Raw genomic sequence first — 72,089 nt, 5'->3', positions numbered from 1 at the left:
TTTTGACAGGGTTTTTTTTCTGCAAGTAGTTAATGCAGAGTCTTACACTGATCAAAGTGCTAAGTAACTGAGTGCTCAGCCCTAAATGAGGTTATATCACCCTCCATGATCTGCCAGGGAATATCAAGGAAGAAGTGGTATAAAGAATAGAAGAGCCAGAGGATGTGGAGGAGTGCTGCAAAATATTGTTTTCTGGACATGACATGGCTGCTGTACCCATAAATCACAGTAGCTTTGGTTTGTTGCACAAGGTCAAGTGGTCAGATTTTCCACATGCATGGAGAGTGGCTCATGAGAAATCCACCCCATCTCAGGAGCTATTGAGAGTGCTGGCCGCTGTGGGGAGAATAGTCATTTTTCCGTGGGGTTGTAGGTTACCCATGATTCAGTGGATGGCCCCACACCCATGTGCATGTGGACACACACACACACACACACACACACACACACACACACACACACTTATATATATATATAAGAGTTGGGAGAGGTGCACACCTTTAATGCCAGCACTTGGAAAGCAGAGGCAGTGAATTTCTGTGAGTTATAGGACATCTAGAGTTACATAATAGATAGATCTTGTCTAAAATATTTAAAAAACAAACAAACAAAAATTCTAGGAGAGTTGTGAGAGGGATGTGGAAAGGCATGTTGAGGGAATTGGAGGGAGAAATGAGGAGCAGTTATAAACATAATACATGATATACATGTTTGAAAAACTTCTGCCATTGGTAACAATGATCTTTATGGCACAAATATGGAAATAATGTCAATGTATTTTGTAAACAGCAAAATTAACATATTTTATCCTCGTCTTTCTTTCTTTTTTCAAAATATTCTATCTCTGTCTTTGTCATTCTCTCTCTCTCTCTCTCTCTCTCTCTCTCTCTCTCTCTCTCTCTCTCTCTCCTGCTACTCCTTCTTCTCAGGATTTACAGATAGGCAGGACTGTTGATAACTCTTCCCTCTTGGCAGCACTTTGAGAACTAGGTCTCAAGGAGGCCATGTCAGTACTAGCTTGATTTCTCCAAGTCCTTTGATCAACTGAAGTGTGCGGTATTCAGTAATCATGTCATACCGTCAAGTTCTGGAAGGCCACCAGGACCAATGACAATAACCTATATTGTTTTGATGGGTTCTTGTTCAACAATTCAAAGGTCAGGATCCCATGCCTGGCACTGGAGTTTCGATTGTCTTTGGCTTCTGAGGGGAGTATTCTCACACTATATGGGTTAACTCTATCAACTCATTCTCTCTGTCTCATAAGTTTATAAAATAACAGGTTTCTCTGTAACTTTTCGAAGCATACTTAGTGTTATTTATCCGTCTCTGCCCCTGAATGTTTTGTACTATCCTCCCTCATTCCTTCCCAGCTAGTTCCTTCTCATCTGTTTTTACCCATTTACCCTTCATAGCACCTGTGTCCTGCTTCACTCTTCTCTAGAGCTCCCTCTCCTCACTCTCCCCGGTGGTACCTTTCTATTTTCTCAACTTCTGTGGGCATTCCAAACTATCTACTTAAAGACTTGGATCTAAGCTCTAAAAATAAGAGAGAACATGCATCATTTGTCCTTCTGGGTCTAGGTTACTTCGCTCAGTATAACATTTTACAGTTCCATTCATTTACCGGTGAATTTTAAGGTTTCATTTTTCTTCACAACTGAATAGAATTTCATTATGTAAATGTATCACTTTTTACTATTCACTCACCAGTTAATGTATCTAGGCTGCTTCCATTTCCTAACTGTTGTGAAGAGAGCGGCACAGGATATGGCCAGCATCTGAGCACCCTCCATGGTGTGGGATAGCTGGTCCTATGAGCATACTCCAAAGTGTGATATAGCTGGTCCTAAGATCTATTTTGAGAATTCTCCACACTGATTTCTATAGTGACTGCACTAGTTTTCAATACTGCCAACTGTGACTAAGGGTTCCTCTTTTCCCCCATCCTGCCAGCACTTGCTGTCAGTTATTGCTTTAAATTTAGTCACTACATCTGAGATAAGATTAAATCTCAAAGTAGTTTCAATCTTCATTTTCCTGATGTTAATGATACTGAACACTCCTTTTCTTTTGAGACAGGGTCTTACTATGTAGACAGGGCTGGTCTGAAACTCACATGTATTCTGAGGGTTAGAATTAATGACATGGCCTTTGAACCCTTCATTTTAGAAGATATTTCTTACCCTTTCCTCCTTCCTTCCTTCCTTCCTTCCTTCCTTCCTTCCTTCCTTCCTCCCATCCTTCCTTCCTTCCTTCCTTCCTCATCCTTGTCCTCTTCCTCCTCCTTTTAGAATTCTTTGTTCAGATCTACAACTCATTTTTGTTTATTATTTTTTATTGAACTATACATTTTCCCCCACTACCCTTCTTTCCTCTTCTCTTCCCTCCTCCCCTCCTCTCCCCCTATACTCCCAATTTATTCAGGAGATCTTGTCTTTCTCGCTTTCCTAGGTGGGTCCGTATATGTCTCTCTTAGGGTCCTCTTTGTTCCCTAGGTTATCTGGGGTTGTAGCTTATAGGCTGATTGTCCTTTGCTTTATGTATAATATCCACTTTATGAGTTGAGTGCCAATTACATTTGTCTTTCTGGGTCTGGGTTACCTCACTCAGGATGGCTTTCTTTAGTTCCATCCATTTGCCTGCAAATTTCATGATGTTATTGGTTTTTACTGCTGAGTAGTATTCCATTGTGTAAATATACCACATTTTCCTTATTCATTCTTTTTTTCTGTAACAAAGATTGTGTATTATAACCAAGATTGTGTACTATAACAAAGATTGTGTTCTAAAACAAAGATTGTGCACTGAAACAAAGATGAACAGTTGGAACAGATCCACATGCTACATAAACCCAAAGCCATTTATTATCTTGCCATTCCCAGAAAGTTTGTTGGCCCTTGTTCTGGACAGTACTATCCTAAGGAGGCAGACTGCAAATGACTTGTCACATCTCCATGGCAATTCGGGAGCTGAAGCAGATCACTACCTAATCCATTGCTTCTTTCATTGAGAAAGATTTACTTTAAAAAATAGTCAGATGAACTAGACAAGGTACTTAGTAACACAGTTGATTTGTGATGAAGAAATCTCTTTATCTTGCAGTCCACCAGTAGGGCTTTGCTATTAAGCCTGTCTGTGCTCTGAAAACCACACCTATCTAACATCAATCTCAACTATTAATATCATCAAAGGCCCAATTCAATCCCAACCCTGTCTCTGAGCAACCCCACTGCAAGTGTCTCTTTGCCACTGCAACACTTATTATCATCATTATTATTTTCTATAATTCCAGCATTCACGTTGGTATTGGGATTTTCTTTTTCTCCTGGAGTTGGTTATGTCCTTATCTATGGCAGGGCATGCTTTGCTTTTCTTCCTATTTAACACTGCAATAGGTATACTCAAATATTTGTTGAGTCATAATTTAAGTGATAGCTATGGAGCTCCTGGTCTAAGTCTCCCTGAGGTATGGACCTTGCACATGCTAATTTTATCATTAACCTTCCTCACCTCTTGGCCCACTTTTACAGGTGAACAACTTCAGACCCAGAGCCATTAAGTCATCCAGAGCTAATAATGAAGGCTGTGACTATTTTAATGCAGCTAAGGTAACCGAGCTTTCTGAAGGGCAGGAGGAAGGTTTGGTTGAGTTTGTCTGGGTTCATCACTGCTCTATGAACTCTAAGTGTTGCTCTGTTTACTTGTGGGAACCTGAGCATGGATGGCTTAAGCCGCTGGGTCCAAAGTCTTTCATCACCCCTCTCTAGCTCTTTAAATGTGGCATGAATCTGTATGCAGATTACGGATGTTGGGATGGACTCAACCATTAGTCCCAGATTGACCTAGGTCAAATCCCCCACATCTGCCATTTACTACCTGTATGCTCTTGCCCAGGATCTTTAGACTCCTTGAATATGTTTCCTCATCTGAAATTGGGAATACAGGGTAATCATATTAGATGGCTTGAAAAAACTATGGCAAGTTCTTGTTGTAGAGTCAGGGTCAAGCCAAATACTCAAAAGATGAACACTGGTGTTATGAAGAATTTTCTCTGCACATCTCATTTGAGGCAGGGGAATGTTCCTTATTCATTCTTTGCTTCTTTAGTTATTTTTATTTTTAAATTTAAATTAGAAACAAGATTGCTTCACACGTCAATTCTGGGTCCTTCTCCCTATCCCTCCCCTCCTCCTGCACCCTACCACCAGCCCCCACAATATTCCCTCATTTACCCAGGGAGGGTGAGGCCCTCCATGGGGGTGTCCATAGTCTGTCATTTCATCCATGGCAGGGCTTAGAACCTCCCCCAAGAGTTCAGGGTGTGAGTGCATCTCACACTGTTGGATGGGAGTCCAAAGTCCATTTGTGTACCCGGGATAAATACTGATCTACTACCCAAGGCTCAATAGATTACCTAGGCCTCCTCACTGACACCAACATTCAGGGGGTCTTGATCAGTCCCATGCTGGGTTTTCAGCCATCAGTCTGGGATTCAAGGGCCAACCCTTGTTCAAGTCAACTGTTTCTGGAGATTAAACCAGCCCAGTCTTAACCCCTTTGGTCATCAGTCCTCCCTCTCTGTCACTGGATTCCTTGAGTTCAGCTCAGTGTTTAGCTGTGGGAGTCTGCCTCTGCTTCCATCAGTCATTGAATTAACGTTCTGTTTCCCAGACTCTCTGGCCATGGGATTGTAGGCTGGCACTCCCCAGATCTATGTCTAAAATCCATATATGAGAGAGTACTGCCATGTTTCTCTTTTTGTGACTGGATTACCTCACCCTGGATGGTTTCTTCTAGTGTCATCCATTTGCCTGCAAATTTTAGGATTCCATGGCTTTTTTCTGCTGAATAGTACTCCATTGTGTAAATGTACCACATTTTCTCTATCCACTCTTCAGCTGAGGGCCATCTAGGTTGCTTCCAAGTTCTAGCTATTACAAATAATGCTGCTATGAACATAGTGGAACAGATGTCCTTGTTGTATGAATGTGAATCTTTTGGATATATGCCTAAGAGTGGAGTTGCTGGGTCTTGTGGTAGTTTTATTCCCATTTTCCTGAGGAATCTCCATACTGATTTCCAAAGTGGCTGTACAAGTTGGCACTCCCACCAGCAGTGGAAGAGTGTTCCTCTTTCACCAAAAGCTCTCCAGCATAAATTGTCATTGGTGTTTTTGATTTTAGCTATTCTGAGAGGAGTAAGATGGTATCTCAGAGTTGTTTTGATTTGCATTTCCCTGATGGCTAAGGATGTTGAACACTTTCTCAAGTGCCTCTCAGCCATTTTAGACTCCTCTATTGAAAATTCTCTATTTATTTCTGTAGCCCACTTTTAAATTGGATCCTTTGGTGTTTTGGAGACTTGCTTCTTGAGTTCTTTGTAAATTTTGGAGATCAGCCTTCTGTCAGATGTGGGGTTAGTGAATATCTTTTCCCATTCTGTGGGCTGCCTTTTTGTCTTGCTGACTGTGTCCTTTGCCTTACAGAAGCTTCTCAGTTTCAGGAGGTCCCATGTATTAATTGTTGACCTCACTGTCTGTGCTACTAGTGTTATGTTCAGGAAGTGATCTCCTGTACTAATTCATTCATGGCTACCACCCACTTTCTCTTCTAAGAGGTTCAGTGTGGCTGGATTTATGTTGAGGTCTTTGATCCATTTGGACTTAAGTTTTGTACATGGCGATAGACATGTATCTATCTGCATTCTTCTACATGCCAGCATCCAGTTATGCCAGCACCATTTGTTGCAGATGCCTTCTCTTTTCCATTGTATATTTTTAGCTTCTTTGTCAAAGATCAGATGCTCATACATGTGTGGGTAATATCAGGGTTTTCAATTCGATTCAATTCCATTGGTCTACCTGTCTACTTTTGTGCCAATACCAAGCTGTTTTCAGGCCTACAGCTCTATAATAGAGCTTGAAGTCAGGGATGGTGATGCCTCCAGACATTGCCTTGTTGAACAGGGTTGTTTTGGCTATCCTGGGTCTTTTGTTTTTCCATACAAAATTGATTATTGTTCTTTCAAGGTCTGTGAAGAATTGTGTTGGTATTTTAATGGGGATTGCATTGAATCAATCTGTAGATTGCTTTTGGCAGGATTGCCATTTTTACTACATTGATCCTACCTATCCAAGAGCATGGGGGATCTTTCCATTTTCTGAGGGCTTCTTTAATTTCTTTCTTTCTTTTTTTTTTTTTTTTTTTCGAGACAGGGTTTCTCTGTATTGTTTTGGAGGCTATCGGTCCAGCCCAGCCTCGAACTCACAGAGATCCGCCTGCCTCTGCCTCCCGAGTGCTGGGATTAAAGGCGTGTGCCACCACCGCCCGGCTTAATTTCTTTCTTTAAAGACTCAAAGTTCTTGAAATACAGGTCTTTCACTTGTTTGGTTAGCGTTACCCCACGGTATTTTATGTTGTTTGTGGCAATTGTAAAGGGTGATGTTTCTCTGATTTCTTTCTCAGCCATCTTATTGTCTGTATATAGTAGGGCTACTGATTTTCTTGAGTTGATCTTGTAGCCTGCCACTTTGCTGAAGGTGTTAATCAGCTGTAAGCGTTCCCTGGTAGAGTTCTTTGGGTCAGTTATGTAAATTATTATATCATCTGCAAATAGTGAAAGTTTGACCTTTCCTTTCCAATTTGTATCCCCTTGATCTTCTTTTGTTGTCTTATGGCTCTGGCTACAACTTGAAGTACAATATTGAAAAGGTATGGAGAGAGTGGACAGCCTTGTCTTGTTCCTGATTTTAGCGGAATTGCATTGAGTTTCTGTCCATTTAGTTTGATGTTGGCTGTTGGTTTGCTGTATATAGCTTTTATTATGTTTAGGTATGTTCCTGTTATCCCAGATCTCTCCAAGACCTTTATCATGAAGGGGTGTTGTATTTTGTCAAAGGCTTTTTCAGCATCTAGTGAGATGATCATGTGATTTTTGTTTTTCAGCTTGTTTATATGATGGATTACATTGATGGATTTTTGTATATTGAACCATCCCTGCATCCCTGGGATGAAACCTACTTGATCGTGGTGAATGATTGTTTTGATGTTCTTGGTTCTGACTTGCCAGTATTTTACTGAGTATTTTTGCGTCAATATTCATGAGGGATATTGGTCTGAAGTCCTCTTTCTTAGTTGTGTCTTTGTGTGGCTTGTGGATGAAGGTTATTGAGGCCTTGTAGAAAGAGTTTGGCAAAGACCCTTCTGCTTCTATTGCATGGAATACTTTGAGAAGAATTGGTATAAGCTGTTCTTTGAGTTTCTGGTAGAATTCTGCACTGAGGCCATCTGGACCTGGTTTTTTTTTTTTGGTTGGGAGACTTTTGATGACTGCTTCTATTTCCATAGGGGTTATAGGTCTATTTAAATTGCTTATCTGTTCTTGATTTAATTTTGGCAAGTGATAGCTATCCAGGAAGTCATTCATTTCCTTTAAATTTTTGAATTTTGTGGAGTACAGGTTTTCAAAGTATGACCTGATGATTCTCTGAATTTCCTCAGAGTAGGTTGTTATGTCCCCCTTTTCATTTCTGATTTTGTTAATTTGCATGTTCACGCTCTGCTGTTTGGCAAGTTTGGACAAAGATTTGCCTATCTTGTTGATTTTCTCAAAGAACCAACTCTTCGTTGCGTTGATTCTTTGTATTGTTTTCCTAGTTTCTACTTTATTGATTCCAGCCCTCAATTTGATTATTTCCTGGCATCTACTCCTCCTGGGGGAGTTTGCTTTGTGTTCTAGAGCTTTCAGCTGTGCTGTTAGTTCTCTAGAATGACTATTCTCCAGTTTCTTCATGTGGGCACTTAGTGCTATGAACTTCCCCCGTAGCACTGCTTTCAAAGTGTCCCATAGGTTTGGGTATGTTGTGTCTTCATTCTCATTGAATTCTAGGAAGTCTTTAATTTCTTTTTTTTAATTCTTCTTTGACCCAGGAATGGTGCAATTGTGCATTATTCAATTTCCATGAGTTTGTAGGGTTTCTGAAATTTGTCTTGTTGTTGAATTGTAATTTTAATGCATGGTGGTCTGGTAAGATGCATGGAGTTATTCCAATTTTTTTTGTAGCTGCTGAGGTTTGATATGTTGCCAAGTATGTGGTTGATTTTTGAGAAGGTTCCATGTGGTGGTAAGAAGAAGGTATATTAGTTTTTTGTGGATGGAATGTTCTTTAGATGTCTGTTAATCTCAATTGGGTCATAATTTCTATTAGACCCTTTGCTTCTTTGTTAAGTTTCTGTCTGGTATTCCTGTCTAGTGGTGAGAGTGGGGTGTTGAAATTTCCCACTATAAGTGTGTGGAGCTTTATATGTGATTTGAGTTTAGTAATGTTTCTTTTATGAACATAGATACCTTTGTATTTGGGGCATAGATGTTTAGAATTGAAACTTCATCTTGGTGGATATCTCCTGTAATGAGTATGTAATGACCTACTTTATCCCTTTTGATTGATTTTATTTTAAAGTCTAATTTGTTAGATATTAGGATTGCTACCCCACTTGTTTCTTCGGTCCATTTGATTGGAAAATCTTTTCCCAACCTTTAATTCTGAAGTAATGTCTGTCTTTGAGGCTGAGGTGTGTTTCTTGTATGTAGCAGAAGGATGGCGTCTGTCTTAGAATCGATTCTGTTAGCCTGTGTCTTTTTATGGGTGAGTTAAGGCCATTAATATTGAGGGATATTAATGACCATTGATTGCTCATTCTTCTTTGATTTGGAATGGTTGTTGTTGTTGGAATTATGTGTGGAATTCCACCCCTTTTTTCTTTTGGCTGTTGGTAAAGTGGGATTATCTAATGCCTATGTTTTTCTGGTTGTAGTTAACTTCCTTGGGTTGGAGTTTTCCTTCCAGAACTTTCTATAAGAATGGAGTAGTGGATATGTATTGCTTGAATCTAGCTTTGTCATGGAATATCTTTTTATTCCATCTATAGTGATTGAGAGCTTTGCTGGGTATAGTAGTCTGGCCTGGCATCCGTGGTCTCTTAGTGTTGTTGATAGAAGATCTATCCAGGACCTTCTGGCTTTCAGAGTTTCCATGGTGTAATTCTGATTGGTTTGCCTTTATATGTTACTTGGCCTTTTTCCTTAGCTGCTTTTAATATTCTTTCTTTATTCTGTATATAATAATAATAACTATTATTATTATTATGTGGTGAAGGACTTTTTTGTGGTCCACTCTATTTGGTGTTCTGTAGGCTTCTTGTACTTTCATTGGCATGTGTTTCTTTAGGTTGGGAAACTTTTCTTCTATGATTTTGTTGAATATGTTTTCTGCCCCCTTTGAGGTGGTTTTCTTCACCTTCTTCTATACCTATTATTCTTAAGTTTGTTCTTTTCATGGTGTCCCATATTTCCTGGATGTTTTGTGTTAGGGATTTGTTGGACTCAATATTTTCTTTGGTTAGGCATTAAGACTGGGCTGGTTTACCCCCCAGAAACAGCTGACCTGACAAGGGTTAGCTCTTGAATCCCAGACTGATGCCTGGAAATCCAGCATGGGACTGATCAAGACCCAATGAATGTTGGTGTCAGTGAGGAGACCTAGGTAATCTATTGAGCCTTGGGTAGTAGATCAGTATTCATCCCAGGTATACAAATGGACTTTGGGCACTCATCCTACAACGAGAGATGCACTCTCACCCTGAATTCTTGGGGGAGGGTCTAGGCCCTGCCCTGGATGAAATGACAGACTATGGACACCCCCATGGAGGGCCTCACCATCCCGGAAATGAAGGGCTATTGGGGGGCTTGGTGGGAGTGCATGGGAGGAGGGGAGGAAAATGGAGAAGGACTTGGAATTGACATGTGAAGCAACCTTGTTTCTAATTTAAATTTAAATTTAAAAATAAAAAATACATAAAATAAAAAATAATAAGATGTGCTACTTTAATAGCATAATTTTTACTTGAAAAAAGATTTTCTTTGGTTGATGAATCTATTTCTCGTAGTGTATCTTCACCACTTGAGATTTTCTCTTCCATCTCTTGTATTCTGTTGGTTATGCTTATGTCTGTAGTACCTGTTTGCCCAGCTTTTCTATTTTCTGCCTTCCTTCAGATTGTGTTTTTTTGATTGTCTCTATTTCAGTTTTTAACCCTTGCACAGTTTGAATTGTTTCTTCCAATTTTTGGTTCATCTTATTGTTCATTTGTTGCATTTTATGAATTTTTGGTTCCTTTTTTTCCATTTCTTGCATTTTTTGGTTTGCTTTTTCTTCTATTTCTTACGTTTTTCACTTTGTTTTTTCTTCCATTTCTTTGATGGATTTTCCTATATCCTCTTTTAGGGCCTCTATGATTTTCATGAAGTTGTTTTTAAGGTCATTCTCTTCTGCTTCATTTGCATTGGAATGTTGGAATCTTACTGGTGTGGAGTCTTTAGAATCTGGCAGTATCATATTTGTATTTCTGTTGCTGAGTGTGTTTTTGTATTGTCTCTTTCCCATCTCTTCCTGTAGTGGATGCAGAAAGAGCCCCTTACTGGTCTGTTGGTTAGGGGACCAGAGTTCCCTTTTGGTGGGTGCAAGCAAGTCCAGTACTCTGGTATTTCTTCTCTTCCTGGTCCTAGTCCTGGTCCTGTGGGTGGAGAAGAAGCCCGGGAAACTGGGGTGCATAGTCTCCCACCTGGTCACCTGGTCCCCTGGTCTCATTGGTGGAAGAGAAGACCTGGGATCTGGGTGCCTGGCTCCCACCGGGATTGGAGGCTCTGTGAGAGTCCCCAGGCACTGGAAGGCAGGCCTGGATACTGGACCTTGTTTACCTGGACCTGCTGGTCCCTTGGTCTCGCTGGTGGAAGAGGAGACTTGGGCTCTGGGGTGCTTGGCTCGCACCAGGATGGGAAGCTCTGTGGCAGTCCCCAGGAAATCCCCAGGCACTGGAACCCCTTATCCATTCTTTGACTGAGGGTCATTTAGGTTGTTTCCAGGTTCTGGGTATTATGAATAACGCTGCTATGAACATAGTTGAGCAAATGTCCTTAGGGTGTGAGTTTGCATCCTTTGGGAATATGCTGAAAAATGCTATTTCTGAGTCTTGATGTAGATTGAGTCCCTGTTTCCAGAGATACTGCCTTACTGATTTTCTGCATCTGTTGGGATGATCATGTGATCAAGTCAATTTATATCACTTATTACATTTACCAACTTCCATATGATTAACCATTCCTGCATCTCTGGGATAAGGTCAGTTTGTTTCTGTTGAATGATATCTTGGTATATATCTGAATTTAGATTACAAGTATTTACCTGAAAGGTTTTTAGTCTATGGTCTGCAGTGATATTGTCCCTTGGCTTTCTTATTTTGGCTTTGTCGTTTCCTGGTTTTAGAATCAGAGTAATACTGGTTTCATGAGAATTTGGAACTATCTATCTATCTATTTTCTTCTATCTACCCATATACCTACCTACCCATCTATCTATTGGAATAACTTGATAATCAGTGATTATAGTTTTTCTTTGAAAGTCTGGACTCCATCTGGACTTGGCATTTTTTTGGTCAGGTAATGTTTTATCATTTTTAAATTCTCTGTGTTTGTTATGTGTCTGTTTAAGTTGTTAGTCTCTTCTTGGTTTAACTTTGGTCCTGCAGGTGTTACTAGAAATTTATTCATTTATTTTATATTTTCCAGTTTAATGGAATATAGCTTTTTTATTTTGAGATTATAATATGATTACATTCCTCTTTTCCCTTTCCTCCCTCTAACTCCTCCCACATAACCCTCTCTGCTCTCCTTCAAATTCATTGCCTCTTTTTTGCTTCACTAATCGTTATTGCATATACATAAATATATATATATGTACATATTCCTAAATATAACCTGCCCAGTACATATAATGTTGCTTGTGTGTATGCTTTCAGGTGGACAATGGGTTTTTTAAAACATATTCCCTTGTAACTTTCTGAGTTAATTTGATCTGCTTCATGTTCATTTCTAATTGTATTAACTTTTTAAATTATTTAGTTAATTCAGCTAAGATTCTGTTAATCTTGTTCAGGTTTTTTTCCCCAAAAATGAGTTCTTAGTTTCACTGAATTGGTTTATATTTTATTTTCTATTTTCATTACTTTATGCCACTTTTTAATTTATTATTGTATACTGCATTTGGACTTTGGTTTTGTTTTTCCAGATCTTGAGTTGAATAATTAAGTCATTTATTTGTGTAGTTTATGAATTTTTAATGTATGCACTTAGTATCATGGTAAAGCGCAAGGGGAACCTTGGCAGATTCCATGGCAGGTGAGGGTGACTGAGGCAGGGGACAATCATGCCAGGCTTAGTGAGAAATCTTTTTAGAAAGGGGAGTTGGGTGGTGGGAGAACAGAGGTAAAGAGACAGAGGACAGAAGAGAAGAACAAGACAGGAAAAGTTCTGTCTGCCCCAAGGGAACAGCAGGAAAGAGAGTGGGAAAAGAGAGAACAGAAAGAGAGAGCAGAAAAAGAGTGTATGTGGCAGAGGTCTTTCTTTTAAAGAGTCCCTTGCACCTGGACTGACCAGGGTACTGCCTGAGTGCACTCTGCTAGGTGACAGGGGTAGGCCAGCATAATGCCTGACTCCGTACAGTTGGAGCTATAAATTTACCTTTTAGGATTGCTTTTAATGTGTCCCAGAGGCTTTGTGTGTTCTGTTTACATTTTCATCTAATTAAAGGAAAATTTCAATTTCTTTTTTAATTGAAAATAGATGTTTTTTTTTGTCTACAATATATTCTGGCCATGGTTTCTTCTTCCCCAGTTCCCCCCAGATCATTCTCACTTCCCCACATGTGCATATCCATACACTCTTTCTCATTATAAAACAAACAGGCATCTAAAAATAAAATAAAATAAAAACAAAAACCAATCAGAATAGGACTAAACGAATAAACAAACAGAAAAAAGAATCAAAGAAAAAAGCACAAGAAATACACATAGACACAGACACATACGTATGCACAAACACAGAAATCCCACAAAATACAACCTTGAAACCATAATATATAAGCAAAAAAGTAAAAAAAAGCTCAGATAAAGCATTATGAGACAGAAACCTCTAAAAATATCACTGTGTTTGTTTTGTGTTGCTTATCTACTGCTGGGTATGGGGTCTGCTTTTATCTGTGGTTTATATACCCAGTGAGTCTCTACTGGAGAAATCTAATTTCTCTTGTGAGCAGGTATCAGTTGGAGCTAGCTTATGGGTTATAGATAGGGTCTATGCAATGTGGTTGAAGCATAAGTACTTCAAAATAGCTATTGTGACTATGTTAAAGGACCTTGAAGGCGATAGAATAAATCCCTTTGTGAAGATTGTGAAAACAAAATGTAATGAAGCAATGAAAACAGTTTAAGTCATGAAAGTAGAAACAGAATCACTAAAGAAAACCCAAATTGAAAAACTTAGGAAATCAAAAAAAAAAAAACTGGAAGGTAAGCCTCACCAAGAGTGTACAAAAGACTGAGGAGAGAAACTTAGGCCCTGAAGATAAGATAGAAGAAATGAATACCTCAGTGAGAAATTGTAAATCTAAAAAAAATCTGTGCAACAAAATATTTAGGAAGGAAAAATATAAAAAGACTAAATATACAAATAATAGGAAAAGAGGAAGGAGAAGGATCCTAGCTCAAAGGCCCAGAAAATACTTGCATCAAAATTACAGAAGCAAGTTTCCCTAACCTGAAGAAGGTGGTGCCTATTAAGGTACAAACAACATACAGAACACCAAGTAAACTGGACTAAAAAAGAAATTCCTCATGACACATAATAATCAAAACACTAAATGTACAGAACAAAGAAAGAATATTTAAAGCTACAAGGGAAAATATCCAGGTGACATATAAAGGCAAAGCTATTAGAATTACTCCTGTCTTCTCAGTGGAGACTCTAAAAGCCAGAAAGGACTGGACAGATTTTCTACAAACTCAGAGAAACCACAGATGTCAGGCCAGACTACTATACTGAGCAAACCTTTCAATCACAGTAGATGGGGAAAATTAACATTCCACGATAAAACCAAATTTATGTATCTATTCTACAAATCCAGTCTCTCAGAAGGTGCTTGAAGGAAAACTTCAACTGAAGAGGCTAACACACACACACACACACACACAAACAAACAAAAATTACCCATTGATAACTCTCAACATCAGTTGTCTCAATTCCCCAATAAAAAGAAGTAGACTAACTGACTGAATTTGAAAATAAGATCCTTCCTGCTACAACTAAGAAATATACCTTAACATCAAGGATAGACATCACCTTGGGGTAAGATGATGGAAAGGGGTATTCCAAGAACATGGACTCAAAATAGCTAGTGTAGTTATTTTACCATCTGACCAAATTGACTTCAAACTGAAACTAATCAGAAGAGATAGGGAAGACATGCTTATCAAAGGAAAATCCCACGAAGAGGGTATTGCAATGCTCCACATGCACAATCACAAGGGTATCAAAGTTTATAAGAAGCATTGCTGCAGCTAAAATCACATGTTTACCCCGCACAGTGAAAGTATGTGACTTCAATACTACCTCATGGAACTTTCTGCAAAACTGTCCACATATTTTGATGCAAGAAAATTGAAATAACATACTACATCCTATCTGACCACTATGAATTAAAGCTGGATATCATCAACAACAGAAACAACAGAAAGTTTACAAAAAATAGAAAACGAACAATTAATGAATTGAGAATGACTGGGTCCAGACAGAAATCAAGAAGGAAATCAAATTCTTTTTAGAATTGTGTGGAAGTGAAAACACAGCACACACAAACCTATGGGACACAATGCAGTCTATTCTAAGAGTGGGCTCATTGCATTAAGCACCTACATTAAAAAACTGGAGAGATCTAATATTAATAACTTAGTGAAACACATAAAATCCCTGGAATAAAACCAAGAAATAATACCCAAAGGAGTTGATGGCAAGAAACAATCAAACTCAGGGCTGAAATCAATGAAATAAAAATTAACAGAAAAATACAACCCCCCCAGTGAAACAGAGGGTTGATTCTTTGGGAAAAATCAACAAACTTGATAAACTTATAGCCAAATTTAACTGCAATACAAAAAGAAGAACCAAATTAATAAAATTAGAGATACTTTAAAAGTCTGTACTCCACTAAATTGGAAAACATAAAAGAAATGGGTAAATTTCTTGATATATACAAGCTACCAAAGTTAAATCCAGACCAGAGAAGCAACCTAAACAGATCTATAGCCCCCAGTGAAATAGAAGAAATACTTATAAGTCTCCCAACCAAAATAAGTCCAGGACTAGATGGATTCAGTACTGAACTGTACTAGACTTTCAAAGAAGAGTTAATGCCAATACTCCTCAAATTATTCTGCAAAATAGAAACAGAAGGAAAGAGGCATAATTCATTCCATGAGGCCAAAGTGTGACTACTAAACCACATAAAGACTCAACAAAGAATGAAAATTGCAAACCGATTTTCTTTATAGGCATAGATGCAAAAAATTCTCAATAAAATACTTGCAAACTAAATAGAACACATCAAAAAGATCTGATCAAGTAGGCTTCATCCCAGAGATTGATAGATGGTCCAACACAGATAAATCAATAAATGTGGTCCACCATATAAACAGACTGCAAGATAAAAAATGATCATCTCATTATTTGCAGAAAAGACCTTTGACAAAATCCAATACCCCATCATACCAAAAGTCCTGGAGAGACTAGGGATACAAGGGGCACACTTGAATATAATAAAGGCACTTTGCAGCAGGCCCACAGCCAACACCAACCTAGATGGAATTTATATGTGTTTCAACCATCCTGTGTCTGGAAAATACTGTTTCTTTGGAGTCATCCACTACCTCTGGCTCTTAAAATCTTTCTGTCCCCTCTTTTACTTAGTTCCCTGAGCCTTGAGGGTAGGGGTATGATACTGACATCCCATTTAGGGCTTAGTGCTTTAAGGTCTCTCACTTTTTGCATGTTGTCCATTTGTGGGACTTTGCATTAATTGCCCTATTTCAAGAAACTTCTTTGATGAGGGTTCAGTGGTGCACTGGTCTATGGGTATAATGATATGTCATTAGGAATCATTTTATTGCTTTGTTCATTTAGCAGACTAATTGCAGTAGGTTTTCCCTTAAGTCTATGACCTATCCAGTCCTAATAGTTTCCTCATTAGCAGTTTTAGGTGTGGATTCCTTCCCATGGAGTAGGCCTTTTTTTTTAAATTTAGAAACAAGCTTGCTTCACATGTCAATCCTAGGTCCCTCTCCCTCCTCTCCTCTCCCATCCCCCTTTAACCTTCCCCTCACTCCTCACCCAATCCACTCCACTCTCCAAGGAGGGTGAGGCCTTTCATAGGGGATCTCAAAAGTCTGTCATATCATCTGGGTCAGGGCCTAGGCCCTCCTCCATGTGTCCAGGTGGGACAGTATCCCTTCACGTGGAATGGGCTCCCAAAATCCATCTGGATGATAGAGATAAATGCTGATCTATTGCCCGAGGCCCCAAAGAATGCTGAGGCCTCCTCACTAACACTCACATTCAGGGGGTCTGGATCAATAAACAGACTCCATTATCATCTTCACCACTTTTATTTAATTAGTGAAATTATTGTTACATTTATATATATGTATGTATATATATTTATTGATTTGTGTGTATGTGCGTGTACTCTAACAGCACACAAATATAGGTGAGAGGAACATTCATGGGAATCAATTCTTTTCTTCAACCATTTGGGTTTTAGGTATTGAACTTAAGTTTGTAAGTCTTGGCTGCAGGTACCTTTACCTGCTCAGCAATCTTGCGAATCCCTGTTATAATTTTTTGACATACATTTAAATAAGTTTATGTGAAATCACCTCCATGAAAAGGCTTTGTATTTCACACTAATTTCTCACATAGTAGTAGATGCTTCAAATGTATTTATTAGCCAGATTCATCTCATTATCTGCCTCCTAGGCCTTTGGCTTTCTTGGCATGGGAGATTTCAAAGCAACACAGTTAGAAACTCCAAACAGTGAACAAATTTGGCATTGCTCTTTTATAAATAAGGGTGTTTGAGAAAGAATTATGTATAACAGGCACAATTTGTTAAGTAAAATGTCTGCTTGCCTGGTGTGTTGTTTTGTATCCCCCAAATTATTATGCACTGTTGATGCCTATAACAAGGCCACATAGATTAATTTTTGGGAAAATGACTCACAAACCAACATGGAATGACTTCCACTTTTCACATGCTCTGTGGGTTGACAGAATCAACTTTACAGTAGAAATGGTGTTTAGTTTTTACCCTATCCAGAAGATCCTATTATAAGAAATTGGAGAAGAAATTGTCAACATGACCTGTGCTGTCCAGACAGCTGTTGAGTTTGCGAAAGCTTATTCATACTTTATAGACCACCATGTTAGGTTTAATGAAAGGAAGGGAAACCTTCTCCTTCAAAGGTTACAGTCTAACTGAAGAAACAATATATGACTTTGATACATAATCTGCCACGGGTTATTTTGGGGGAAAACAATGTAAAAGAAGCAGGACATGAATTGCTGTGAAGGATGTGGGATCTATCGGATGACTTGGTTGGGAGAGGGGTTGACTGTTCTGCTGTGCATCTCAGACAAGGGTCTTTATTATTTTATATTTCATCTTTGTTACCTGTAAAAGAGTGTAACTAAAGGATCCACACAGGAGCAAACAGTGAATTCTTAGAGAAAGGCTTGACATATTACAAACATACCATTAATGAAAATGGATACTGATTCAGATAGGTTTAATCACAGAAGTGTTCTTGCAAAAGGTAATTTTTTTGTTTTTTTACGAGACAGGGTTTCTCTGTATTGTTTTGGAGGCTGTCGGTCCAGCCTGGCCTCGAACTCACAGAGATACGCCTGCCTCTGTCTCCCTAGTGCTGAGATTAAAGGCGTGCGCCACCACCGCCTGGTGCAAAAGATAAAATTTAAATGTTGGTTTGCCAGGGATGGACAGGCAGACTTCTCCATTGAGGGAAGAATCTGTGACTGTAAATAAGCTGATTCACAATGATGAGAGGAAAGCAAAATAATTGTGGCAAACTATTACTAGTGAAAAATATATTTAATTAGGAGAATGGAATATGACTATAATGCCAAATAAAATAAACTTTTGTTTTTCTTTTTGGAAGATGGATGTACTAACAGTACAGGATAACATGAGGCAAATTAGAGTTACGCAAACCCCCAACTCCTTTTGTTTCATTTAATCTACTTGTAGTCAAAGGACAATCCCATGAAAATTGAAAACTTTAAGTAACCCTGTGTAGCCCTGTAGAGTTAAAACAAAGAAACAAAGCTTTTATTCTAGCTTTCAGAGTTTTTTTAGCTATAGTATAAAATTTTATATTTATATTCAAATATAAATGAATGTTATTAAATTTTATTTATCGTCTTTTTATGTTCCTAGACTTGGTTCTTATTTCATCTAGTCCCTACTTACAACAGGCTCTTGAGACAAATAATGTTATTGTTCAAGTTTTGTAGATGAAGAGAGTGAGTTGAGTAGGATTAAGTAGTTTGTTTATCTGGGTTTAAATATCAAAGTTAAACTATTTTTTAATATTGAGCTATTTCTTGATAGACATGGGCTATAGTAATGACCAAAGAATCTATATTATGACTCTCAGATGCCGTAACACCATCAGAATTTTCCCCCTTTCTGTGAATTTCTTGAACATCAAAATCCTAGATGGGTTTGGAGGGCTTTCTGAATTTTACCCACTGTAAGATAATGCTTGGTGGATGGTGTGAAGTGCCCACTCTGACCCAGATGATGTACAGAGGTAAGAACTCCCAGAAGGCAGGCAGGTCTTCTTATCTAGACCCTGTTGCTTGCCTTCTGTCATCTCAGCATTTATGGCTGAAACATAGAAGTGCAGAGATCACAAAACTTCAAGCAAAATAACAGAGGAAATGCAGACAGAGAAGCACATTCATTTGCTTTGTAGGCAAGCAGGATGTATTTATCTCTGACTGGTTGTACTATACTTTCCAGGATGTAATAAAATCCAGCCTAGAATGGAGTGGGGGAGAATGTCTAGTAATCTCTACCTTCAGACTTTACCTTGCACCTTCCTCTTACTATATTTATTACTCACAAGAATTCTAGGAGGCTGGTATTATTATGACTCTTATTGAGGAATGAAGATAAAAGAAGCAGAATCAAATCTCCAATCCAGATTGGGCTCAATGACCATTATTGTCCTACTACCCCAGCACAGGCACCGGGAAAAAACACGTGTCTCCCACTTCTGAAATCTAAGAGATTTCAGAAATGTAGCATGGGAGATTTTCTGCTATTATACTGTAGATTTGTTCTGCCTGCAGCACGTTCTGTCAAACCCCAGCAGTTCCAGATAAGTCCCAAAGTGACCCTCTGAGAAAAGGTTCACTATTAAATACAAGTATTCTACGCCCCCAAGAACACTACCATTTCTAAAAGCCTCCTAGTAATGACATTTTGAAAGCTTTCCCCCAAACTTAATTTTCTTAAAGCACTCAAAAAGCTGCAGAACTGCCCTAAACATAGTGGAACAGATGTCCTTGTTTTATGAATGTGCATTTTTTGGGACTATAGCAGCACTATTTGTAATAGCCAGAACCTGGAAGCAACCTAGATGCCCCTCAACTGAAGAGTGGATAGAGAAAATGTGGTGCATTTACACAATGGAGTACTGTTCAGCAGAAAAAACACAATGGAATCCTGAAATATGCAGGCAAATGGATGGTACTAGAAGAAACCATGCTGAGTGAGGTAACCCAGTCACAAGAAGACAAACATGATATGTACTCACTCATATATGGATTTTAGATATGGATCAGGGGAGTGCCAGCCTACAATCCCACTGCCAGAGAGGCAGGGAAACAGTAAGGACCCTAAGAGAGATATACATGGTATCCCAGAGAAGGTGGAATGAGGCAAGATCTCCTGAGCAGATTGGGAGCACAGGGTGGGGGAGGGGAAAGGAAGCCAGGAAAAAGAGAGGGAGACAAGAGGAAGGGAGAGGAGGACATAGGGGAGCAGGAAGGTTGAGTTGGGGGAAGAATAGAGGAGAGCAGGATGAGAGATACCATAATAGAGGGAGCCATTCTAGGTTTGAGGAGAGACCTGGCACTAGTGAGAACTCCAGAGATGTACAAGGATGACACCAACTGGCAAACCAAGCAGTAGTGGAGAGACTGCTTTAAATGCCCTTCCCTAATAATGATTTTTACTACTATCTTACATACCATCCTAGAACCTCCATCCAGTGACAGACGGAAGCAGAGGCAGACATCTACAGCTAAACACTGAACTGAATTCCTGGAACCCAGTGACAGAGAGTGAAGAGTGATGAGCAAAGGGGTCAAGACTGGACTGGTGAATCCCAGAGAAACAGCTTACCTGAACAAGGGGGAGATCTTAGACCCCATAATGATGGCTGAGAGGCCAGCATGGGACTTATCCAGATCCCTGAATGTGGGTGCCAGTGAGAAGACTCAGGCAATCTATGGGGTTTTTGGATAGTAGTGCAATATTTATTCCTGGCACACAAATGGACTTTGGGGACCCATCCCACAATGAGGGATGCTTTCTCAATTTGGACACTTTGGGGAGGGCCTGGGCTCTCCCTGGAATGAAATGACAGACTCTAGAGGTCCCCCATGGAGGGACTTACCCTCCCTGGGGAATGGAGCGAGGATTGGGGGACCAGGGGGCAGGGAGTGGGCGTGGAGGGGAGGAAGAGGGAGCTGGGACTGACATGGGAAGCAAGCTTGTTTCTAACTTAAATATATAATAAAAAGTGTAAAAAAAAGCTGCAGAACTGGTGCTCTGTAGGACAGACACTGGGAAATTATGTTTAAGGTCAGTCTGTTGCAGCCTGAGATGGTTTCCTCAGAGTCCGAAGTCATTACTCTTGTTATCTTCAGTGCTTGTTATAAACTAGGGATTACTATTTGTTAACTAAGTGACAAATAAACAAGTGACATTTCTACCAAAGCTATTCCAGAAATATCTATTTGAGATGAAAGGGCAGCATCGGGATGTGGGGAGGAAGAATGCTATGATTCACTATTTTAACTAAGGATATTCATGTCGTGTCTCTTTATTTTCAGATGCATTTATATGTATATGTAAAATCATATAAATTAAACAAGTATCTTATGCAATCAAACATGTATATTAATTATTTTTGTATATTAAATAAACATATTAGTTGATTAATACTTACATTCCACAATATTATGGAATGGAGACAAGAAAGTAATCTTTTTTTTTATATTTTATTTTCCAGTTTAAATTTAGATAAGAAACGAGGTTGCTTCACAAGTCAGTTCCAGGTCCCTCTCCCATTCCCTCTCCTCCTCCCGTGCCCTCCCCCCAAACCCCCCCCCCGTTATCCCCTCATTCCCCCAGGGAGAGTGAGGCCCTCCATGGGAGTGTCCATAGTCTGTCATTTCATATAGGGCAGGGCCTTTTTTGAATACCTGCTAATGGAAAGTCACTTTTCTATTGTCAAGTCATTTCACTTTCACACCAGGCTAATAATGCCATATTGTTTTAGTCTTTAGAGACTAAGGCTCAGAGAAGTTAAGTTACATGCTAAAGACACACATCTAGTAAGCATGTCAGAATTCGGATCTTGCTTAGTGTGGCTTCAAACTTCATATATATTCTTCGTACTCATATTTTCCATAAGCAGGAAATGAGAGTTGAGTTAGGTTCTACTATGATAGCATCACGTACTTTGAGACTTTTATGTGCTTTGAGTATGTTGTGCTGCTTCCCATGGTGTTTACTGAGGTTTGTTTCCATTTTCATTTTTTAGTGCAGAGGAAAACTGACTTTGAAGAGCTGCTCAGAACTGGCGATCTCTGATTAGAGACCTGCATTAAGTTGGAGAAAATCACACTTTTTCCCACTATGCACTTTTGTCTGATAGGCAATGTCTGAAGGTGTCTGTGGGAGGTAATTATCCTGGCAAAATGTAGCTCAGAAATACCAAGAAATGGGTTCCTTTAATTCAATGACTCATTAGCAGGAAGTAAACCACAAGAATCAGCATGCTTTAATTTTTAGGGGTTTCATGAGTCAGGTAGGAGACCAATTAGTTACATAGAAACATTTTAGTAGTATGAGATAAAAATGTGCTAAGGAATCAGAAATGTAAATTGGATGAGTAGCTTCATCTCCAGATAATTCCTATGTATTCCTATAAATAATGATTTTAAAGACTATAAAATAAAATATTTTCAAAATTTATTTAATTACCCATTCACCCACCCATTCATCCTTCTACCCATCCATCTATCTACCTACCTACCTACCTACCCACCTACAGGTATCCTCCTCAGATGTCAGGAGCTGTTCACCATGTTTTTTTTTTTAAGATAAGTTCTCATATTAGGTCCTGGGCTTCACTGATTTGACTACTGACTGTCTATCAAGCCCTCAGAGATCATATTTCTCCTTCTCCCCTGTGCTGGGATTACAAGCATGTGTCAACAACATAAGTGACTTACTATGCAAATGCTGGGGATAGAACTCAATTCTTCATGCTTGGAAGACAAACACTTTACTTATTGAGCTATGTCTCTATCTCCAAAATAATGAACTCTTACACTGTGATAGGCATATTTTACCAAAATGGCATGAATTATCTCATTTTTAATATCAAAGTTCTGTTGAACAATGCCTGCTCTTCTGAATGGTAACTCTGACAAAAGCTAGGGATCAATTGCTCTTTTTTTAAAAAAATTAAAATTTAAATTAGAAACAAGCCTGCTTCATATGTCAATAACAGCTCCCTTTCCCTCCTCTCCTCCCCTACCCCCCACCAGACCCCCATCCCATCTTCCCTCCACTCCCCAGGGAGGGTGAGGCATTCCATGGAGGATCCCCAGAGTCTGTCATATCATCCCGGGAAGGACCCAGGTCCTCCCCCATGTGTCCAGTCTGAGAGCATCCCTCCATATGGAATGGGCTCCCAAAGTCCATTTGTACGCCAGGGATAAATACTGATTCATTACCAGAGGCCCCATAGATTGTCAAGGCCTCCTCACTGACATCCACATTCTGGAGATCTGGATCAGTCCCATGCTGGCCTCTCAACCATCAGTCTGGGGTCCATGAGTTCCTCCTTGTTCAGGTCAGCTGCTTCTGTGGGCTTCACCAACCCTGTCTTGATCCCCTTGCCCATTACTCCTCCCTCTCTGCAACTGGGGTCCAAGAGTTCAGTTTAGTGTTTAGCTGTGGGTGTCTGCCTCTGCTTCTATCAGTCACTGGATGAAGGCTCTAGGATAGCACGTAAAGTAGTTATCAATCTCACTATAGGTGAAGGGCATGTAATGTAGCCTCTCCACTATTGCTTAGATTGCCAGTTAGTGTCTCTGGGAATCTCCCTAGTGTCAGCTCTCTCCTCAAACCTATAATGGCTCCCTCTATTATGGTATCTCTCATCCTACTCTTCCTCTATTCTTCCCCCAACTCAAACTTCCTGCACCCCCATTTCCTCCTCTCCCCCTTATCTTCTCTCCCTTTCCTTCTCCCAGCTTCGTCTCCTCTCTCTCCATGCTCCCAATCTTCTCAGGAGATCCTGTCTCCTCCTTCACCGGGGTACCATGCATGTCTCTCTTAGGGTCCTTCCTGTTTCCTAGCCTCTCTGGCAGTGTGGATTGTAGGCTGTCAATCCTCTGCTCCATGTCTAAAATCCATATATGAGTGAGTATATACCATGTTTATCTTTTTGTGACTGGGTTACCTCACTCAGGATGGTTTCTTCTAGTGCCATCCATTTGCCTGAGAATTTCAAGATTCCATTGTCTACCCTGCCCCCCCCCGCTGCCCCTGCAGAGTAGTACTCCATTGTGTAAATGTACCACATTTTCTCTGTCCACAAGAGCGCAAATGTTCTGCATATTTATCTGTGCTAGCCCGATTTCACTAGTGTATGTTATCTACCTCAGTTGGGTGGATATTTTGTCCTTTCATACCTGCTCTAAATCGTTGGTATAGCTGTGATTAGATTGTGTTCCCCCTTACGTTGCATTACATTAGCACAAACTAAAATTCTTAGTTGATGAGAGAAAAACAGGAACAAATGCACTCTCAGGCCTCATGGAGGCAGGGTACCCCCCAAGACCTGGTAGTTGCTGTGCTGTCTGCTATTCAAGACTTGGCAGGTCTGGTGACTACCCTCCCAGGGCAGCTACACTTAGGAAGACATTGTTATTACCAACAGTTACCAACTGTTGGGTAGCAGTTTCCTCTAAGACTGAAACATTCTACCCTGCAGGGAAAGGATTTAAGATAGAAGTTAAACAAATTAAAATACCTTCAGGAAGTCACTGAAACTGATCAGGCCCCTCCATTCCAGAAAAAGCAATAAAGACTGCTGAAGAGTCATTCTCAGACCAGCCAAGCTTCCCAGAAGCAGAAGTCAGTAGAGCTGCCTGGAAGAGGTTTAGACCAACAGGCTGGTTGGAAAGGATATCTTCAACCTCTTTTACAACTTACAGGCTGTGCAGCATGCTCCAGATTTTAGCCTTTGTGAGCTATCACCCATGCTGGGGTGGACTTTGGTAATGCAACTGTCTTTGAGTCATTTCTCCTGTAACTAAATCCCCACCTATAACGATACTCGAGGCTATATAGGGAAAACAATATATTTATTTATCAGAGAGAGAGAGAGAGAGGGTTCCACAGACCAGGAGTTAGAAGCGTGGCTGGATTCCAAGAGAAAAAAGGGAAGCCCCTTTTCCTTTTACTTCCTTTTATCTCTACCTTGACCCCGCCCTGTTGGGCGGATAGCTTTGTGGGGTTCACTCCTACACCCACCTGTACTCCTATAAATAACACCAGTAACTCTCATTGGTCTTTGGTTCATCAAGTTGGTTTTTGGTGTTATTTGGGCTTTGGCCAGATGTGGGCTCCCTATCTGGATAGAGTACATGTTTATGTTGCATCTTCCTAGGAAAAGTTTTGTCACACAGCACCAATTTCTTCCAGAAATTCCAAATTGAGTTTCCTTAGAGGGAATGTGGAAAATCAGCCTTTAACTAGTCATGTTCCATAAAAGCCAGTCTTGAGCAGAGCTCTTGAGTTAGAGCAACCCATAGAATACTGGTTACAACAACTCTCTCTAGTCCAATCCATCATGGCCAAGGAGGCTGGGTAAGATAGTATAAAACATGATAATGACACCCTCTACAAAGAAAATGGTTCCTGCAGGCCTTTTGAAGCTCCCAGATAAGGATTATGATTGTTAGCAATAGTTTTTGATTTGTTTCAGGTAAGCTTCTTGACACAACTATATATTTTTTTCCATATTTTTTATTTAACTTTTTACTCATGTCACTTTCAGTTCCCTCTCCCTCCCCACCCGTCACTCCTCCCAACCCCTCACCCCCACTCCATCCCCCCTCTACTCCCCAGGGAGGGTAAGGGCCTGCATGAGGGATTTCCAGAGTCTGCCACATGATCCCGGGAATGGCCCAGGTTCTTCCCCATGTGTCCAGGCTGAGAGATCATCCCTCCACGTGGCATGGGCTTCCAGAGTCCCTCTGTATGCCAGGAATAAATACTGCTCCACTCTTCAAGGTCCCACAGATTGCCAAGGCCTTCTCTCTGTGACCCAGATTCGGTGGGAGGATGTCTGGGTCAGTGCCATGCTGCCCCCCCAATCATCAGTCTGGGGTCCATGTGATTCCCCTTGTTTAGGTCGGCTGCTCCTGTGGGCCTCCCCAGCCCGATCCCGATTCCCTTGGTTATCACTCCTCTTTGCAAGTGGGTTCCAGGAGTTCAATTCGGCTCACAGCTGTGGGTATCTGCCTCTGTCTCTGTCAGCCACTGGATGAGAGTTCTAGGATGATATATAAGGCAGTCATCATTCTCGCCATCATGGGAGGGCATTTAAGGTAGCCTTAATGCCAGTTGATGTCATTCCTGTAGATCTGTGAAGATCTCACTAGTGCCAGATCTCTCCTCCAACTTATAATTGCTCCCTCTTTTATGGTATCTCCCATCAGTTTCTCCTTTATTCTTACCCTGGCTCAACCTTCCTGCTCTCCAGCGATAAGGCTGCAACATCTGTCACCCCATTGGTCGCCAGGGCTGTCGGCTGATCTGGCTGGCTAGGCGGGTGTCCCCTTCCTCCTACACTGCTTCGGAAGCTGCGCGCTGGGTCGAAGAGGACGACCTTCCCCGAATAGAAGAGGACCGGTCTTCGGTCAAGGGTATACGAGTAGCTGCGTTTCCCTGCTAGAACCTCCAGACACAACTGTATCTTAAAAATAATTCAAATCAGACTATTGTTTTGTGAATTTGTACTGTTCAGACAGTTTTCTTCCTAGTTAGACTATTCATAAACTCATAGTCACTCTAATATCTTCCTGTAGAAAGACCTATATCAAATGCCACAATTGCATAGTTCTGTGTGAACACATATTGATTAGATTGCAAAGATCAACCTGTAGCTTACAATAGGGTCATGCACAGTTCATGATAGGGTTGGACTTGCCACCAGCCCTGAAGTACTTATGATTCTTTAATTTCAACCTCCTGAATGTTTTACACATTAGAAATATCCTTAAAAATCATTTGGATCACTTGGAGAAGCTCCTTCAAGAATTGATATTTGTCTAGACACTACCAATATTGGTCTCTGTAAGTTGCCTTTTTAGTCAAGATTTTCCAGAGACACAGAACAAATAAGATGTACAGATTGATATATAGCAAGATTTATTGTGAAGAATTGGATCACATCCTAAAGGAGGCTGACAGATCTGTAGATATGAATTTAGCCTGTTGTAGACCTGGAAAATCAATGGTGTAGTTAATTCTAATTCATATGCAGGCAAACTTGAAACCCAAGCAGAGTTGATGCTTCGGTGTAATCTGAAGGTGGGGGAAAACCCAATGCCAGAGCTCATTCACAGGCAAGAGTAATTTCAGATGGCTGACTCTTTTGTTCAATTTAAGACTTCTATTGATTGGATAAGACCCATTCAGGAAGGGTAGGTTATTTGTATTTAGTCAGTAAACTGACTTAACTGTTAATTTTATCCTATCCTGGAAGTCACATACAGAATAGTACCTTATCAAATGTTTATGCAGTCAATACCCAGTTAAGGTATAGACAAAATTAAACAATGTAGATGACATTTAACTTTTTATTTCTAGCTAAAGATTTAATGATTTCTTTTAAAAATAAAAAATATATTCTTTTTAACTGTAAAGAATATCTATCTCTTGCTGGTACTTAGCCCAACAGCTCAGTCCAGTCAAATATGTGATTATTTTGTTGTCATTGTGGCTGTAGAGCCTGAGATGTGATGGTTCATATGTGCATTGTTATCCCTAGGACTGGGCTTTGACCATAGGCACAGTCGACACTTCAGGGTTAGTGACCAAACCAATATGGAACTCCAAGAATGGTTAGTAGAACCTGCCCAGAAAGTAGATGCCACTAACATTTTCTTACCCACACCTTGTACCTTTTCAGAGTTTTATAAAGGGGTCTTTTGACTGATATTTGTGAACTTATATGATATCTACTACTGTTATAGCATCCTAATTCTATAAAATCATAGATGTATAGATGAATACAAAGTGATTGAAAATAACTGTGTTAATCTTTGTTAGGATTATGATTGATTTATAACTTGGACAGATTTGTTTTTTCTTTTTGTTCAAATTTAACATTTAGCAGTTTTAAAGTTAGTATATGAAGTAATTGTAGCATTTTCTCATGTATTTTATTCTTTGTGTGTTTTGTTTTTAGTAGCATATGTTATATGTAATTTAGTACAATGTATTCAATGCCGTATTTGTTTTCCAAAAATTCTATAAGGACTTAATTATTTTTAAAATGAAAACATTAGATATAATTTGAAATATAATATATACTGTTTTTTGGTAACGTATATATGGTAAAATGAATTAGAATAAATCCCCTTAGACAATCATAGTTACATGAGACTTCCCCCCATTGATTTAATGTAGTCACTTAGTCATTTATAACACCCTCGAGATGATTTCTGTTGACATGCCATCTGTTCACATGCTGCCATTGTATACGTGAATAAGCGTGCTACCTCCTCAAGGAGCTACCAGTGTTTGAGAGAATCATGCATGTAAAAAATCTTAAGTTTGGTCTGTTAGGTGTTATAGTAAATAAATGTGCCAAGAACTAGACTGCAAAGTAAAGCTTAAAAGTTAATTTACTCAACATGAATCTATTACGAACTAACTTTATGTAAAGTGTAGCATAAGATCATGGGAAATAATTTTGCTTCCAGAAATATATAGCACAATTGGTGAGATAATTATGCTCTCTCTCTCTCTCTCTCTCTCTCTCTCTCTCTCTCTCTCTCTCTCTCTCTCTCTCTCTCTCTCTGTGTCTCACCCATAATCATAGGTGGTAGTTCGAAGCGTGTGAAATTAAGTGTTGATTGCCACAGCAAGTAGAGCCATGTTTCTTAGAGACCCTTTCAGGTCTTGAATAAATCTTGAGGCAAAGATTGGACCACAGGTCAAAGAGGATAGAAAAGGTTCAATGTTGAAGAAAGGTGGGAAAAAAGCAAAAACTATTTGTCTCTTTCAGACCCCAAGTCACTCTTTTCATAGCATTTATTTTCTTTCCTGAAACTAAATTCTGGGATAATATACCTGAACATATAATGCAGAGGTAAATTATATAAAGATACAATGTTCTTAGTATAGTTTAGAAGAGAATGAAAGGTGTAATGAAAATGCATATTTCAATCCATAATGCTTGAGCAGCAGGTGACTCAAGTTATAGTCAGATGTTAGCACTGAACCAAATGAGACAGAATCAAGAAGCAAAATTACAAGCTGTGCTGAAAGATCAGCGGTGCAGCAGAAACTAGGGGAAAAAACCCAACCAACAAACTGTTGCTAGAGGAAATAATGGCAGGCTAGAGCTGCCTCCAAATGATGAAAGAGGAAAATGACCTTACCTGTAAGCACACCATGTCTAGACAAATTATAGATTGTTGGAGTGGGAAAATTAGGAAGTAAGGAATTCTTGCAACGAACCAGGTCTTATTTTGTGAGCATGTATTTAGATAATTCCCTGTGTTCTGTGGGATGGAGATAGACAGGGTATTTCAGAAAACAACTTTTACCTTGAAACCTCATGTTGAGGTGCACTATTTTGACCCATGAGAACCACAGACTAAACTCTTTGACAGTCACCAGGAAGTTGGAGAGCTGTGGGACAAAGAGCAAGCAGTACAGAGAAATTTCATGTTAGATGTGGGAATTATAGAATCTAAAAGGTAGAAAACATGGGACTGAAAAACAATAGGCAATTACAGATAACTGCAAATTTTAATTTTGACAGCTAATTACTTATGTCAGATTTAAGCCAATAGATCCATGAATAAAATAAGATTAGAATGTTGCATTTTTATGGATATCAAAGAATACTAGTAGTATCTCTAATAGTTGCTAAAATTGTGTACCCTGAGTACCACTGTGGCGATGGAAATGTATACTATTGCTCAGGTGCCCTGGTGATGCTTTCCTTTAATCGTTTTCAGAAAGAAGCTCCTGGAAGAGTCTGAATGAAAACCAGTGCGGTCTTCCCATGCTGAAAGAGAGGTGTAGTTTGAACCCAGATGTCTCCATGGATTGTGATTGTAGCATCATTGCAGTGAGCATTCTGTTTAGGGATGTCATTCCCAAAACACAAGCTTGTTTAAATTGAATAGGTCACTGCTGACTAGGTAACTGAATGAACTAGCTAAGACTAGAGGCTCTGCTAGGATTTCTGTCTAGGGATATCTTGTAGTCTTCTCATGATATGAACATTTGCCATTTTTAAGACACAAATATGAATATATGCCGGAGTTTTCTTGGGACAGTTGATCACATTTTATCTGTGACTTCTTGAGTTTTGGATCAGTTTTCTACTTTAGTGCCAGGTCTTTTACTGTATATCGATTGTAGTAGTTTATGAAAACTTGAAGTTAAACTGTTAGAGTATGTTCCAGAAAGTGTTGCGTAAAAGTGTTCCTTGTTAGTGGAGACATATTTTGTTTTTATTATCAAGTATGAGTACATACCATGTGCCCTTTCTTAGTAGAGAGTTGTTCCTTTTTCTTGATGTATAGTATCAACAATTTATTTTCATAAAGAAAATTGTAGGTATCTCAAGAAAAAGAATGGCATTTTTCTTTTACACAGTATGCACCTATTGCCTGTCATACACCATGCACATGGTAAATATCTTTTGATGGATCAAGGGACAGTGTAGGTAGAGTGGCTTCTATCTGTTCAGGTTTTGTTTGAAGATATTTCTGGCCAGCAGGGGGAGTCCAAGGTCCACCTTTGGAGCAAAGCAATCGCTAGAGAAATCCAACTGTCAGAAATGAAACAGATTTGAACTTGGCAAGAGGGCTTGTTTTTTGTCTCTAAATAAAAATACTGATTTTTATAGTGCTAATTTTATACTATATGAATAATATACTACAGTGATAATTTTAATCCATGTAAGTAATATACCTATTTTTTAATTTGTTGTTGAAATAAAGAACCCCAGATACATTTAAAGGAGACAATAAAAGATTACCCAGAACCAACTTAGACTCAAATTTGGTTGTATCTAATCTTACTTTTTGATACATAATATGTGGAATGTAAGCTTCTCAGAGAATGTAATTAAAAATTATTTACTGAATTATATCATCAATCTGTTAGACTAGTGCCCAGTACATACTGGCAACAAATATTTATGTTGTTGAATTAATGATGCAATAATAAAAATTATATCCAAGTTTTATGATTACTTAAGATTAGCATTATATCGCCGGGCAGTGGTGGTGCACTCCTTTAATCCCAGCACTCAGGAGGCAGAGGTAAGTGGATCTCTGTGAGTTCGAGGCCAGCCTGGTCTACCAAGCAAGTTCCAAGACAGCCTCCAAAACAATACAGAGAAACCCTGTCTCGAAAACAACAACAACAAAAAAGATTGGCATTTTAGCATGTATCTTATTGTATTTCTAATATCTACGTAGCTCATTATTTATACAATCAGCTTTATTCAACAAAATATTCATCATATATTTTGGTCCAAATATTTATTAGTGGACTTCACCCTTAAAAATTTTGTTTTAAATGCTCTGGAAAAGCATTTAGACATAGGTTTTTTGTTTATTAATAAAATTTGTACTTTGACAATTTCATACAAGTATGTAACTCATTCTCATTCTCATTAACTCCCCCCAAAGCCACCTATCTCACTGCTGTCAATTTTCCCTCCTTCCTACAAGTCTGTTTCCCATATTAATGTTCTTTTGTTTTGTTTGTAATCCATTGAGTTTAACAGTTTAACCATCTATATGACTATAGGTATGAAACTATCCAGTGAAGACTGGTGAACTCATCAGTAGGCAGGTATTTGAAGATACTGACTCCCCATACCCTAGTCTCCATCAATAGTCAGTCCTTCAACAGGGAAGTTTCCAGAGGTTCCTCCGCATCCATTTCTGACTGTTGATAGTCGGTTCTTGGGCAGTCCTTCTCCTTACCTTTCAGCCTTTGAATTGCTTTCATCCTTTCTGTGACATTCCCTGAGCCACAGAGGGGCTGGTGTATGTTCAGTTTAGGGATGGTCACTCAATTATCTCCTTCCAGTACCAGGAGCAGCAGAGAATCTTTGCATTCATGGCAGTTCTTTCTAAGAAGAAGCTCCTCGTTGGTTGTAGGCAGTGTTTGTCTGTAGTACTACTTTCCCGACAACTTTCTTGGATTGCCATCCCACAAATAATGACACAGAGACTTAGTATTATGAAAGCTCAGCCTTAGCTTAGGTTTATTTTCAATTAGCTCTTATAACTTAAATTAACCCATTTATATTAATCTGTGTTCTGCCATGTGGGGTTACCTCATCGCCATACTGCCCATTCTGTTTCCTCCATGTCCAGCTGATGACTCCGCCTTTCTTTTCTCCAGAATTCTTTCTCTGCCTGGAAGTCCTGCCTATACTTTCCTGCCTAGCTATTGGCGGTTCACGTTTTCATTACACCAATTACAGCAACACATCTTCAGACAGTGTATAAATATCCTGAAATATCTGTCTGTGTTAAACATAGATGTTTAGAAGGTAGTTTGGCACCATGGAATATGGATAGTTTACGGAATTTGTTAGGATCTTTTAATATGCATCTAGGACTAGGAAGCACTACTCTGAGTTGGACAGTCAAACTATTTCCCAAAAAAATGTCATACTGACTCACAACAGACTTTATTACATATGATACAGCTTTTTTAACACTCATCACTGTGGCTTCAATTGGTCTGAGTGTTCAGGATACAGGTTCAGTATCCAGCTTCAGCAGCACTGTCATCATTAGGGAGTAGGAAAAATGACAGATATCTGTTCTCTTTCTCAACAAGGATCTAGATTTTAACAAGGTCCTCTGGCAATGTGAACACATGTTAAAGGCAGAGACACACTTACATAACTTACTTTTATTTTCACTTCAGTCCCCACTCATGTCTCTTGCTCATTTCCAGTTCTATAAAACTGCCCATTGGCCAGTACTTTAGCTGCTGAGAGACATGAAAGAAGGGGCTTAGAATGGGACTTGAAAGAGCTGTGCCATAGAGATGCAGTCACATGGACATTTAAGTCTCTGTAGAAATGAAACCAAAACTGGAGAGAAGAGCGATCTGGAATGAAGACTGTACATTTAGGCTGATCATTATTTAGGGTTCTGGATATCTGAGGCTATCCTCATAGTCTTCCTGTACTCCCAGGTGTCCTTTTAGTTGATGTATTTTCTGTTTATCAGTCTGCACTAATGATTTGAATAATTTTTGCTCATCTTGTAAGCCTGCAATTTATATGTACATTTTCTTGATTGTAGTTGATAAACTGTATTAGACAATGCATAGTAGAAGAAATAGAATTCCTATCTGTTGACATTTTTATCTCTTGTAAGGCAGTTAGCATACTTGGGTCATAGACTATAAGAAGAATTAATAATGATTGTTATTGGTGACAATTCAAAGGTTCTTTTTTGTGGGAAAAGAGACAGATTTTTTGTCATAGAATAGTTCAATAAGTAAATGTTGAATGGATGAAAAATAGGAATATTAAAGCTTTCAAGATCCATGGCTGATTGCCAAAATTAGCTGTCAAAATTTAATGGATAAACTTAGGATGTTTGCATAACTTAATATTATCACCCAAATATTTATTCCAAAGGAAAAATAGCAAATATATGCAAGAGAAATCCGAAGACACCATTTCAGTATCAGTAACAATAAGACACACAGACACTACTCTTGAATGCATACCAAGGCATATTATGGCTAATTATCTTCCTCAAAATTTGCAGCCACAGTATAGCAATGTGAAATTATCAGAAAAAACTAAATTGAGGTGTAGCTTTTAAATGCCTAATCAATATTCTTTCAAATTATAAAGGTCATTAAAAAAGAAACGTTGGCGCTGAGAAGATGGCTCAGTCAGTCAAATGCCTCCTGCATAAGAGTGAGGACTTGGCTTTGGATCCCTAGCACCTCCATAAAGAAAAAAACAAACCAACAACAAAAATAGCAAGTACAGTTAGTTGTATGTATCTCTAACCATAAAGTGGGCAGTGGAGACACACAAATCTCTCTCTCTCTCTCTCTCTCTCTCTCTCTCTCTCTCTCTCTCTCTCTCTCTCTCTCTCTCTCTCTCTCTCTCTCTCACACACACACACACCTATCTAATTAATTTTAACTATAACATATAGATCCCTATACATATATAGTTATGTACACATACATGGGGATGAATAAATATATAAATATATAACTTTAACTTGCTAAGTCAGTTTAGTGTTGCTTGTGTATATATGCTTTTAGGGATGACCGAATAGTATTGGATAACTAATTAGAGAGTTCATCCCTTGGGGAAGACTAAGTATCCTTCCCTCAGTGTTGTTAATTCCCTGTGGCTCTTCATCTAGGTGTGAGGCCCCACACCACTTCCTTCAAGCATGCTGGAATGTCAGCTGGTGCTGCTGTTGTATGAGTTTTGTTTAGGTAACCACATGTTGGGATTTCATGGGAGTTGATTCTTTGTCATATTTAGGAGAAACAGTTTTGAAGCAGACTTTGTGGTCCTCTGACACAGACACCTCTTCACTGATGTCCTCTGAACTCTGGGTGTAGGGATTGTGTTATAGGTGCATCAGTGGGGGCTGGGAATTCATGGTCAGTTCTCTGCATTTTGATCAGCTGTGGCTTCTTGTAATGTTTCCCTCTGCTACACAAAGAAACGTCTTTGATGAGGTGTGAGAGCTACACTTGTCTGTGGTTATAAGGGTAAATACTTAGAATGAAGTTAGGTAGTATACTAGTTTAGGAGAGTACCCCTAGTAGGTTCTCTTAAGAGCTATGGCTTCATTAGCCATGCATGGTTGCCTAGGTTTTATAATATCAGGCAAACGTTCCTGCTGTGAACTTCCATATGGGTGCTGAGAACTGAATCTGTGTCTTCTGGAAGAGCTAGTTAGTGTTCTTAACAACTGAGCCATGTCTCTAACCCTTCGTTTGTTTTCTTGAGTTTTGGATTTTTTGAGTATTTTAAATATTCTGAATATTTAATATACTGTCAGATGTGCAAGTGGCAAATGGAGTCCTCTTCAGAAGGTCCTCAAAGAGAAAATCAAATAGTAAAAAAAGAAAAGCTAGAAAATGGTTGAAGATGATTCATAACATTGATCTTTGATCGACACACACTAGCATACATATAAACACACACAATATGTGTACATATACACACAAGCACACATATTATGCATACAAATAAACTTGTACACACTAGCATACATATAAACAAACAAACAAACACACACACACACATACGAAAAAGAAAAAGGTTCTCAAACCAGAGGAGATTAAAAAATGTGGTACCCAAATATAATGTGGGATCCAGACAGAATCAAGACAAGAGAGTGGTAGAAAACTGGTAAAGCTAACAGCTTAGAGGGGAAGCCAACAAAGAGAACTCTTTTAAAAATTGTGAGAAAGATACTGAAGTGATGGTTTCTGGAGGACATGTAGGTGGGGAAGGAATTAGTTTTCTTTTTCATATAGAATATCTATTTATCTATTTTTATTTAAATAACTTTTTAAAATTTATTTTACATACCAACAAGTTCCCCTTCATTCTATCCTCTGTACCCTCTCCTTTCCTTACTGTCCCCTCCCCACCCACCCCTCCTCCATCTCCAGAAAGGGACAGGCAGACTCAGTTTTTGTTAAGGCACTGGCCACTGGAAGTTTGGCCATGCTTCAGTGAGCATATGGACAAGGTTAATTGGACTTCTGCCTTTTTTGGGGGAGGTCACATAAATGTGTGTGTGTGTGTGGTGGACCCGGGAGGACTAACAAGTTAGTGTGATCAAGGTGCATGATGTGAAATTCACAAATAGTTAATAAAATATTATGTTGCAAAAAGAACCTATAGTTTAGCTAATAATGTGTTACTAATGTTAGATTCTTTCTTTTAAAAATATTTTATTCTTTTATTATCTGTGTGTACATGCACACATGCATGTAAAGGCTAAAAGGAGGGCATCAGACCCTCTGGAGACTTTAGAGTTACAGGGAGTTGTGAGCCACCTAATATGGGTGCTGGAATTTAAACACTGGTCCTCTGTAACAGCAGCAAGAGCTAATCTTACCCAGGGTGTCATGTCGCCAGCCCTAATATTCATGTTTTAGTACTATGGTTATTTAAGTTTCTAATATTGTGGGAAACTGGTTGGTTAATATGTTGCAACCTAATTTATTATTTTCCCATTGATTCTAAATGCTTAAAATTTTAAATCCTCTCCCTCCCTCGGTCCCTCCCTCTGTCTTTCCCTCACCTCCTCCCTCCTCCCCCCAGGCATCCTGTGGGAATTGGTACTTTCTTTCTACCATGTGGGGTTGAGGATTGAACTCAGGTCATCAGGTTTGGTGTCAAGCACCCTTGCTCACTGAGACATCTCACTAGCCTGATTTTATGAACCTAAAATTATTTCCAAAAAGGAAAATCATAATATGAAATAGAAAGTTTAATTAAGCTTCTTTATCTTGATTCAATTATTAGAATAATGGTTTAGCTATAATTGAATCTACAAGAAACAATAAAGAATAGAATGTAGCCGTGATTTCCTTTCATAAAGGGGCCACTTGAACACAGGAAGCAGATGGTAGTTTCCAGCCATACTGTCGCTGCAAAGAGTTTTCCTGGGGAATGAAAAGTTCATTTCTGTAGTGTCATCTTCTCTTTACAATTAATTGTTGCATCTTAGGCCTATCAAATAATCCAACATGCTTATATTTCACCTTGTAGTTATTAAAGAGGATGGCAAGTATAGTGCTCTAGTCTTTGCCTGATCATTTTAAATTCATATTTCATTTTATTTTCCTTGAGACATAGCAATTATTATTAGCACCAGTGATTTACATATTTCTATATGCAGGCTGTAAGATATGAAACTGTCAGTGGTTATGGGGCAATTCTTTGTTTCTCTGAAATTTCCTTACATTTCCAGAAAGTAAAAAGTAGAAAGTCATGCAGGCATGGTGACCCATACTTATAATCCTCATGCTGGCAAAGCAGAGGCAGGGGAATTTCCACAAGTTTGAAGACAGCCAGGTCTACATAATGCAACTCTATCTCAAAAAAGATGGGGCTGGGGAAGGGAAGTCAGGTTCTCTTGCTCATATAGGCAAGAAAACGGTGTGTTTGTGATGCAATGGATTATAATAGTCAAGATTATTATATTCCTAATGTGGGCTAGAAAATTTGCCAAGTAGTCCACAAGTAGCTGATGCCAGTGTTCTTACAGTTTTGCTGGGAGCTGAAGTAGACATAGAGTTCACACCTGACTGTATGTGATGGTGAGGGGAAGAGGTCAGGAAGTGTGGGAGAAAATTAACACAAGTAGAAACTGCAGAAGGAGTTGGGAGGGAGATGGCTACATTTCTGAGCGCGTCACGTGAGTACTATGGTGTTTTCTTTGGCTCATTTACAACACATAATTTGTTGAAATGCAAAATCATTAAATGTGCTTAAGGTTATAAAGTTTTAAGTCTGAGATTTGATGTATAGGAGGGTGTAAGTCGGTATGCTCAGCAGGCTCTGAGATTTGATGTATAGGAGGGTGTAAGTCGGTATGCTCAGCAGGCTCTGAGATTTGATGTATAGGAGGGTGTAAGTCGGTATGCTCAGCAGGCTCTGAGATTTGATGTATAGGAGGGTGTAAGTCGGTATGCTCAGCAGGCTCTGAGATTTGATGTATAGGAGGGTGTAAGTCGGTATGCTCAGCAGGCTCTGAGATTTGATGTATAGGAGGGTGTAAGTCGGTATGCTCAGCAGGCTCGGCTCTTGTGGTAGCTGCTTGCTGAGTACAGTGAAGCTTCCTTGAGCATGTTTTTTTCATACTGAATAACCAGTTTCAGATGGTCTGGCGAGACATTCCTTTGAAAAGCAAATGAGACACAGTTACAGTGTGTGGGGCAGACGGGGTGTGGACTTGGTAATTAACTAGATGAAGCTTGCTGACACAAAGTCTGATTTGAGTAGTGATAAAGACTTGTGCTGGTGCTTATTATAATATATGGGGTTTTCTTGTGAACACTCCACAAGTGGAAACGGGTGAGGAGAGACTGCATTATTAGATAGTCTCACACAGCTGGTCAGACATATGCAGTACTCACAGAACACGTAAAACTTCTGCCAGGAGTCCTGAGGGCGTGGCCGCAGGCACTCATCCTCATTGCTTCCACTCACAGACAAGCATCAAGCAGCAGTCCATCCTTCATCAAGACAAGAGTGTTTGTCTTTACATGTTACTTCATATTGGTAGGAGGAAGTTAAGTTCCCTTTGGACTTAATCTTTTCTGTGTTTGCTAAATTCTTTTACCTTAGAGGCCTGGATCAGGTTAGTTACTTCCATCCGATGTTCCACAGGTGAGGGCTGACTGAACTGGAGTTATCCTGTGAGGGGAGGGCTTGTAAGTTGGTTAGACCTTTCACATTGGTGAATGTTATCCTGAAAAAACTAGCACTGTCTTTATTTACTAAACACTCTGCCTCTGTCACCCTTGGTGCTTATGCTGGAGCAGTGGAGAAGGACACAGGAAAAAAAAATGAAATCCTTGCAACAATTCTGGTTTGGGGGTTGGGAGAAGGAGCTAAACCAAAACAAACCAAACAAAGCCAAGCCAAGCCAAACCAACCCACAACAAAGTAACAAGAAACTTCAGTTTTACTTTTTACTTGGATACATTCACATAGGTAAAGATTTTTTTTTAACTTGGAGAAAGTTCCTTTTTTAAAAATTTAAATTAGAAACAAGCCTGCTTCACTTATCAATCACAGGTCCCTCTCCCCCCTCCTCCCCTGCCCTCTCCACCAGCGCCTCACCACATCGCCCCTCTGCTCCCCAGGGAGGGTGAGGCCCTCCATGGGGGAGCCCCAAAGTCTGTCATATCATCCAGGGCAGGGCATAGGCCCTCCCACATGTGTCCAAGGCTGAGAGAGCATCTCTCCATGTGGAATGGCCTCCTAAAGTCCATTTGTATGCCAGGGATAAATTCTGATCTACTACCAAAGGCCCCATAGATTGCCAAGGCCTCCTCACTGACATTCATGTTCTGGGGTCTGAATCAGTCCCATGCTGGCCTCTCAGCCATCAGTCTGGGGTCCATGAGCTCCCCCTTGTTCAGGTCAGTTGTTTCTGTGGGTTTCACTAGTCCTGTCTTGAACCCTTTGCTCATCACTCCTCCCTCTCTGCAACTGGATTCCAGGAGTTCAGTTCACTGTTTAGCTGTGGGTGTCTGCCTCTCTATCAGTCACTGGATGAAGGCTCTAGAATGGCATATAAGGTAGTTATCAATCTCATTATCGGGGAAGGGCATTTAGAGTAGCCTCTCAACTATTGCTTAGATTGGTGTCATACTTGAGGATCTCTGGAAATCTCCCTAGTGCCAGACTCTCCTCAAACCTATAATGGCTCCTTCTATTCCGGTATCTCTCATCCTGTTCTATTCTTCCCCTGACTCAACCTTCCTGCTCCCCTATTTCCTCCTCTCCCCTTGTCTCCTCCCCCTCTCTTTCTCCCAGTTACCCCCCCCCCAAGCTCCCAATCTGCTCAGAAGATCCTGTCCCCTTCCCCTTCTCCAGGGTACCATGCATGTCTCTCTTAGGGTCCTCACTGTTTCCCAACCTCTTTGGTGGTGTGGCAATTGTAGGCTGGCAATCCCCTGCTCCACGTCTAAAATACATATATGAGTGAGTACATACCATGTTTGTCTTTTTATGACTGGGTTACCTCACTCAGGATGGTTTCGTCTAGTGCCATCCATTTGCCTGCAAGTTTCAAAATTCCATTGTGTTTTTCTGCTGAGTAGTACTCCATTGTGCAAATGTACCACATTTTCTCTATCCACTCTTCAGTTGAGGGGCATCTAGGTTGCTTCCAGGTTCTGGCTATTACAAATAATGCTGCTATGAACATAGTGAAACAGATGCCCTTGTTGTATGAATGTGCATCTTTTGGGTATAAGCCTAAGAGTGGAATTGCTGGATCTTGTGGTAGACTGATTCCCATTTTCCTGAAGAACTGCCATACTGATTTCCAAAGTGGCTGTACAAGTTGGCACTCCCATAAACAGTGGATGAGTGTTCCCCTTTCTCCACATCCTCTTCAGCATAAACTGTCATAGGTGTTTTTGATTTTAGCCATTCTGACTGGAGTGAGATGATATCTCAGAGTTGTTTTGACTTACATTTCCCTGATGGTTAATGTTCAATAGAGCACTTTCTTAAGTGTCTATCGGGCATTTTAGACTCCTCTATTGAGAATTCTCTTTTTAGTTCTGTTCCCCATTTTTTAATTGGATTATTTGGTGTTTTGGAGACTTGCTTCTTGAGTTCTTTGTAAATTTTGGACATCAGCCCTCTGTCAAATGTGGGGTTGGTGAATATGTTTTCCTATTTTGTGGGCTGCCTTTTTGTCTTGTTGACTGTGTCCTTTGCCTTACAGAAGCTTCTCAATTTCAGGAAGTCCCATTTATTTATTAATTGTTGATCTCAGTGTCTGTGCTGCTGTTGTTATGTTCAGGAAGCAGTCTCCTGTACCAATTCGTTCAAGGGTACTTCCCACTTTCTCTTCTAAGAGGTTCAGTGTGGCTGGATTTATGTTGAGGTTTTGATTAATTTGGACTTAAGTTTTGTGCATGGTGATAGATATGGATCTATCTACAGTCTTCTACATGCCAGCATCCAATTATTCCAGCACCATTTGTTGAAGATGCTTTCTTTTTTCCATTGTATAGTTTTATATTCTTTGTCAAAAATTAGGTGTTTGTAGGTGTGTGGGTTAATATTAGGGTTTTCAAATACGAAATTTCTTTAGCTCTGTTTGGAAACTGGTGAATAAGTGTATGTAGTCAACAAAACATTTAAAGGTGTTTTAGAGTGTGATTACTAAAGTTTGAGAAAATAGTTATCTAAGAGTACATGGTAGTAACAGATAAGTGATGGGACAAATTCTTTGTAGCAACGCTCTAATATTTTAGTTTTCAAGTGAAAACTTTCACACAAATGCAGATCGTATTAGTTACTATTCTCATTGCTGTGGCAGAATACCCACAGAAGCAATCGACAGGAGAAGCTCATGTTGATCATGATTTAAGGCAATGCAGTCTGCTGAGGTGTGAGCATGTAGCTAGTCACATTGGGATAGGATAGGAAACAAAGTTAGACTGGCAGCAGGTATGACCCAGTATTCTCAGGGTCCACCCATAGGGCCTGGCACAAACCTCACAAAACAGCACACCACTAGCTGGAAAGCACATGTGTAAAGGGACAGTCTACACATTAATGTAATATAAAGAAGGAATTACTAGGGTATTTTGGAATCTAGTGTGTATGCAGATGTGTGAACACAATGCACATCACACTTAAGTTTTTCCATGTAGAAATTATTTTTTGTTACATTTGCATTGTGTGTGTGTGTGTGTGTGTGTGTGTGTGTGTGTGTGTGTGTGTGTGTGTGCCCGTGCGCGCCATGGCACATGTATGGAAATCATAAAACAATTTGCTGGAGTCTGGTTTTCCTTCCACCATTTGTGACTCAGTGATTGAACTCATGCCATCAAGCAGGCACCTCTACTCAATGAGCCATCTGATCATCCCCTTCAATTCTTACTTGTTTCCCTTAGAATAAGAGGGCACTGTTAATGCTTAATTTGTGATTAATCTTTATTCTTATTAAATAATTACTTCTTATTTGTCATTGGGTGCAATCCAACACCACATGTGGAGGTTCTTTGTTTGAATTAGCCACCGTGTCCCAGATTTTGGACAATAGGGGCTGAGTTTCAGAGAACAATCAGATATTGGGACAAGGAATCTCACTGAGCACCTATACCTACTCTATCAATAGAAGGCACAATTCTATGATGAAAATGAGAAAAACTGAACCATATGAAATAAAAATAAGTAAAATTATATTTTGCTTTAAACAACTGATATTACATTCAAGATTTGAAAGCAAACCTTAAAAAATTACCTATAAATTTGGCACAGCATATTATATCAGGAGAAACATAAAAACTTTAGAGGCAAAATGCTAATAAAGTGATGAAGAAAATAGATAGGAGTAATGGATAACTATAGTCTTCTGAATGTGGGTCCCTAAGTCTTAGGTTGATCTTGCCAGTGTTTTCTTGATACATCTTCTGATGTGACTTCTCTTCCCTGGCTGATGAGGCTCTTTAGACCCAAGAGATCCTCAGCTGGACAGTTACCTAATCGGTTTTCCTTCGTTCTAAGTGTTTTCATGTATTACATGTATTACACACTCTCTCACTTTGCTGGGGCACTGACTTCTCCCACATGTCACTTTTCATCACCTTCATCACGATTGCTTCAGTCTCCTCTTGCCTTGAGGTTCACTGTGAGACTTGAGACTTAACCAGTGGTGCTTGGTCTCAGGATTGGGCTTACTTTTTTTTAGTTCAACTTTGTGAACCACTTGCTGGTTTACTGCCTTGGAGCCACTAGGGGGAGGAGATTACTAGCAAACCATAGTAATTTGCAAACGTGAGGCAAATATTTTAGAATTTGTGCTTTAAAAAATCAAAAGATTTTCATCCCTTGTGAGTTTACAGAAAAATGAAGGAGGAAGTGTAGAGATCTTTCAGTTCCTTTTTTTCTCTTCCTACACAGTTAATCCTATCATCAGCCTCTTGTGTTAGTGAGGTTCATTTGTTACAACTGATGATCCAATACATTACTATTAGCTGGATTAGAATTAGATATTTTTCATTAGGGTTCATACCTTGTGTTATATTTTACATATATTAATTTTTAAGTTGGTATAAAGAATATTTTATTGGAGTTCTAGATAAGATTGTATTAAATCTGTAGATCAAGTTGGGAAAAACTGACATCTTGACATGATGAGTTCAACCCACATACATGAAATATCTCATTACTGATTTATGATTTCTTTACTTCTTCTATTAATGTTTTGTGGTTTTCACAAGTATGTTTATGTTTAATTTTAATCAGTGGTTATTCTTTCCTTAAATTTAGTCCTGTGCTCTCCAGTATAGCACTCCCCATCTTCTTGTTGCCATTAAGAACTTGAAATGTGGATTAAGTGAAAATATATATTAGATCTCAAAGATTTAGTAGCATTAAAAGAGGCAATGAGCTCACAAGACCCTATATTTTGTAGCTTTCGCAAAAGTAAGACGTCTTTGTTTTATTCATTACTGGGGATTGAACCTTTGCCTCTCATGTGCTACCATTGAGTTAAATGCCCAGCCCATTTCCCCATTTTTTCAATTTGTGTGTGTGTGTGTGTGTGTGTGTGTGTGTGTGTGTGTGTGTGTTTTACTCGGGGAACCACTGGTTGAGTTTCCATGTTATCCAATAGGGCATGGCCTCTCAGTTAAACTTAAAGCTTTCCCACAGGGATTACCTTTGTGTCCATCATGCTTTGAGGAACCCTGTCTTCACCATCTGAGGCTGGAATTACAGGAGGCCACCATGCTTGCCTGCATTTTGTACTGGATTCTGGAATCTGAAATCTGGTACTGTGTTGGGGAAGTCCTGTGTATATGTCAATAAAGCACTGTTGGCCAATAGGGAAGCAAGATAGGTGGGACTAGGAGTCGAGGAGGACTCTGGGTAGGAGAAACACAGGGAATCAAGATGTAACCGCCATAGGGATAAGAAGCCCGGAAACTTCTCCAGTAAGAGAAATACTTAATTAACAATTATGGGATAAATACTTAAGTCAGAGCTAGCCAGTAAGAAACAAACAAGGCCAGCAGCTTCATAATTAATATAGCCTCCTGTGTGTTTATTTGGGACTGATGCGGCTCTGGAACCAGGCTGGCGAAAAGGCATAACTCTACAAATGGTTGTCAGGAGCGGGATTGAATTTCCATGTAGAATGACAAAAGCTTTAAAGAAATTTTAGAAACAAAAGAACGGAGAAAAGCATGGGATCTTGGTGGCAGCATTTTCTCACGTGGGCTCTGTTTTGCTAGAGACAAGCAGAGACTCACAGGGCTCGCTTAAGGCAGGCTTCCTGACTCAGCATAAGCAAAAAACAAAACAAAACAAAACCCAACAAGGTTCTTTTTAGAGTCTCTGGTAACAATTGAAAAGTTATACGTACATCTGGAAGTGGCAATGACCCCATCTCCACGCCAGCAGCTTTTGCTGGATGTCAGCATGGACTGAGGCGGTAAGCTGGAGTCACGCTTACGCCCGCCATCTTGGAAAAACTGCAGTTTAAACAGCCATGGTTTTAACAGATAAGACACATGGCCAGAAAAACATAAAGATTTACAGTAAAGTCAGACATGGATGAAGAAAAACCTCTAAAGGTTTACAGTGTGTTTAAAAATATACGTAAGATTGAGAGAGAAAAAGAAACAGCATAGTGGTAAATAGAGAAGCCGGCTGTGGTGGCACAAGCCGGTAGGATTTGCTGCAGAGGCAGAAGCAGGCAGATTTCCAGAGAAACCCTGTCTCAGAGAAATAAATAAAGAAATAAAAATAAAAGAAATAGAATAATAATAATAGATAAATAAGCCACGTAAAGATGAAAAATACACAGAAAGTCTGGATACTGTATGCTATTATGTTTTTAGGTTTTTTGATTGCTAAGGAAGGAACAACTACTAAAGTACACTTGATTATAAATGATGCTGAATTAATTCAACTTATATCTTTTGAAAATGCCTTGACTTCAAAATTTAAGTATAAGGATATGTTACTTGGGAAAGGAGTTTTTGTTTATGTTTCTACAGAAAATGAAAAGCTGAGGATTCCTTCCAGGCTTCTGTGGTTTGATGAACCTAGACCCCTGGAAGCAACGGCCCAAGTGATTCAACATCTAAAACAGCTGAGATGATGTAGTCTTACAGACCCTGAAACTAAGGACTTATACAGGTTTCTGAGTTTCGTCATGATCCCCATGGTATGAACAGAGCCCCCTTCCAGCACGAAGCAGTTAGGAATGAGCAACGTCCTAATTCCCATCTTGTTTATAAATCTTTGTTTTCATTTAAATGGGATTGTTTATAATTTGTTAATGATCACAACCAATCTCTTTTTAAAGGAAAAAGGGGATTATGGTATGGAAATGAATACTTTGTATTGGTATGGTTTTTCATTTATTGAGACAAATTCAAGGTCAATTTTGTGATGTGTATATTTCTCCTCTTGATTAAGTATTATGCTTATACTGATCTTTTAAAACATAATGCATAATTCAATACAGACTATAGATAGTTACTTATAATAGTCAGAACTTATAGTTAGGTTTTCTAGATATACAGAAATAAATTTGAGATAGATAGACAGTCTTCAAACCTTTCAAAGACCTTCAGAAAATGGCATTTAAAATGGTTTAGGGTTTTTCTTGATAATGAGAAATATCTGCTCCTGGCAAGACCTATTACGTCTGAGAGGAAGATGGGTGTCGAAGAGACTTGTTATGGAGTTTGCTTTCAATGTGGCAAGATTAGCCATTTGGGCAAGAAACTGCTCTTGCCTGTACTGCTTGACTGTTGCTGTATAAACTGGACATGCAGGACCCACAGGAAAGTGACTACTGAACTCAAACAGTCCTTCAGGGTTCCTGATTCATGGAAGAGTCTACGAGACTTTCTGAGAACACAGAAAAATGACTGACAGAGTGCCAATGCAGATGGACAGTTTGAAATTTCCTGCTTTGCTGAGAAATCTTCTGGACACATTGTGGCCTATGGGCTGAAGATGGATGCCCCAACGTTACAGGGGAACTTCGGGTGATTGTCCAGGCAGTAAGATGTGTCTGTCAATCCTAGTGTTTATATATTATCCTTCTGTGGTCTTTGATAGAGTTGAAGGCAGATAGTTATAGTTATAGTTTTCCTTAGTTATGATAAAAGATAAGCTACATATAGGACTTTGGACTCGCAAGAATGGGATAGATGATATTTTCTTTAAATCTTGCTAAATGTTGATAAACAAAATATTGTAACTGTGTTCTTACTTGATAACTGTTCTTTTATATATAATTTGACTATGTTAAAGTTAAGACCTTTCTTTTTGTTTAAACAGAAAAGAGGAGATGTTGGGGAAGTCCTGTGTATATGTCAATAAAGCACTGTTGGCCAATAGGGAAGCAAGATAGGTGGGACTAGGAGTCGAGGAGGACTCTGGGTAGGAGAAACACAGGGAGTCAAGATGTAACCGCCATAGGGATAAGAAGCCCGGTAACTTCTCCAGTAAGAGAAATACTCAGATTAACAATTATGGGATAAATACTTAAGTCAGAGCTAGCCAGTAAGAAACAAGCAAGGCCAACAACTTCATAATTAATATAGCTTCCTGTGTGTTTATTTGGGACTGATGTGGCTCTGGAACCAGGCTGTTCGAAAAGGCATCACTCTACAGTACTGTATATGCATAACAAGCCCTTTAACCTCTGTGCCATCTCTCCTAGTCTCCTAGACTTTTTAAAGTTTTTTTTTATACATTATTTTTTTATTTTAATTTTAAATAGCTTGTTTTACATGTCAATCCCAGTTCCCTCTCCCTCTCCTCCTCCCGCACTCCCCTTCCACCCTCCCTCCCACCCTATTGCCAAATCCTTCCACATAGGGGATGTCTAGAGTCTATCATTTTACTCTTGGTAGGGTCAAGGCACTCCCCTAAGAGTCCAGGCTGAGAGAGCATCTCTCTTTGTGCTATAAGCACATGAAGACAGATTGTATACCAGGGATAGACACTGATCCACAGCTCAGAGCCCCATAGGTTGTCCAGGCCTTCTCACTGACACTCACATTTGGGGGGGTCCAGATCAGTCCCGTTCTGGCCTCCCCACTGTCGGTCTGGGGTCCAAGAGCACTCCCCTGTTCAGATCAGCTGTCTCTGCTGGTTTTGCCAGCCCATTCTTTGCCAATTTGCTCATCATTCCTCTCTCTCTGTCACTGGGTTCCCCCGGGTTCAGTTCAGTGCTTAGCTGTGTGTTTGCCTCTGCTTCCATCAGTCCCAGGATGAAGGCTCCCGGATAGTTATAGACATCAAGTTCATTATCAGGAATGGGCATTCGAGGTGGTCCTTCCACTATTGCTTAGCTTGCAATTAAAGTTTTTATTGTGAGAAGGTTTAACTAAGTTGCTCAGGCTGAACTTGAACTCTCTATATAGCTGTGTCAGTGCTTGAACTTGTGATCCTCCTGCCTCAGCCTCCTTAATAGCTGGGATTATAGGCTATGATACCAGGATAGTTTAACCACAACTGGTTATGACTTCTGCCCACTTGGAGTTTTCTTTTTACTATGACTTGTATCAGATGGTATTGGTATGGTCATAGGTAATTTTTGGATGTGCCTAAGGAAGATTAAATTGGGGATACATTTTGTTTAGGCTTAGTGTACTATATTTATGTATTTTTTGAATAGTTATTTCTGGTTGTTCCATTCAGAAATGGCTTCTAGGAATGCTTCAGTTGTCACTCATTGTTTTTGTGCACCAAGTATTGAGACTCCCAAGTGACAGGTCAAAGTTGCTATCACTATGTGACTGTGTTTTATGGTGGTTGGTAACAGTAAGCATTTATGTCATTAACTGAAGGGAAAAATATCTAAACATTTGAAGCCAGAGACTAGTCTAAAAAAACTGCTTAGTTATAAGATAGTAAAAATTAGTAACACAAGTTTCAGTTTTCACTGATGCCTCCTTTATCGGGGAAGTTCTTCCACTAAGGAATATATTTGATGTGCAGCACGTATAATTAAGTTTATAACAATTTTTAATTTTTGCTTTAGGATTGAATGAAATTGACTTTTATTAGAAATACTGTGTTCAGTCATTCATTTGTGATAGTAAAACAGTGGGAATTTCTATGTGTGAAGATCAATACATGTAATCTGAAGACGATAAAGGTAAACAGATGTAACTTTGCTCAAAGTTGTCCTCAGCATTGGATGTGAGGATCACTGGAAGGCTCTGTAATCCTTTGGATGTATTGGCAAAGTAAATGTATTTTTGCAATAACATTCAAGTGTTATTTTACATTTCTGTTCTCCCTGTCTGAATCTTAATACTGTGAAAATTTCCAACATCCAATGTAGAAGCAGATGAAAGAATCATAATATCTTTTGATTTGTCAAATATGAGGAAATTTCAAGACAAAAACAGTTCTTGCTGATTTTTTGAAGTTGGACCACAAAAAATGACAACTAATATGTATATTTAAGATTCAGTAGATATTAAATGATGATGATAATCTTTAACCATTGAAGGACTTAGGATAGAATGAATTTCATGATGTGTATTTAGGTCAATTTTATACTGATAGTACCAGATCCACATACTGAGAAACACTATTAGCCTGATCCATGGCGGGTTGGGACAAAGTAGTTACTTATATTGTTCAATTATTAATAAAACTCAGAAGTCGGATAGCAAGGTAAAACCTGATTGATCAGAGTAATGGTGTAGAAACAACCAGTGACTTCTCCTCTTTCTTCTTCCTCAATCCGAAAGGCAATGACTCGTTCCAATCCCCTCCCTATTACTTCCTATTATAAGTCCTGGGTCCTAGAGAACTTCTATGGCTAATTCTGGTCAGTTAATAACTATTCCTGCCCTCTGATTCAAAGTAAATGTCATTGGCAGTCTTAGGAGTGTCAGAGTGTGATCAAAATATCACACAACATGGGGGGGACGGTGGCTCGATTTCAACCCAGATGAATGTAGTGGTCATGATTATAAATGCATTTTATGAAGGCATTCAACTTTCTTCTAGTCCCAAAGGAGAAAAACATCAGTTTTCAAAATATATTTTAATTTACACATCTTTCAAGTTTGATGTAGCATACTAAGTATTTCAAAGACAAATTGATCTATTTAATAATGTTTTTGAACTTGGCCTTCTCTTCATTCAGTATGTCCCCTGAAATTTCAAGAAAAATCTCTGGTTAACTAAGAATTGATACCTTCTGAGACCTTTCAATGTGTCTCAGTCTTTTTGTCATGTGATTAATGGAGATGATTCACATGTAACGTCCAATTGTGATGTGGTTTAGCCAAGGAGATTTGAAGCAGCTTACTGAGTTCCTAGAAGAGACAAAGTGATTTTAGATGCAGGTAAAAGCATTCTGTGCCTACACTCGATGGAGGAAATACAGACTGGTGGTTTATATACTGTGCTAATTTCAGATATTGCCAGTAGCTCCTTACAATATTATGGTAAAAAATTCTAAGGCTCATTCCAAGTTGGTTACAGGCCCGATGTGCATGTGTGCATGTGTGTGTGTATGAGTGTGTGAGTGTGTGTATGCATGCGTGAATGTTGTGGAAGTATATCAGAAACCGACTGTCTCTTATAGGGTTAATACCATTGGATCTGTAGCCTAGAAAAACTGTTCCTTCATGTGTCTTGATGTCTGTGAATAAAGAAGACTCCTTGCCTCGCTTGAGGTCTGTATTTGTCAGTGCAAGGCAAAGAACTCCTCTCTACCATTCTGCAGATGACCTTCAGGGTGAGAATTGTGTAAGCTGGGACAACTTACTATTTGGTGTGTCTATAGGGGTTCCCTCCGTGGTGTGTGTTCCCCTTCGAATGCCTGCAGGGGTACTCATTTCATAGTCGTCATCATCTGTGACACCAGGAGTTGTGATGTAGCCCTGGGTAGTTCCCTGTACAGCAGGGTTTGCTCCTGCCTGTCTCGTAGGAAGGACTCCGTTTTGCACATCTGGTTTAGCCCCTGTCTGACTGGAGGGTAGAATGCCTCCAGGGAGCAAGGGGTGGATAAGGAGGCCTGTGAAGATTTGTGAGGCTAATGGCTAGAATAGGGAAAGAAACAGAAAAAATCATTTGAACAAGGTTAACCAATCTTATTTTCTTTAGAGGGAGGATAGCAGGGTGGGATAGGAGTGGCAGAAGGGAGAGGCTAAGTCAGAGAAAGGTCACAGAGACCCAGCACTCATCAGAAATGTTCCCCTGTCAGGGCCAAGTCTGTTGCTGGTTTCAGAGCTGGGATTTTTTTTTGCTGGCCTCCTTTTCCTCAAAAAAGGGAATCATAGCAGAAGGACAGCTGGGAGTTATGAAGCATGTCTGGAGACAGTGCTAAGGTAGAAAATCTAATCCACAAAACATTGAGAAGCTCTAGCTGTCCTTGACCTAAAATACAGCCTTTCTTTTGCCCATACAAGTTTGAGACTGCAAGTTAATAGAAAAATTATTGCAAGTTGATTAACTAGACATTGCCTTTGTGACTTGATCTACTCCCTTGAAGCTTCACTTAGCATACATTTCAAGAGCATCACTGTATTCAGTCAGGAGTAGTTCTCTTGGCGCTTGAGCTGCCTGGGTGTTTCCTGAGATTCCTGAAGGAACACCTCCTTTTCAGAGGCTTTCATGGTTAGATTCTATTTGAGCAGGTCTACGCTGGGCCTGGTAGTCTGAGTTTAAGCTAGTTCTCAAAGTCCTCTTGAGGTGATCTGAATGCCAGGTCCATGGGTAGGGAGATGTTGTCTCAGAGTTAAGAGATCCTGAAGGCACAGCTAGATGCTTGCTAGATGAGAGAGGCAGATTACAATATAGATCGTTTCATAAGGCTCATGACACATGGTTTTGAAATAAATATGGAAATTATGATTATCAGAGAAAATAATAAATTATCAAATTCCATTCCATATAAGAGTAAGTATTGTTTTGTGAGATCATGTGTGTATCTTAGGCTGCACGAAAATACCATTATTACCATGGGTTGAACTAAAAAGTGCTTGAAAACTACTAATATAATAGAACTCATGGCTGTGAATCTAGATCTATTATTTTGCCTTTGAGACAACTTAAGTTCACTGAGCCTCAGTTTATCTGTACAGTTCTGTCATGGGTATGTACTTTGTATAGTGAGGGCTAAAAGTGAGAGACTTGTTTTGTGGAAATGTCGCAACAGCAGGAAGAAGTGAGTGTGCATGTGTCTGTGCTGACAAAGTAGATGGTGATCCCTGTGACTGGATAATTATTTGGGGGTGGTATAGCAAATATAATACATACCATTTTCATTATATAAAAACCACTTCAAAACTGTGTTCTATGATAATACCTCAATTACTCACTTCTGTTGTCATGCTTAGATAACACACTAGTCCAAACAGATGTTTCTAAACATGACCTGTGCATAATTGCACAGAAATTATGAGTTATGGTCATAAGAATTTTACTATAACCCTATTCTTCATTTATTTGTGTTTATAGGAAAGAATTCATTCATCGTTACAAGAATATAAATAAATCTCATAAAATAGAAAGTACAACAGATTTAATCATTCCTGCAGAGTCAATATTTATATTACTCTGCTTCTACATCTGTAGAATAGTGTATAAACTTCAATATAAAGTTTAAGTCAATCAAAATAAAGATTAAAAGTGTGCAATGGCCCTTTGGGTTAATATTGAGTCTGATAGCACTATATAGAAAACTAATGCAAAGTTAAATTAATGGGAAGTAGTAGGATAAAGATGACAAAATCTTTAGCTGAGAAAGAATAATCAAATTAAAGGAGCTATAAAAATGCAGGGCCCATTGTAGGAGAACGTAGGGGAGGGGTGTGCTAGAAAGAACTGAAAGGTCAGAGGGCCCTGGGAGAAGTGAGAAGAATTTAAAATGGTAGTGACTTAAACTATTTTCTTTTTACCAGTTCCTCCGAGCTTAGGAGAGTACCCTAAAAGCAAAATGACAAATAGAAACAGTTAGATATATATTGGAAAGAGTCCGGAGAATACAAAAAGTAACAGAAAAATAATTTTATGATTTACATATGATGATCTTTCCAGGTGTTTTCTACAAATTTATTCTTTAGTAATAGAAACTGTCATTTATATAGTATTTTTGTCTTTCATTTTTCTCTCAGTATTTCATAACAGCCCCTTAGCTGTGTTACTGCTAAATTGTGATAAATGTAATTTTAAATGTTATATTTATTTGTAGTTATGCTGTAGTTCACTGAATTTTTCTTTTTGGGTTGGTCTTAAATTTAAAGTTTAGCTGTATTTTTATACACCATAAATATTATTTAATGAGTGTGTGGCACCTAATCTTTGCTGTGTTTCAGAATTTCTCTTCTTGAGACGTAGTCTCTAGATATGGAATAAAGAGACGGAAGTAGTGGGTATGGTGAGTGACACACTCCTGTAATCCCAGAACTGGAGAGGCTGAGGCAGGAGGATTGCAAACTGAAGGAAAAGCTATACAAATGTCTGTTTAATCACAAAGGGTTGATAGGGATTTTATACTAATATCTGTCTCTGATTTTAGGAGTGGGGCTTCCATCTGATGTTGATGCTGATGCTGATCTTGGTCCTTGGTAATTTTATCAGTTAGCTCAAGAGTAGTGTTTGTAAGAGACAAATAAGAAAAGAAAAGGGGTTGAGCATTTTGGCATAAACACATATAGCTAAAATAGTTTTGAGATTAAAAAATAAATCTCCCATATCATGAATCATCATACTAATCCAATTAAGTTATTTCTTTCTTAACAGTGTGGTTCAGGGGTGACTGGATGCTTTACTAAGGGTGTGTCTGGAGGAGTAACTATATCTTACTCATTTTCAGAGTGGACATAATGATGATGTTTACAAGAGATTGTGTTACTGTTAACTGAAACACAACTGAACAACTTAGAACTGCATCTGCCAGCCAGCTGGGGTTAGGTAAGAGTTATACATTGCTATTCTCAGTGCTCACACAGTGTAAAGTGAGTTAGAATCCTGGTGCCTGATTGGCAAATTGAGACAAGAGACATATTCTGCACATAGGCAATTGAACAATAGCCTTACCTGAGCTCCAAGTTGTGCCACAATAATGGGTAGCATCTGAAAAATAAAGGGACAAAAATCACTGTTAAAGTGGAATACTAGGGGGTGGGTTATGGGTTACGCTAGCTCAGCAGCCCACAACCACAGCACAGGTGAGAAGTGCTGATAGCTGGGTTATGAGTTGCTGGCTGAAATGGATGATGAGTAGGCATGCTGTGGTATTCTCTACTGCTCCAAAAAAACTAGCCTAAATTTTACAAAAAGGAGCTTGAGTCTTAAAATTTTATTTTTATTTTCATAGAAAATCCATAGGGTCAGGAGAAATCACCAAAGTTGACTTTTAATGTAGTATGTACTACCCTGGAAAATCTGAATCTGATGGGCTCCCAACCTTATCATTGCTTTCATTCAGTTGGCACAGCAGTGCCTGTCAGGCCACCAGTGACAAGCACACATATTTCTACAATAGTCAGTCAGCTTCTTGTCTCCCAACAGCAAAGTCAGCAGCTAAATCAGGAGGAAGAACAAATCCAACCGTCAGGGTGAGCAATGAAGGGACAGAATTGTGAAGAAAATCCAATTAAAATCTCCTTTTTAATAAAAAACTGGAGTGAAACTAACAAAAATGAGTAAATAAAAAGAATACATAAGTGAAAATGATGATGAGACATAACCTAATTGTTCAGCAGTGTAATTATAAAGAAAATACATTGTTTTAGTCACTGATTGGAAGTTGCTTGAAGTAATGACAGTGAATATGCATGTATTTACTGTGTGACACAAACTGTTCTAGGTTCATCTCATCTTTATAACAGTTAAAGGAAACCTCTACTTTAGTACCTGTTTGAAATTTTGAGGAAAATGAGTCCCATCAGGTTAAAATAACCTGCCCACACCACACAGGCCATGTACACAGAGAGCTGGGATTTGACTAGCTTTGTGGTTCTTCAGTCTTTTCTCCCAGGTTTGGCCTTTGGTAGTTAAAGGCTACACACACAGTTCTCTGTATCATACAAAGTGATCCGATTTTATATTGCTTTCCAAACATTTATGTTTGTGCTCATAAATTAGTAACTTCTGTCATCTTTGGCCCGAGAAATTTCTTTTTTTGGCTGATGGGCAGCAGCCCCGGCAGAGACTTGTAACTGATCTAAGTGCTGAGAATGAAAAGTGAGGCTTCTCTTACCACCCTTCCTAAGGCTCAGAGGGAAGCATGGCAGATGGAATGGAAGAGCTGGAGGAAGGGACAGAGTACTTTGCAATGCTGGCTTGTGGGAAGGACGTGGTTGTCACGCTGTTGAATTCTCAGCAGCTGTGATTACCTGAAAGAATCCTGCATAAGACTGGACACATCAACATTCTGTCATGGCCAGGGGAAGGACCCATGAGGCCCTGTCCCTCTCTGAGGATCTATAGGCAGCTAATACTTGCTGGGGTAGCAGAGAGACATCTTCAGTCATACAGCCATGGGGTAAGTTGCTCATGTTCCTGTAAGTGATACCTCACCTATGCTTCTGTAAGTTAACCTAACTAAGCTCATTGGTTCACATACACACAATAAAAATGTGAAAGAGGAAGGAAGACTAGCTGGAAAGAGGAAGGCCAGTCAGTGGGAGAAGGACAAAGAGGGCCTCATAGAAAGTAATGGGAGGTAACTGTGATCAAAATAGTTCATATGCATGTATGAGAATGCCATAACAGGACCCATTATTATATAATATATGCTTATAAAATACTTCCAAAAAGTTATCCATTCTATGTAGGCAGGTTGAAGGGACTGGAACTAGACCTGGCCCAGAGGCATTGTTGAATCCCCAGAGAGAATGAAGAATCAATGACTTAACATTCCTGCATGCTGGGGAATGTGCAATGTCAGATCTTTTATACTAAACCTTTTGTATCCTGCCCACCAATGTTTCTAACTCTGGGGAATAAGATGCTGCATTGAGTCTGTTTCTTTTAAAACATTTTGATTTTTAAATCACCATACTACGTGATCTAATAGATACCAGCATGACATTTGACCGAGTGTGTTTTTGTGATGCTCCTCCCCATTCCTCCCACTCCCCACGGAAGCCTTCGGCCCCCATACTCTATTCATTCATGTCTTCTTGATAGGGTAGGGTAGCGATGACACTGAAGCTGGACAGTCTGTGTATGAATCGCATTCGCATCATGTATTAAGGAGGCTTGCATTTCATTTGCTTGTTTATTTGGTCTTTTTCAGAGGGCAAAATTTATTCTCAAGATTTTTATCATCAAGACATTTATGTCTCTTTGTTTCCAAAAAGTTCAAGAATGAGCTCAAAAGAAACATTCCACAATACAGGGTGTTACTTTAACATGAATTTAGAAGCCAAAAATTTGAAAAATAGCCCCTGATTTTCTACAATAAGGAATTATGTATATGCAGCATACTATACAGTTATTAAAAATAACATTGTATGTGAGTATTTTAAGGCTGTGGAAACAATTACTGCCATTTTGTATTCATAGAAAAAACACATGCAAAACATTTGCAGATAGTTTCTAAGAATTTTGAAAAAGGCTCGTTGACTCTTATAGCTTCAGCTGAGAGAAAATGCCCTCAGAGTTTAGGAAACCCTTCCCTCAGTTACCTGAGGTTGTAGCTGTTGCTGTCTGTTCACGGAACCCAGGGTGAAAGGGAGTGCCTGTGCACCATGTGCCAGTCCAGTGGCAGGGTTGAGCTGTGGGGCATCAAAGAAAACTTTCATTATATTTCTTTCAGTTCAAGTATCTAGGAGCCTAAAACATGTTTACCAAAGGCAAAAAAATACACTTAAAGGACGGATTTCTTATGTAAATTCATACTATTATACTGTGTCCGTAATTAATCACAGAGATGAAATTCAAATATTTGTTTAATTTCCTAGCACAATAAGGTCTGTTACTAACCTCTACAATAATTTTTCCAAAGATTTGTTTTTATTTTTAATTACATGTATGCATGTGTGTCAGTGTGTGTATGAATATATATATATATGTATGTATGTATGTGTGTGTGTGTGTGTGTGTGTTTGTGTGTGTATGAGTGCAGGTATCTAAGTAGGACAGAAGAGGGCATTGGATCTCCTGGAGCTGGAGTTACAAGAAGCTGTAAGTTTATCTATGTGGTATATGGGACCAAGTCTCAGGTCTTCTACAAGAGAAGTGTAGAAGGCAGAGCAGTGTAGAGCCTTCTACACTGCTACAAATCCCCTACAAGTGCTCTTTACACTGAGCTGTCTCTGAAACTCCTACACTAAACTAAAAAGAAAAACAATTAGTGTGTATATTCTCGTGCCATAGCATGTGTTTGTGGAGGTAGAGGACACCTTTATGGTGTCTATTTTTTCCTTCTCCCTTTATGTGGTCTTTGGACTTCAGAAGTGGGTTGTCAATCCTTTGTGGCAAATGTTTTTACACACTGAGCCTTCTTGTCGCTGATTCCCTAGGAATTAAATTTTTCTTTGGCATCTTTGAGGTAATTTAGGTAATTTATCACTTTTGGCTATAATAATTGTTATTGGACATTTCCTGATTGCTTCTTTCCCTTAAGAAATGAATTACTTCATAGTATTTCCAGACAAAGTTGTGAGCTATAGAGTAACATAGCAAGTCTAGAGCATGGGTTAAGAGTGCATTTAAATCTGGACACTGGGAATAATCATGAGGGAAACATTTTTCTTCCCCAAACAGATGACTCTTGATAGATGTTCTATGAACAGAGTGAAGATCTTAATGTCATGTTGTCACCCTAGATGGTCACAACAGCACTCATAGTGTTTATGTGGCTTGCAAATATAATAAGGGACATCAAGGAATGTCTGATGTAGAAACTGAGGCAGGATCTTAGAGAAGAGGTATCAGAATGTGGAGATTAAAAATGAGAATAAGATCAATGCTACAGAGGGATTTATGAGGAAAACTTTCAAAGAATTACTGATTCTCTTTGAATATCTTATTGATTCTCTTCCAGCCCATGTGCAGTGAATGCATGTGCATGTGTACTTGTGAATAGACATTTCTATATGTTCTTGAATCTCCTCCATGATCAGTATCAAGTGCCCTATTTATTAAACAAAAGGTAGTGAGGTGATGTTAAAGAGTACTTACCAATTGTAGGTCTGACCCCAGGGTGAGCAGCTGTGTTAGTGGTATTAGACTTATGGAAGGAAAGACCTGCGGGGCATCAAAATTGACCATTAGACAAGAGGTTATCTTTTTCAACTGTAATGTCAATGGTGGATAGTCTCAGCTAGTTTATATTGCTCTCAAAGGTAGATATTTGCCATCAAAATCAATAAAGGCAAAAGTTCAAACTCTCTCATTACCCTTGAATTATCCGCATGAGGCCTCATTGTTTCCTATGTGGTCCTGGATGACATGGCAATATGTCAAGTTTATAATATTTATCGGGAGATTTATTTATGATTATTATTTAGATATAATATTTTTGTTTTAGTACTTATTTTTTCACATAAAATTTTATATTCTTTTCCCTAAAGAATGTCTCTAATAGTATAAGCTACAGGTTCTTTCATGAGTCAGATTGATTTGATTGATTGAATGATCTACAATGCTCAATAACTAAAGGGACAGCTTGAACTTTTAATACTTTTGACTAATACTTAAGAGTCTAGTTGAAGGCAAGACAGGGTCCTTTACAAGAGAGTGAGAGTTGGAGGGGTAGAGAAGATTGGAGCTGAAAGAGAAAGCATTTTTCAATGTTATTGAAATATGTCTTGAAAAAACAGGTTTTACAGCATCACACCAGCTCATTGGTAGTGATGAACTAAAGAAAGCTATGAGAGGGCTTGTGGAGGTCTCAGTGGGTAAAGCATTTTATGTGCAAACAACAGGGCCTGAGTTCACATTCCCAGCACTCATGTGAAAAGCCACATGTGTAATTCCAGTGCTGGAGGTGGAAAAGAGGGATCCCACAGCCTCGCTGGCCTGCCAATCTAGTCAATAGAGGAAGACAGAAACACAGGAAGGCCACCTGTGGTCTCTATACATGTATTCACCTGCACCACACATACACTCGCCCACACACATACACTCACACATACTCAGAGGGGGAAGAGAGAGGGGAGAAAGCAGTTGAGAGAGCCATGAGAAAAGTAGTTATTTTTCTATACATCTCTTATTCTGTCATTTTTAATGTAAACCACAGAGAATGTCAGAGAATCTCAAGGTCACATCTTCCTAAATAGGTGATGCCATCCAATTTTCAAAGCTTTCCAGATTTAGTTGTCGAAACAAATTCCTGCTCATATAATTCACATGAAAGAAAGAGGCTGTATGCTCTCTCCACTTAAATTGTCAAAGCAAGACCTTTAGCTTCTTCCAAAGAAAAAGCCTCTTGAGGCATGAGACTCCAAATCCTGATACTTAAAATTTACCAGCCTTAATGTGCTTCCATTCCTGGCTTGTAAATCGTTGCAATTGTTGGGTGCTTACCTGATTTGATTGCTGTTGGGTTAGTAGTGTCACTTGATCTGCAGTTTTTGTTGCAGGAAGTCCCAAAGCAGGGCTAATCTGCTTCTGTGAATATAAATATTTGATAAAGCAGGAGGGATGTCTTTGAGGTTTTGGAACCTTTTATATCAGGAAGGTAACAGGTTGTCCCCTAAACAACAATAAGATTTGGAGCAGTTTTAAGTTCTCAAACATTTTGTGCTTGGATTCAGGATCAGAGACTAGGAAAATTGAGGCACATGGGATTCCAGTGCTTATCTCCAGTTCCCATTGATGTGCTGTTTCCTCTGCTAGGACTTGTCTTACACTCAGAGTTTCAGTTCTGTGCACATCTGCTCTTACGTTCCTTCCAACACTTGAGTTAAACTGCATTTTTTGAGTCTTCCGCTTTTGCCTTGCGTGTGACATGTCAATCTAGCAACAGAAATCCAGTCTCTTTCAAAACTGGAGAGTATTTACTTTGTATTAAGACTCATTGAACTTAAGGGTGAAATGAGCTTGCAATACATGGTCTAGTTGGCTGACTTTGTTTATATTTTTAAAGGCGAGAGAGACCTGTGCAAGGTCACCTGGTGAGTGTCAGAGTTAGTACTGGGACCACTGTAGTGACTCTAGTCCCTTAATACAATAAACCCTTCCCTCTCGTCTGACCCCAGAATGCTTTTTTTGCTGGATGCATCCCAGAGGTCAGGAAGGGTGGTCTTCCAGTGATGCCAAGACTTGGACAATTTTTTTGGCCTTGTTTTTAAGTCTGCACTGAGAACTATTTAATAATCTGTTGGTCATTCACATTTTGTTTCATCGTCTCTGTTCCTTTTTTTCCACAGAAAGTTTTACAATCTAAGTTTTCTCTAAACAATGATTTGATATGTGTAGCCATTGTGAATTCTAGGGGGATCCTTTAGTTTTGTTCTTATCACCGCATTTTTATCAACCAAGTCTGCCATCTAGACTGTTTCCAATTAGTCTGATGAGATGGAAGTATCAGATGAACTCAAGGGTTTTTTTCCCTTTCATAGTACATCTATTACATTTCCCCTTGTATATTTTAAGCATTTTGATCAAAGAAGAATCTCTTAGAGATCAAATAGCCCATCTCTATGTCTATAAAATAATTTAGGACAACTGAAGGAACACCAGTCCCCACCCACTCATTAAAAAATCTATTTTATGTCAATGTGTTCTGTAATGATATGTATTAATTAAAAACTGCTCACCATTTTATAATATGTATCACATAATTTTATAGCTAAGAGTTTATCCAGTTTAGGTGCTTTGTTTATCAAATAGAAAAATCAGAAAGTATTGTCTACTCTTTTAGTCATGAACAAATAACTAGCCACTAAAAAAAATCTTAATTATGTTTTGGAAGATAGAACAGTTTCTCACTTTGTTCCTCATGTCAACTCTATTGTCTTACCCAAACAATTGAAATTTTTCTATGATAAAGTGTATGCATTTAAAAATGCAAAACATTGAAATTTCCATGAACAACTTATTAGTTTACCACCCTTTGCTATGGAAAATAAAATCAGGAAACTTACAAAATGGGTCACAGAATAGAGTGGTTTTGTTGAAAAGCAGGAAGAGATAAATGTTTGTAAATGAGACAGGGCTGAGGCTGGTCAGTACATAAAGTAAACACATTGCACTTACTGGTAATGACTGAGTTGATCCTAGAAGACAAAACAGTAGAATCGTAGTCTTCATGTTTCGATTTGCTACCTATAGGAACAAAATTGTGTTACTCTTTCACTTTTTTCTAACCTTTGAGAGAAGATGACGCTTAAAAATGACCATTCTCCTTGCAATCTGGTCAAGTAATGTTACCTTTGTGCTACCAGGCAAAATGATATTCAAAATCCAGATGACTTCTCCACTTTACTCTGGTGCAAAATTTATCTTTTGCTGATTTGTGTTTGTGGAAGGAATTTAAGCTCAGCTACAGGAGATAGGCAACTTGAGAGACCAATCAGGACTAAACTGTCAGTGAAATCATTTGGTTTCTTTTCCCAACACTTCATTAGGTGGGTTATTAGCTGCAGACATTATATTACCCAATGTCTATGATTTGACTAGAGGGCATTTTAGGGAGACATGCCTGTATAATTTTAAAAGTGCAGACAACAACAACAACAAAAAAGACAATTGTCTTCACTTCCAACTCCTTTGCAAATATTTTGTGAATTTATTGGTTTTACCATATAAGAGTGAGCAGACATCTCAAACACAAAAATATGGAGCTCTATATATACTTTAGTAAAATAAAGTCTATTATGTATATTCCTTTATAACCTAACTTGTTTCCTTGATTAATAATGAACTTTATGTGTCAGTGTATGTACATCAATTTTATTTAGTGGTTAAATTGTATTACACTTTCTTCTTGATGTATAGATAATCTGTATCATTCTATTTTTAAAATTATAAACAAGTTACAATGAACATCATAACATTCATATAACATGTTTCGTGCATATATATAGCAGTATTTCTGTAGCTGTTACTGCTGGAATATTAAAAAAGATACAAACACCTACAATTTAAATGAATATGACAAAATTCCATCTAGGAATTGTTGAATAATTTGCATGATCTCTAAAAATAATGAAAAAGATGATGTTATATCAGTCAAAGACAGGAGTCTGCTGAGGTTTCTTTCACAAGATATACAGTTCATACCTACTCACAGGCATCCAAAGCTTGACCTTCAGACCAGGCCAGGTCTACTCACTAATATCTAAAATGAAAGGAATGATGAATCCATCCATTGGAATTTCATACTGAAGACCACATGACATCCAGTGTCATCTTTTCTTCAATATGGAGTGTCTATCAATGGAAAATTGGCTGAGGAGATGAGGTATTTGCCTAAGTTTTTCCTTAAACAACTCTATTCATTTACTGATGACTGTCAGATGATCTATTAGGAATGGAGGAACACTTTAAGAACCTAACCGTAATAATATGTGTGGTGAGTATAACAATAGGAGTGTATACAAGTGTGAAGAAAAGCTTTTGATTGAGGGAGGGAAGGCTTTATGGAGGAGGTCACCCTTGAGATGAGTTTTGAAGGATGGGAAGAAATTCATTAAAAAGTAAGGAGAGGGGTGGAAAAATGGTTCAGCTGGAAAAGTGCCTGCATGTAAGCATGAGGACTTGAGTTTGGGTCACTTGCACTCACATAAAAGCCAGGCACAGTTGCTTTTATCCGTACCCTCAGAGCTATTGGGGCAGATCTCTGGATCTAGACAGCCTGCAGTCTAGCCAGTTGGTCAGCTCCAGGTTCAGTGAGAAATCCTGTCTTGAAAAACAAGGTGAAGTGTGAAGGGAAAATGCCATCCTGCACTGACTTCTTTTTTTCCTTTCTTTTAAAGAATTTAAATTAGAAACAAGCTTGTTTAAAATGTCAATACCAGTTCCCTCTTCCTCCTCTCCTCCCCTATCTCCCACCAACTCTCTATCCTATCCTGCATCCTCTTTCTGTTCCCCAGGGAGGGTGAGACCTTCCATGGGGGATCTTCAAAGTCTGTCATATCATTTGGAACAGAGCCTAGACCCCCCCCCACGTTTCTAGACTGAAAGAGTATCCATCTTTGTGGAATGGGCTCCTAAAGCCCATTCATATCCTAGGGATATATACTGATCCACTACCAGAGGCCCCATAGATTACCCAGGCCTCCTGCCTGACACCTACATTCAGGGGGTCTGGATCGGTCCTATGCTGGTTTTCCAGCTATCAGTCTGGGGTCCATGAGCAACCCCTTGTTCAGGTCAGTTGCTTCTATGGTTTTCTCCAGCCTGGTTTTGACCTCTTTGCTCATTGCTCCTCCCTTTCTGCAAGTGGATTCCAGGAGTTCAGTTCAGTGTTTAGTTGTGGGTGTTTGCTTCTGCTTTCATCAGCTACTGGATGAAGGCTCTAGGATGACATATAAGGTAGTCATCAATCTCATTATCAGGGAAGGGCATTTAAGGTAGCCTCCCCACTATTGCTTAGATTGTTAGTTGGGGTCATCCTTGTAGATCTGTGGACATTTCTGTAGTGCCAGATTTCTCTTTAAATCTATGATGGCTTCCTCTATTATGGTATCTTTTTTCTTGTTCTCTATTCTTTCCCCGACTCAATTTTCCTGCTCCCTCATGTCCTTCTCTCCCTTCTTCTTCTCTTCTTCTTTCTCCTAACTCCCTCTCCCCTCCCCCCATGCTCCCAATTTGCTCAGGAGATCTTGTCTCTTTCCCCTTCTCCTGGAGACCATGTATGTCTCTTAGTGTCCTCCTTGTTTCTCTGGTGGCCTGCACTGACTTCTGACCTTCACATGAATGCGTATACACATGCATATATATCCACATGCACATGTTTATACCCCATATGAACATAGACATAGACACATACACAACACATGTGCACATGCACACAAAGGGAGAGAAATGGGAATATACTGGATGGATTTGGAGAATAAATATGAAGAGAAAGACATAACATGGAAAACGTTGATACTGAGTGGACTAATGGAGCATAAAACAAATGCTTCAGGATTTGAAGGGAACCAATTATTCTTTGTGTGTGTGTGTGTGTGTGTGTGTGTGTGTGTGTGTGTGTGTGTGTGTGTGTGTAGGCCTGTGTGCACTTGCTGCCAGTGCACAGTCTGATGAGCCATTTGATTGGCCCTTGAAATAACTTCTTGTTCTTATGACCTTTCTTAGGCAAGTTTAAATTCTTGCTTTTGAATAAATTTATTTACACAAAACTTCTGAAAATTGTGTATGGGTATTTTGCCTGCATGCTTGTATGTCATGTGTATGCCTGGTGCTAATACAAGCCAGAAGAGGGAATTGGATCCCCTGTACCTTGATTTATAGATGATTATGAGGCACCATATGTGTGCTGGGAGTTGAACCTGTGTTTTCTGGAAGAGAAGTCTGCTCTTAACCACTGAACTAACTCTTCAGCCCTAGTTAATTTATTTTTTCAACACATCATTTAAAACGTTCACTCTGTATTCATGAATACTGTTTCATTATCTAGGTGTAAAAATCCCTGCCCTTATATAGCTTATATGTTGTTGGTAGACTCACTAGATTTTAAGCAGCTTCATAGCATTTGGTAGACCCCCTGGCACTGTATATTCTACTACTCCCAGCTTTTATTCTAGGTGAATTTACAGATCATTCTTTAACTGTTTTTTGATTGTTTGGAGGAAGAATTGAGTTTCATGTCATTGCTGTCTCAGGGATTATGTGGGGGAAACCTACGTTCTATTTCCAGTCTAGAGTACGACTCCAGTAAATAGCAAATTCAGTTGAATCATTGCCCCTGTCTGGGACTCAGGTTATTCAGGGACCTCACAGTGAGTGCATTACTTATTTCAGACATACCTCCAACCCTAAGCTGAAATGAGACGTGTCCTAGCCAAGAAACTGAGTAGTCAGTGGGATTAGACTAAAATGAGCAGGCAACATTATGAGGGCTGAGTAATTTCTTAGACAAGAAAATTTAAGTCTGAAAGCTGATAACTTTCTACAATGTAATTATGGAATTTTGGTATCAAGAAGTGCATACCATGAAAGGGGAAAACTTCTAAATTGTACCAAAGGCAAAGTGTATCAGTGAAAACAGATAATTTTATTTCTTAAATTACTTAGGTATCAGGATTTATTAAAGAGTTTTATGAACTACAGGTGATATCTTTTAGCTGTAAATGTCTAGGTACTTCACTATTCTTTTTTATTTATTAGTTTTAGTTTTGTGTTTCTTTGGATTATGGGTCCTTTGAAACCCATTGAGTCTATGTACCACTTTGTTAGAAAAATACATATATGACAATGAACATAATGCATATCAGATACAAGGGTTTCATAGAACTAAGAGCATAAATGGAATTTCCTTGTGGTTTATACAGTCCCTAAACTTTATAGGAGTTTTCAGTCAAGAAATGTATTCTCTCCACAACTGCAGCATACTCAATATATACAGGAAAAGCTGGAATTTTCCAAGCTATGGTTGAGGAAGACCAGTCCAATAGGAGCTGTTCAGTAATGAAAGGAAAAGGCAGATTGGAAAACCTCTCTACCTTCTTCTGTCAATGTCACAAGGAGCTAGGCTGATGACTCCTATTGATCATGGCTGAACAACTTAAGTATATTAATAATTAGAAATTATTAATTTCTTAATACATTGTAATTACAATGATATCTATTAAGCAGGAAGCAAATTGCACATGTCCAAGATACTATGATACCAAAAATATTAGTAGAAAATTCATCCTTATATTCTTATAGGAAACCCAGCAAGTATACAAGAAACATAAAATGGATGTATCATAGGAGATCAGCAAATACCTGGAGTGCAGATTCATCTTATATTTTTGCATTTATTTGATACTCCCTCTGCTTGGAGGAGTCCTTCTCCCCATTTCTTTTGCTCATCACCAAATAGCCTCCTTCCAGCACCTTCATAAAGGCATTCTTTGTTCTCTTTATTGGAGTCAGTCTCTTCCCTTTCTGAGGTCCTACTGAAAATGTATGACTTTCTTACTTTAGTCTACTTTCATAAATATTAATTTTTGTCATCTTTTGAGATATTAGATTTCAAGGGACACTCCTTATCAACTATTATAGTCTCTATAGTTCCAGACACAGTTTTGTACGCGATTGATCAAATAATGACCTAAACTTAATGAGTGCATATCTGTTTCTGTTTCTACATTTATAAAAATAGGAAAGAATACTTGGCCAGTTTATGGTACCTCAGAATAAAGAAGGGGATTTGCTTAGAAACATGAATTACAGTTAGTTTTCTATGAAGTAGTTGAATGGAGGTTAGACGAGTAATTGATTTGTTTGTCTAAAATTCTACCTAGCAGAAGGAAACTGTGCATATATGTTTCTAACTACTTGATATTTTATTTAGAATGTATATTGAGAAAGCATGTCAGATTTCTTGGCAGAGTAAGTTAGCCCTAGGTTATAGATGATGCATTATTATTAGAATTTTGAATATGTTTTATGAAATTTTCTCATGCAGTAGTCTTCAGCTTCATCTCAACAGTAAATGATTCATTATGAGCTAGATAAAAACAAAATAAACATTATTTTCAAAACAGAAAGGAGTGTCTTGCAAAGACGAGTGAAATCATGTAGCTGAAGAAAAGGATAAAAGGTGTTTTATTAGTATGAGGAAACAGTGGGCAGTCATGGATGTGACTTAGTTTTGTGAAGTTAATCAGAAGAATAACCTAGTTTCCAAGTCAAATGGAAGGCTAGGATGAGGTTCTTTGTGGCATAAGGAGATTCTGTGATTTCAAAGTCATTCCTAGAATGTTATAGTGTGAAGCTTGCAGTATGATCATAGTTACAGACATGGAGGTGTAGAAATGATTTTGAAGTAGTGGTGGGTGACAATGAAAGCCATAGCAGTGGTTTATATTTCAGAGTGAAAGCTTAGGAATGAAAGTGTTGAATACAGATGTGAGTTTGTACAGAGGAGATAGAAAAAAAGGCATTCTGGAATTTGTTCAGGTGTTCTATTGATTTTTAGAATTGTGTGTTTGCGGTCATCAGATAGTCTTAAAGATGGTATAGGTAATGAAGGCGATGCTGTAATTATATCACTAGACCCAAGATAAATGATAAATGAGTGTTTATTGGGGACAATTACACAGAAAAATACAAAGAACTGCCAGGGTGTTTCCCTTTTCTTCCCACTGGATCTGCTGACTTTTTCTATTTTCTGTGTTGAGTGCCTCCAGCTTAGCACGTTTCATCTTTTGCCCTTTCTTCCATTGTTATGCTTTTAATTCCCCTCCCTTGTCATCTCTTTTCCAAGATACACTTCCACTGTGATCTCAGTCAATTCCACTATGTACATAATATTCAAATTCTCAACACCTCAAGTCTAGTCTTGCCTTGGTAGATACTTTCAGTTAAAAGTATTCACACATAATGGTGTACTTGGCATCTCTACTTGAGTATCTAGAAATACATCTTCAACATGATACTCAAACCAAGTTCTTTTTTTCATTTTTTAAATTTAAATTAGAAACAAGCTTGCTTCACATGCCAATGCCAGCTCTCTCTCCCTCCCTGTTGATAGCCCCCCAGCCTCCCTCCCAATCTCCACTCTGATCCCCAGGGAGGGTGGGGCCCTCCATGGAGGATCTCCAGAGTCTGTCATTTCATCCAGGGCAGGATCTAGGCCCTCCTCAAAGAGTCCAGGCTGAGAGAGCATCCTTCATTGTGGGATGGGCACCCAAGGTCCATTTATATGCCAGGGATAAATACTACCCAAGACTCCATAGATTGTCTAGGCCTCCGCACTGACACCACATTAAGGGGGTCTGGATCAGTCCCTCGCTGTCCACTTAGTCTTCAGTCTGGGGTCCAAGAGCTCCCCCTTGCTCAGGTCAACTATTTATGTAAGTTAAGCCAGCCCAGTGTTGACCTTTTGCTCATCAGTCCTCCCTTTCTGTCACTGGATTCCAGAAGTTCAGTTCTGTGTTTAACTGTGGGCGTCTACCTCTGTTTCCATCAGTCCCTGGATGAAGGTTCTTTTTCCCAGACTCTCTAGCACTGGGATTGTAGGCTGGCACTCCCCTGATCCATATCTAAAATCCATATATGAGTGAGTACATACCATGTTTTTATTCTTGTGACTGGTAAAACCCAGTTCTTTTTTTTTAAATTTTTTTTTATTTTCCATTTTAAATTTAGATAAGAAACAAGTCAGTTCCAGGTCCCTCTCCCTTTCCCTCCCCTCCTCCCGTACCCTCCCCCCATCCCCCCCCGTTATCCCCTCATTCCCCCAGGGAGGGTGAGGCCCTCCATGGGGGTGTCCATAGTCTGTCATTTCATATAGGGCAGGGCCTAGACCCTTCCCCAAGAGTTCAGGGTGAGTGTGCACCTCACATTGTTCTATGGGAGTCCAAAGTCTGTGTGTATACTTGGGATGGGTACTGATCTGCTGCCCAAGGCTCAATAGATTACCTAGGCCTCCTCACTGACACCCAGATTCAGGGGGTCTTGATCAGTCCCATGCTGGATTCCCAGGCTGATGCCTGGGATTCAAGAGTTAACCTTTGTCTGGTCAGCTGTTTCTGGGGGTTAAACCAGCCCAGTCTTAATCCCTTTGATCATCAGTCCTCCCTCTCTGATACTGGCTTTCTTGAGTTCAGCTCAGTACTTAACCAGCCACTAAATGAAGTTTCTGTTTCCCAGACTCTCTGGCCATAGGATTGTAGGCTGGCACTCCCCAGATCTATGTCTAAAATCCATATATGAGAGAGTACATGCCATGTTTCTCTTTTTGTGACTGGGTTACCTCACTCAGGATGGTTTCTTCTAGTGTCATCCATTTGCCTGCGAATCTCATGATTCCATTATTTTTTCTGCTGAATAGTACTCCATTGTGTAGATGTGCCACATTTTCTCTATCCACTCTTCGGGTGAGGGACATCTAGGTTGCTTCCAAGTTCTGGCTATTACAAATAAAGCTGCTATGAACATAGTGGAACAGACATCTTTGTTGTATGAATGGGCATCTTTTGGATATATGCCTAAGAGTGGAGTTGCTGGGTCTTGTGGTAGGTTTATTCCCATTTTTCTGAGGAATCTCCATACTGCTTTCCAAAGTGGCTGAACCAGTTGGCACTCCCACCAGCAATGGAGGAGTGTCCCCCTTTCACCACATCCTCTCCAGCATAAATTGTCATTGGTGTTTTTGATTTTAGCCATTCTGACAGGAGTGAGATGGTATCTCAGAGTTGTTTTGATTTGCATTTCCCGGATGGCTAAGGATGTTGAGCACTTTCTCAAGTGCCTCTCAGCCATTTTAGACTCCTCTATTGAAAACTCTCTATTTAGTTCTGCAGCCCACGTTTTAATTGGGTCCTTTGCTGTTTTGGAGACTTGCTTCTTGAGTTCTTTGTAAATTTTGGAGATCAACCCTCTGTCAGATGTGGGATTAGTGAATATTTTTTCCCATTCTGTGGGCTGCCTTTTTAAAACCCAGTTCTTTATTGCAACCCATTTCATTATCTTGGTAGGTGGCACTACCAATCTCTCAACTGTCTAAAGTTAGACATCTCAGTTCTACTTTATTGAACTCACCTTACAGGTATTATCATGTCCTGTCAGTACTACTTCTAAAATATATCCCAAATCTCTCACCCCCAATTTTTCCATATTTTTAAAAAAATTGAATTAGAAACAAGCTTCTTTTCATTTCAATTCCAGTTCCCTCTCCTTCCCCTCCTCTTCTGCCCCCCCACTAACCCTCTATGCCATCTCCTTTCTACTCCCCAAGGAGGGTAAGACCTTCCATGGGGGATCTTCAAAGTCTGTCACATCATTTGAAGCAGGGCCTAGTCCCTCCCCTGTGTGTCTAGGCTGAGAGAGTATCCCTCTATATGGAGTGGCATCCCAAAGTCCATTCGTATACTAGGGATAAATACTTATCCACTACCAGAGTCCCCATAGGTTAACCAGACCTGCAAACTGACATCCTCATTCAGTGGGTCTGGAACAGTCCCATGGTGGTTTCCCAGCTATCATTCCGGGGACCATGAGCTCCCACTTGTTCATGTCAGATGTTTCTTTGGGTTTCACCAGCCTGGTGTTAACCCTTTGCTGATCACTCCTCCCTCTCTGCAACTGGGTTCCAGAGTTCAGCTCAGTGTTTAGCTGTGGGTGTTGGCTTTTGCTTCCATCAGCTACTAGATGAAGGCTCTAGGATGGCATATAAGGTAGTCATCAATCTCATTATCAGGGAAGGGCATTTAAGGTAGCCTCTCCACTATTGCTTAGATTGTTAGTTAGGGCTAACCTTGTAGATCTCTGAACATTTCTGTAGTGCCATTAAACCTATAATGGCTCCCTCTATTATGGTATCTCTTTTCTTGCTTTCCTCTCTTCTTCCCCTGACTCGATCTTCCTGCTCTCTCCTGTCCTCCTCTCCCCTCCTCTTCTAACTCCCTCTCTGCTCCCCCATGTTCCCAATTAGCTCAAGAGATCTTGTCCCTTTCCCCTTCCCTGGGGGACCATGTATGTCTGTCTCTCTTAGTGTCCTTCTTTTTTCCTAGATTCTCTGTCAGTGTGGATTGTAGGCTGGTACTCCTTTGTTCTATGTCTAAAATCCATATATGACTGAGTACATGACATTTTTGTCTTTTTGTGACTGAGTTACCTAACTCAGGACAGTTTCTTCTAGTTCCATCCATTTGCCTGCGAATTTCAAGATTCTGTTGTTCTTTTTTTTTCACAGAGTAGTACTTCATTGTGTAAATATACCACATTTTCTCCATCCATTCTTCAGTTGAAGGGCATCTAGATTGCTTCCAGGTTCTGGCTATTAAAAATAATGCTGCTATGAACATGGTTGAACAAATGTCCTTGTTGTATGAATGTGCATATTTTGGGTATATGCCTAAGAGTGGGATTGCTGGATCTTGTGGTAGACTGATTCCCATTTTCCTGAAGAACTGCCATACTTATTTCAAAAGTGCCTGTACGAGTTGGCACTCCCACCAGCAGTAGAGAAATATTCCTCTTTCTCCACATCCTCTCCAGCATAAATTGTCATTGGTGTTTTTGATTTTAGCCATTCTGACAGCAGTAAGATGGCATCTCAGAGTTGTTTTGATTTGCATTCCCTGATCTCACCCCCAAATTTTGTTTGATTATTTTTCTTCAAGTTTTATTTAGTTATTGAGTTTATGAATTCCCCCTCACTCTTTTTACCCCCTCATCTCCCTTCTCCTTCTTCCCCTTCCTCCTACTCCCTCATTGCCTCCTTCTCTCTCTCCTTCCCTTCCTCCCACTTCCCTGTCTCTCCCCCTCTTTATTTCTTCTCCTTCCTTTCTTTTTTCTATTCTCCCCTCCATTTTCCTCCCTTCTCCTTTTTCTTACTCTCTTTCCTTTCTACTCCCTCTCTTCCTTCCTTTATTTCAGGGGATGCCCTTGTGTGTTGTGGGATCTTTGTCAGTAACCTTAAGTCTCCACTAGAGACCAGTAGCTTGCCTCCAGATTTGACAACCAAAAATGTCTCCAGACATAGCCACCTGTGTCCTAGTGGAAGGTAACAATATTGTACCTCATTCACCACTGATTGAATAATCTCAGGCACTGCTAATTCTAATGAAGATTGCTGTAGTGGCCTTCAGATTAATCTATTTTTCAGCCGCCTTGTTTCACATACTATTATCTGTGACTCTTGAGGTCATTTTGTACGCTCAAAAGTAGTTAAATAAATGAGAAGTACTTTCTTCCAAGGAATTTCTGTTTCTAGGCAATATAAAATACATCTGCCCCCTCGTATAAGCATAATTCAATGGAGAAATAAAACGAACTAAGCAGCAGTGAACATGGTTCCCAGTATGAGATGAAGAATATAGATAAAATGTCCAAGTGCTGTTTAAGGACAATTCTGGAAGTTAGCTCATGAAGCTGGAGCATTTGTTCAGAGAAGCTATGCATGATGTTTCTAATTGTTCCTTCCTCTTTGTAGTCCCAACTAAGGTTATAGGCTATTTGTCCCCCGGTGGTCTACTTACTATGGGAGATTGGAAAGGCATGACTTCTTTTGAAGTCATGCTTCAATAGATAATGTATTTTTATTTTGTTTAAGTCTATTGCTGATGACTATGTTTTTATGTTTTAACATTTTTGATATTCTTTACAAAAGTTCCTTTATATTAATAAAACAGAATGTTAAAAATGTATTAAAGCACTTAATTTTCAACTGAAACTGTGACATGAGTTTTAGATTTTAAGAATGTGTCTTAAAATTCACCATTAAACCAACCAACTAAGAAACAACCCAATGCTAACTGGCCAAGTAAGCAAAAACTAACAATCCTGCCAAACAAACCCAAACCAACTAGACACATGTTGCAATTCAGAAGCATAAACACTAGAGGGTGCTTCTGCTGAAGCTATGAGTTTTCTAGTCGGAAACATGAAGGTCTATCTCAGTAAATGGTAACTGATTTCATTCAATAACGAACTCCATCTGTGTGTCTGGCAGGTTTAGTGAGTTAATGTGCTGTGTTGAAGGGGAACAGGGTTGATGTACTCATTTTCTTCTGAATGTGGTATTGTCACCTTTAAATTTCCTTTCCCTGTAGTTTCAAAAGTGAACAGACTTCACCCTAAAAGTTTGAATCACATAGTTAAAAAATCCCAGATGATAAAACATTTTACTCCACAGCTACTTGCTCAGACATGTTCATTGCCTCTTCCTCCTCCTCTTCTTCTTCTTTCCCCTCTCCCTCCTCTCCTCCTCCTCCTCCTCCTCCTCCTCCTCCTCCCACAAGTGCTAGGGAATGGAAACTACTTAAATGTCCTGGATAATGAAAATGTGGTACATGTATTTAGTAGCATTCTATTCATTTAGGAAGCAAAATGAAATCATGAAATTTGTAGGCAAATGAATGACTCAAAGACATCTGTATCACCAAAACCCACCCCAGCATGCATGGCAGTTCACAAAAGCTGGGAACCTGGAAAATACTACACAGTATGCAGCCAGCTCAACAGGTTGGAAAGTGTCACTTCCATGTCCTCAGTTGGTTTAAACCTCTTCCAGGCAGCTTTGCCAGTTCCTGTTTCTCCCAGGTATCTGGTCTGATCTGAGAGTCTTCTTTGCAGCTTGTCTTGTCTGAGGATGACTCCCAGCAGCCTGTCTGTTTTGCTCTTGGGAAGAAGGGGACTATTGAATCTGGTGAGTTTCAGGGACTTCCTGAAACTGATTTGAGTTATTTGCCTTCCTGCTTAAGAAGCTTCCCTGCAGGATGGAATGTTTCAATCTGGGTGGAAATTGTTAAACAACAAAAAGTTGAGGACAACATATACTTTGGGCACAAACATGGAGAATTAGAGCTGGTACTGATCTGGAAGCCTCCTCCCTGAAGTCCAGCTCTCGTGGTACCAGAAGGTGCCATGGAAGATGCCAAGGGAGAAGACCAATCAGTAGTGCTACCCAAACAGAACTGAATTCCCAGAACCCAGCTGCAAAGAAGAGTAATGAGCAAAGGAATCAAGAACCAGTTAGTTAAACCCACAGAGGAAACTGACCTAAACAAGGGGGAATGCATGGACCCAAGAATGATGACTGAGAGGCCAGCATGGACTGATCCAGAATCCCCTGAAACTTGGGTTTCAGAGAGGAGGCCTCAACAATCTATGGGGCCTCCCATAGTAGATCAGTATTTATCCCTCACATACAGATGGATTTTGGGAGCCCACTCACATGGAGGGAGGCTTTCTCAGCCTCGAAAC

The 72,089-nt window shown here is 39.3% G+C and overlaps 1 protein-coding gene across 1 annotated transcript; it reads right to left on the bottom strand.

Moving 5' to 3' along the window:
- Positions 1-48,335: 48,335 nt before the first annotated feature.
- Amtn (amelotin) lies at positions 48,336-59,765 on the bottom strand. Its single transcript, XM_040747356.1, has 9 exons — positions 59,649-59,765; positions 59,475-59,543; positions 57,801-57,884; positions 56,454-56,519; positions 54,956-55,045; positions 52,359-52,394; positions 51,218-51,244; positions 49,084-49,357; positions 48,336-48,628 (listed from the first exon to the last, which is right to left on the bottom strand). The coding sequence occupies exons 2-9, from the start codon at positions 59,526-59,528 to the stop codon at positions 48,618-48,620; spliced, it is 642 nt and encodes a 213-aa protein (XP_040603290.1). The 5' UTR covers positions 59,529-59,543; positions 59,649-59,765; the 3' UTR covers positions 48,336-48,617.
- Between the last annotated feature and the right edge of the window lie 12,324 nt (positions 59,766-72,089).

Source organism: Mesocricetus auratus, unplaced genomic scaffold (assembly GCF_017639785.1).
Source record: "Mesocricetus auratus isolate SY011 unplaced genomic scaffold, BCM_Maur_2.0 Super-Scaffold_100006, whole genome shotgun sequence".
In the NCBI taxonomy this organism is placed as follows: Eukaryota; Metazoa; Chordata; class Mammalia; order Rodentia; family Cricetidae; genus Mesocricetus; species Mesocricetus auratus.
Note: the sequence above shows the minus strand (reverse complement) of the source record. Positions and strands in the feature narration are given on the sequence as shown.

Excerpts from the sequence above, each read along its gene's own strand:
- Amtn (XM_040747356.1), bottom strand. The coding sequence starts at position 59,528 with ATGAAGACTACGATTCTACTGTTTTGTCTTCTAGGATCAACTCAGTCA. Across the intron at positions 55,046-56,453 it reads TGGGGTCAGACCTACAATTG|CTCAACCCTGCCACTGGACT; the intron begins GTAAGTACTCTT and ends GATGCCCCACAG. Across the intron at positions 52,395-54,955 it reads AGCAACAGCTACAACCTCAG|ATGCTACCCATTATTGTGGC; the intron begins GTAACTGAGGGA and ends TTTATTTTTCAG.